This window comes from Heptranchias perlo, chromosome 28, assembly GCF_035084215.1.
Source record: "Heptranchias perlo isolate sHepPer1 chromosome 28, sHepPer1.hap1, whole genome shotgun sequence".
In the NCBI taxonomy this organism is placed as follows: Eukaryota; Metazoa; Chordata; class Chondrichthyes; order Hexanchiformes; family Hexanchidae; genus Heptranchias; species Heptranchias perlo.
The window spans coordinates 38,482,300-38,552,176 of NC_090352.1; the positions used below are offsets into that span (position 1 = coordinate 38,482,300).

Consider the following 69,877-nt stretch of genomic DNA (forward strand, 5'->3'; position numbering starts at 1 on the left):
TCTTAATAAATTGAACTTGGTTCTAAAAATAGTAACCTAGATGTTTAGACAGTGAGAGGTGGCGTGTCTCAGGCATTGTGTGTGTGTGTTTAGGGGTGGCAGGGTCAATGTAGGTGTATTTCTGTGCTGGGGGTGTGTGGGTGTTTCGGGGTAGGTGTGTGTTGGGGTGTGGGTGTGTGGGTGTGTGTGTGTGCGTGTGTGGGGGGGTGGGGGTGTGTGGGTGTGTGTGTGTGCGTGTGTGTGTGTGCGTGTGTGTGCGTGCGTGTGTGTGCGTGTGTGTGTGTGTGCGTGTGTGTGTGTGTGCGTGTGTGTGTGTGTGTGCGTGTGTGTGTGTGTGCGGGTGTGTGTGTGTGTGTGGGTGTTGACCTGTTTTGGTGTCTGTTTCACCCTCCCCCGTGCTCTGTCCTGTGTTACAGACAGTGGTGCTGATCCAGCTGTGGTCTGTTATTGTACGATCGGATTCCACGCCTCACAACTGGCACAGAAACTCCACAACTTTTTAGCCGGAGATCCCGGCCGGAATTTACACGGCTCATTGAAAGTTTACAACCTGGAGGGGGGGTTCCTGAAATGGGCCAAGGAGAGGAAGGCCATGGTTGACAGCAGGAATCAGCCAACCAGCCTCGTCCACCCCTACAGCGAGCTCTGGGCTGAGCTCGTGAAAGCTGACTTCAAAGCCCCTGTGTGAATGTCCACTCTCCCGCCATTGGTCACCCAGCATGCCCACTCTCGTGGTGCCCCGCCCCCACTCTCCCGCCATTGGTCACCCAGCACGCCCACTCTCGTGGTGCCCCGCCCCCACTCTCCCGCCATTGGTCACCCAGCATGCCCACTCTCGTGGTGCCCTGCCCCCACTCTCCCGCCATTGGTCACCCAACACGCACATTCTCGCGATGCCCCGCCCCCACTCTCCCGCCATTGGTCACCCAACACGCACATTCTCATGATGCCCCACCCCCACTCTCCCGCCATTGGTCACCCAACACGCCCATTCTCATGATGCCCCACCCCCACTCCCGCCATTGGTCACCCAACACGCCCATTCTCATGGTGCCCCGCCCCCACTCTCCCGCCATTGGTCGCCCAACGCGTCCATCTTTGCGATGCCCCCCCCCCACTCTCCCGCCATTGGTCGCCAACATGCCCATTCTCATGGTGCCCCCCCCCCCCCACTCTCCCGCCATTGGTCGCCAACATGCCCATTCTCATGGTGCCCCGCCCCCACTCTCCCGCCATTGGTCACCCAACACGCCCATTCTCATGGTGCCCCGCCCCCCACTCTCCCGCCATTGGTCGCCCAACACGTCCGTCTTTGCAATGCCCCGCCCCCACTCTCCCGCCATTGGTCGCCCAACACGTCCGTCTTTGCGATGCCCCGCCCCCACTCTCCCGCCATTGGTCGCCCAACACGTCCGTCTTTGCGATGCCCTGTCTTCCCACACCAAACGAACAGACTCTCTGTTACCCAATTGGATGATTCCTGACTGACCCTCAAACAGCTTTTTTCCCCCCCCCCCGATCTCCGATATTTTTATAACCAATGAACAGATAGGTTCAAAAAACATTTTGAAAAAACACACCATTTTGTTTAACGCCCCTGTGATTTCTCTCCCGGGTTGTTGCTCGCAGCAGTGACCTGGAGATCAATCTTCAATTCCTGGAGACTCCAGGCCAATCCGGGAGGGTTGGCAACTCCCTCTTCCCGGCAGACAGACCCAGGTTTGCTGGGAAGTTCTAATCCTTCGATAAATGGGAACGATTCGCTGGAACGGTGCATCCGCACAGGATCCGAATCTTAACCTGGATCATGAATGCATTCATCTGGACTTCAGCGCATGGAACTTTCTGGACGAATCCCGTTGACTCTTGTGCCGTGTGGAGTCTGTAGCGATGGGCTGACTCTCGGCCTGGCACGAGCAGGCTTGGCCGGCAAAATATATATCGATTTGTTCTTGGGGTGTGGGTGATGCTGACAAAGCCACATTCATTTATTGCCCATCTCTAGTTGCCCCGGAAGAGGATGAAGAGTTAGCCACGGACTGGAGTCACGTGGAGGCCGTGCCCCTCGAAAAGACATCAGTGAACCAACTTTTACCAACAACCCATCAGCTTTCTCGGTGCCAGCCAAAACCACCAGATTTATCGGGTTCGATAATCACACCTTAACGTGGCGGGATTCGAACTCATGACCCCTGGGGTGATGGTGTGCAGGACCAGAATCAAGAGCCCAACATAACTCTGATCGAAATGTTCCCGCAAGTCACTTCAAATTTTCAAAAATCAGGACTTTGAACTGTAATTGCGAGCTGGCCTTTTGTTCATTATTGGTTTATTAAATCTAATTCGCTCAGTGCGGTTGACTTGATTTCAGGGAATCTTTCCCTATAATATCGAGAAGCCCAGATTTAAGTCCGAAGGTCACGGTGCAGGAAGTACTGAGGCTGCGAGGGCTCGTGGAGAAGGAAGGAATGATTAGCTGACGTCAAACTTGAGATTTCAAAGTCTAGGTTGTCAGAAGGTCGTGGGTTCGAGCCCCCACTCCAGAGACTTGAGTTAATAATCCAGGCTCACACTCCCAGTGCAGTACTGAGGGAGTGCAGCACAGTCGGAGGGTCAGTACTGAGGGAGCGCTGCGCTGTCGGAGGGCAGGACTGAGGGAGCGCTGCGCTGTCGGAGGGTCAGTACTGAGGGAGCGCTGCACTGTCGGAGGGCAGGACTGAGGGAGCGCTGCGCTGTCGGAGGGTCAGTACTGAGGGAGCGCTGCATTGTCGGAGGGTCAGTACTGAGGGAGCGCTGCACTGTCGGAGGGTCAGTACTGAGGGAGCGCTGCACCGTCGGAGGGTCAGTACTGAGGGAGCGCTGCACCGTCGGAGGGTCAGTACTGAGGGAGCGCTGCACCGTCGGAGGGTCAGTACTGAGGGAGCGCTGCATTGTCGGAGGGTCAGTACTGAGGGAGCGCTGCACTGTCGGAGGGTCAGTACTGAGGGAACGCTGCACTGTCGGAGGGTCAGTACTGAGGGAGCGCTGCATTGTCGGAGGGTCAGTACTGAGGGAGCGCTGCACTGTCGGAAGGTCAGTACTGAGGGAGCGCTGCACTGTTGGAGGGGCTGCCCTTCGGATGAGACGTTAAACCGAGGCCCCGTCTGCCTCCTCAGGGGCATGTGAAAGATCCCACGGCCACTATTGGAAGAAGAGCAGGGGAGTTCTCCCAATGCCTTGGTCAATATTTATCCCTCAACTAACACCTGAAAACAGATTATCTGGTCCTTGTCACAGTGCTGTTTGTGGGATCTTGCTGTGCGCAAATCGACTGCCGTGTTTCCTACATCATAACAGTGACGACACATCAAAAAGTACTTCATTGGCTGTAACGTGTGTTGGGACGTCCTGCGATGAAAGGTCCTTAATATCTCCTTTTCCGTTCACACCACTATCCGTGACAGAACCACAAATCCCAGGAACGTTGAGTAATCGGCAGTGTGTCAGCATGACAGTGAGGGGGCCAGTTAGAGTATTAATGGGAAGAATAAGGCCCCTTTAGTTTAACCATTGGACACGGGCCAGAACTCTCCCCTTGGAACATATTCTGAACACAGACCGAGGGCCCGTCTCTGTGGAATATTAAGGGATGTGTTCGCACGGCAGTCAACGACATGGCTCATGGCTGCCCGAACTGACCAGGTCATTTCCACATCAATGGTGAGTCTGGAGGAGGAACGACTCGCAGGTGTGGACCAGGGGAGGGGCACTGAGTCAGCTCGATACACCCCCCCGTCATCTGTGACAGCCAGGATCCCAGAGAGTGAGGGTGCAGAGAGTGAGGGTGCAGAGAGTGAGGGTGCAGAGAGTGAGGGTGCAGAGAGTGAGGGTGCAGAGAGTGAGGGTGCAGAGAGTGAGGGTGCAGAGAGTGAGGGTGCAGAGAGTGAGGGTGCAGAGAGTGAGGGGAGATCCTGGGGTGGAGTGTGGAGCTCTGTTCTGCTCTGGTTCCATTGCTTCTTTTTACCCAATGTAGAGCCGAGGCCCAAAGTGCAGGAAACCCCGAGGTTGGAACGACCCGGGGGAGAGGATGAGGTGAATCAGGATTGAGTGAATGGGTGCCACCACATCTGGATTTTAAAAGCCTAGAGGTTGGAGGAGGAAGGGAGGCCTGAGAGAGGGGACGGTCCTTCAAAAAACCAAACCCGTACCCCAGTAAGAGTCAGTGTGTGTGGGACCCGTACCCCAGTGAGAGTCAGTGTCTGTGGGACCCGTACCCCAGTGAGAGTCAGTGTCTGTGGGACCCGTACCCCAGTGAGAGTCAGTGTCTGTGGGACCCGTACCCCAGTGAGAGTCAGTGTCTGTGGGACCCGTACCACAGTGAGAGTCAGTGTCTGTGGGACCCGTACCCCAGTGAGAGTCAGTGTCTGTGGGACCTGTACCCCAGTGAGAGTCAGTGTCTGTGGGACCCGTACCCCAGTGAGAGTCAGTGTCTGTGGGACCCGTACCCCAGTGAGAGTCAGTGTCTGTGGGACCCGTACCCCAGTGAGAGTCAGTGTCTGTGGGACCCGTACCCCAGTGAGAGTCAGTGTCTGTGGGACCCGTACCCCAGTGAGAGTCAGTGTCTGTGGGACCCGTACCCCAGTGAGAGTCAGTGTCTGTGGGACCCGTACCCCAGTGAGAGTCAGCACCTTGAGGAGGGGCGGAGAGAAGTTTAATAAAGGACATAAGACAGATACAGGTTCCACACCGCACAGACTCGTCTTTCCAGATTCATTTATTTTCTACTGAGTCCCACCAGCAAAATGGAGGGGTGAGTGCTGCAATCTCCAGCAGGATTCTCACGCTCTGAATTACAAATTCATCATCCCCTTTTGATTCCCCGATCCCTGGATTCGAACTTCCCAGCAAATCAGCTGCAGTTCAATCCGACGCATAAGAAGCAGCAGGACACGGTCTCCCCTCAGATAGGGGCCCTCAACCTGGGCTCCAGGAGCTGACCCCACACCGCGTTATAGGGGTGAACCAGGCTTGTGGGCTGGTTCGTGCCGTCCACAATGGGCTTCCTCTCGTTGGCCCACTTCACCAGACCCCCCTCCAGGTTGTAAACCTTCAGCGACCCGTCCTGTTTCTGCCCGGGATCCCGCGTTAAAAAGTTGCTGAGATTCTGCGCCATTTCTGAGCCGTGATATCCAGCCGTACAGTAACAAACGACCGTCTTATCCTTCGAACAATCTGCAACAGACAGCACCGTCAGAACAAGAAACCAGAATACTAACAAGATTAAAAGACCCCAGTCAATGTCCCAGGGTATTACAGACGGGGAGTCCAGTGAAGTGGGGTTAGAGGGCAAGGGGATAATTAGACCGGGGGCGACCGACGGAATTCAGTCCCTATTTTAAAGTCAAACATTCAGTCCTTATGTATTTAGTTCACAAATCATTGAAGGTGGCAGGGCAGGTGGAGAAAGCGGTTAAAAAAGCATACGGGATCCTGGGCTTTATAAATAGAGGCATAGAGTACAAAAGCAAGGAAGTCATGATGAACCTTTATAAAACACTGGTTCTGCCACAACTGGAATATTGTGTCCAGTTCTGGGCACCGCACTTTAGGAAAGATGTGAAGGCCTTAGAGAGGGTGCAGAAGAGATTTACTAGAATGATTCCAGGGATGAGGGACTTCAGTTACGTGGATAGACTGGAAAAGCTGGGGTTGTTCTCCTTGGAACAGAGAAGGTTGAGAGGAGGTTTGATCAAGGTATTCAAAATCATGAAGGGTCTAGACAGAGTAGATAGAGAGAAACTGTTCCCATTGGCAGAAGGGTCAAGAACCAGAGGGCATAGATTTAAGGTGATTGGCAAAAGAACCAAAGGTGACATGAGGAAAAACTTTTTTACACAGCAAGTGGTTAGGATCTGGAATGCACTGCCTGAGGGGGTGGTGGAGGCAGATTCAATCATGGCCTTCAAAAGGGAACTGGATAAGTACTTGAAAGTGAAAAATTTTCAGGGCTACGGGGATAGGGCGGGGGAATGGGACTAGTTGGATTGCTCTTCCATGGAGCCGGCGCGGACTAGATGGGCCGAATGGCCTCCTTCCGTGCTGTAATCTTTCTCTTTCTATATGTTTCCTTTATAAATTCCTATGTCCACATTTATAATGGAAAAAGCCTATGTAAAATGTCACGCTGTAATTACACCCTCAAGCCAGTGGTGGTGCTGAAGTGCTTCCACTGAGGGAGGGGGAGGGTGTAATTGCACGTGAGATGTTTACATAGGAAGATTCCATTATAAATGTGACATAGGAATTTATGATGGTAAAAGTAGACAGGAATTGTGTGAAGGCCCAAGATTTTTAATGTGTTAAATACAGATGTGGAGCCATTGAACACCTGGATTTCACTGGGACCCGTTCACTGTCTGGGTTCATAACTGGCGCTGGACAGCAGTGAGTCCCATCGCTCATGGATTCACTGCCTCAGTCCCAAACATTGAATCATAGAATCATAGAAAAGTTACAGCACAGGAGGAGGCCATTCGACCCATCGAATCCATGCCGGCTCTATGCAAGAGCAATCCAGCTAGTCCCACTCCCCCGCCCTATCCCCGTAGCCCTGCAAATTTTTTCCTTTCAAGTACTTATCCAGTTCCCTTTTGAAGGCCATGATTGAATCTGCCTCCACCATCCCCTCGGGCAGTGCATTCCAGATCCCAACCACTGGATGTCCCAATTCAGATCTGCCCAGAGTCTGGGCTGTTTGTGACCCCCTCCCCCCGCCCCCAGAAGGGGTCAAGTGATTAACGAGAGCACGAGGGGAGTAGACTGTCCCTACCTGCCAGGCCCAGCTGCTTGACCACATGGTCCATGTTGGTGTTGTCTGGGTCAATGCGAACGGCTCCTTCCAGGTGACTGACCTCATATTCGGCCGGACTCCGAGCATCCTGGAACAACAGGGAGACATCGTGGTTTATGTTTCTTTGTGCACGAGGCCAGAATTGGAGGAGCGCAGAGATCTCGGAGGGTCGTAGGGCTGGAGGAGGTTACAGGGATAGGGAGGGGGCGAGGCCATGGAGGGATTTGAAAACAAGGATGAGAATTTTAAAATCGAGGTGTTCCCGGACCGGGAGCCGATGTCGGTCAGCGAGCACAGGGGGTGATGGGTGAACGGGACTCGGTGCGAGTCAGGATACGGGCAGCAGAGTTTTGGATGAGCTCAAGTTTACGGAGGGAGGCCGGGCAGGAGAGCATCGGAATAGCTGAGTCTGGAGGTGACCGTCTAAACTCGAGGGAACACAAGCCAGGGTTCACTCGATGATTACCGCCCCCACATTCCCACTGCCCGGGGCCCTCGGAAAAGGGGCCAAGTGAAGTCAGACCCCCCCCCCCTCCTCCCCCGCTCTGTCCGAGGGACTCTGGGCAACTTCAGTTAATCAGCAGAGGCCTGAAGCAGGGGCCTTTCCTGGCTCTGTTGGCCAGAGAATGGTTCACGATGTTGGGGGTAGAGACGAGCACTGATCCGAGGCCGTTGAATAACCCATGAAGCCTGGAAAGGCCCGGCTGAGGATCCCGGGGGTCGAGGACTGAAGGCCTTTGCCCCCCATCATTACCGGAGGGTTTAACCCATTTAAGATGAAGCAGTTAACCCTGCGTTAGACCAGCGGGTGAAGGGACGGGACGGGACGGGACGGGACGGCCTTCACCCACTCAGGGTTTGCCGCTGTTATCACCAACGGCAACTTCAAGGCTTCAGTCTTTCACAATTAAATCCCAGAATTTCCCACTAGAATCAAAGTTCATTCCCCTGCCCCCTCCCCGTGTACAGATACTCGGAGGGCGGTCTCTCCGGGGCTCCCAGGGCAGCCTTTGCTTTAATGTTTCTCCTCCCGTCTAACACCGACAACACGGGCCGCCCTCACAGCTCAGCAGGAAGCTCAGACCCCCATCTCTGGGCGATTCCACCCTTGGCCGAACAGCTGCTTCCCAATGACACCTCCCCCCCCAGAATGGCAGAGTCGGTCGGGAGTCACTCACCACCAGCAGCACCCCCTCCCCCCCCCCCCCCAGAATGGCAGAGTCGGTCGGGAGTCACTCACCACCAGCAGCACCCCCTCCCCCCCCCCCCCCAGAATGGCAGAGTCGGTCGGGAGTCACTCACCACCAGCAGCACCCCCTCCCTCCCCCCCCCCCCCCAGAATGGCAGAGTCGGTCGGGAGTCACTCACCACCAGCAGCACCCCCCTCCCCCCCCCCCCCCCCAGAATGGCAGAGTCGGTCGGGAGTCACTCACCACCAGCAGCACCCCCTCCCTCCCCCCCCCCCAGAATGGCAGAGTCGGTCGGGAGTCACTCACCACCAGCAGCACCCCCTCCCCCCCCCCCCCAGAATGGCAGAGTCGGTCGGGAGTCACTCACCACCAGCAGCACCCCCTCCCCCCCCCCCCCCCCAGAATGGCAGAGTCGGTCGGGAGTCACTCACCACCAGCAGCACCCCCTCCCCCCCCCCCCCCCAGAATGGCAGAGTCGGTCGGGAGTCACTCACCACCAGCAGCACCCCCTCCCTCCCCCCCCCCCCCCCCAGAATGGCAGAGTCGGTCGGGAGTCACTCACCACCAGCAGCACCCCCTCCCCCCCCCCCCCCCCAGAATGGCAGAGTCGGTCGGGAGTCACTCACCACCAGCAGCACCCCCTCCCCCCCCCCCCCCCCAGAATGGCAGAGTCGGTCGGGAGTCACTCACCACCAGCAGCACCCCCTCCCCCCCCCCCCAGAATGGCAGAGTCGGTCGGGAGTCACTCACCACCAGCAGCACCCCCCTCCCCCCCCCCCCCAGAATGGCAGAGTCGGTCGGGAGTCACTCACCACCAGCAGCACCCCCTCCCCCCCCCCCCCCAGAATGGCAGAGTCGGTCGGGAGTCACTCACCACCAGCAGCACCCCCTCCCCCCCCCCCCCCAGAATGGCAGAGTCGGTCGGGAGTCACTCACCACCAGCAGCACCCCCTCCCCCCCCCCCCCAGAATGGCAGAGTCGGTCGGGAGTCACTCACCACCAGCAGCACCCCCTCCCGATTCTCCTTCACCAGCTGCTCCACCGCGTCTGAACAAACGTTCTCCACCGTGTGGAACCGCTGCCGGATCCACTCAGTTATCGGCTCCAACTCCCGGCCGGACACCGGCTCCGTCTCCCGGCCGGACACCGGCTCCGTCTCCCGGCCGGACACCGGCTCCGTCTCCCGGCCGGACACCGGCTCCGTCTCCCGGCCGGACACCGGCTCCGTCCCCCGGCCGGCCACCGGCTCCGTCTCCCGGCCGGCCACCGGCTCCGTCTCCCGGCCGGCCACCGGCTCCGTCTCCCGGCCGTTCACCGGCTCCATCTCCCGGCCGGACACCGGCTCCGTCTCCCGGCCGGCCACCGGCTCCGTCTCCCGGCCGTTCACCGGCTCCATCTCCCGGCCGGCCACCGGCTCCGTCTCCCGGCGGGACACCGGCTCCGTCTCCCGGCCGGCCACCGGCTCCATCTCCCGGTCACTGGTTCGGTCTCTCGTTGGCTCCACAGGGACGGAGTGTGAAATATTGGGGAATCAAGCCCCTTTCCCTGGGGGGGACTCGCTCGCTGCTCTCCTCCCCGGTCTGTCGGAGATGAATGAGCCGCTCGGCTCTGCTCAATAACAGGGCCGGGAGCTCACTGCGGGCATTTCACAATAAGAGTCTGTGCTGGGTGTGTTGGGCAGGGATCAGTGGGGCCATTTCTGGGTCACTCGGCTCGACGCAGCGCCTGACTGAGAAATGTTTGTGAGAGGGGCTCGGACCCCTGTGACAGGGACCCCCACCAAAGAGTGAGGGGGCATTGAACAGGAGAGAGGCAGGACTTGCTTAATGTCGCACCTTTCACCATCGCAGGACGTCCCAAAGAGCTTTACAGTCAATGAGGTACTTTTTGAAGTGTAGTCACTGTTGTAATGTGGGAAACATGGCAGCCAATTTGCGCACAGCAAGATCCCACAAACAGCAATGTGATAATGACCCAGATAATCTGTTTTTAGTGACATTGGTTGAGGGATAAATATTGACCCCAGGACACCGGGGAGAACTCCCCCTGCTCTTCTTTGAAATAGTGGCCGTGGGATCTTTTACATCCACCTGAGAGGGGCAGACGGGGCCTCGGCACCTCCGACAGTGCAGCACTACCTCAGTACTGCACACGAGTCTCTGGAGTGGGGGACTTGAACCCACGACCTTGTGACTCAGAGGTGAGAGAGCGACCCACTGAGCGAAGGATAACACCATCTAAAATGGGGCTCAAAGCCACACCCCCCTATTCAAAAGGTGACAGGACTACCAGCCGGCCCACAGTGGAAAGCAGAGGCCCATTATTCAACAGATTTTCATCAGCGTGACACACACCAGAACTCGGGCTGTCTCAGCTCTGCATCAACAAACTCAGTCCTGTACCTCGGGTGTGAAGTTTCCCAAACCGATTCTGGCCTCTTGCCCATCCCCGATTTCCGTCGCTCCACCATTGGCGGCCGTGCCTTCAGCTGCCTGGGCCCTAAGCTCTGGAATTCCCTCCCTAAACCTCTCTGCCTCTCGACTCCTCCTTTAAGATGCTCCTTAAAACTACCTCTTCGACCAAGCTTTTGGTCGCCTGTCTAATATCTCCTTATGCGGCCTCGGTGTCAAATTTTGTTTGATAATCGCTCCTGTGAAGCGCCTTGGGACGTTTTACTACATTAAAGGCGCTATATAAATGGGAGTTGTTGTTGTCTCACTTCACTCTGCCTGCAGCAGAATTGCAAACCCCGCATTCTCTGACACCTTTTACAACAAACAACAACTCCCATTTATACTGCGCTTTTAATGTAGTAAAATGTCCCGAGGGGGTTCACAGGAGCGATTATCAAACAAAATTTGACACCGAGCCACATCAGGAGATATGGTCAAAGAGGTAGGTTTTAAGGAGCGTCTTAAAGGAGGAGAGAGAGGCGGAGGGGTTTAGGGAGGGAATTCCAGAGCTTAGGGTCTAGGTGGCTGAAGGCACGGCCGCCAATGGTGGAGCGATTAAAATCGGGATGCGCAAGAGGCCAGAATTGGAGGAGCGCAGAGATCTCGGAGGGTTGTAGGGCTGGAGGAGGTTACAGAGATAGGGAGGGGGCGAGGCCACGGAGGGGTTTGAAAACAGGGATGAGAATTTTTAAATCGAGGCGTTCCGGACCGGGAGCCGATGTAGGTCAGCGAGCAGAGGCAATGGGTAAACTTCATTTAAACTTTTACATGTTAATGAACAGACCGTCCCATCTGCTCTAACCCAGTATTAAAATTTACTCCTATTTTGAGTCCCCGTAACCATGCACGAGGCTCCATTTTCCCTGCATGGAGGATGATGCAAAGACTGCAGTATAACTAGGTCTGCTCGCCCCCTGCCCATATTTCTAAACAGGTACCAGTCTCAAACCAATCTGTATATATGGATCTAGTGCACAACCACCATACTACAGGCGTCACACTTTGAAATATTATTACAGAGAAAAGAGAAAGCCAGTCACAGATCCGCAGCCTGAAATTTCCTAGCAGTTGCAATTGCCCTCTGATTGACTACAATTCCCTGGTATTCCTTATTTACAGCAATGGCCTTAAAGCACAGGCCAAACAGAAACATAGAAACATGGAAAATAGGAGCAAGAGTAGGCCATTCAGCCCTTCGGGCCTGCTCCGGCTTTCAAAATGATCATGGCTGATCATCTAACTCAGTACCCTGTTCCTGCTTTTTCCCCATATCCTTGATCCCTTTAGCATTAAGAAATATATCTATCTCCTTCTTGAATACATCTAATGACTTGGCTCCACTGCCTTCTGTGGTAGAGAATTCCACAGGTTCACCACCCTCTGAGTGAAGAAATTTCTCTCATCTCGGTTCTAAATGGTATACCCCGTAACTGAGACTTTGACCCCTGGTTCTGGACTCCCCAGCCATCGGGAACATCCTCCCTGTATCTAGTCTGTCTAGTCTGTTAGAATTTATATGTTTCGATGAGATCACCTCTCATTCTTCTAAACTCGAGTGAATATAGGCCTAGTCGACCCAATCTCTCCTCATACGTCAATCCTGCCATCCCAGGAATCAGTCTGGTAAACCTTCGTTGCACTCCCTCCATGGCAAGGACATCCTTCCTCAGATAAGGAGACCAAAACTGCACACAATACTCCAGATGTGGTCTCACCAAGGCCCTGCATAACTGCAGTAAGACATCCTGCTCCTGTACTCAATCCTCTTGCAAAGAAGGCCAACATACCATTCACATTCCTAACTGCTTGCTGCACCTGAATGCTCGCTTTCAGCGACTGGTGTACAAGGACACCCAGGGTCTCGTTGCACCTCCCCTTTTCCCAATCTATCACCATTCAGATAATAATCTGCTTTCTGTTTTTACAACCAAAGTGGATAACCTCACATTTATCCACGTTATACTGCATCTGCCATGTTCTTGCCCACTCACCCAACTTGTCTAAATCAAGGGTCAGAGCTAAACAGTGCAGCCTGGACTGCAGCCCGAGATACCCAGGGACAGGGAAATCAGTTAGTAGTTAGTAAAAGCACAAAGTTCCCGTAAACTAAAACGTCTCGTCCCCAAGTGAGATGGTTGTTGGTGGATTCCACTATCTGCCCCACGCTGTTTATCAGGTGCACCATTCACACTTATCACAGGTCGCCACACAGGGCCATCTCTGGGGCTTTCACACATCACAAACACAAGACTATTTTGCTCCAGACATTTTTATTGGTAGATAAGTGAGTAAATTACTCACAAACACAAATTTAAAAAAAACTACAACAGTTGTTTTACAAAACAGCCCATCTCGAACATAACTTCAACCTGAAATCCCACTCACTGTCCACTTAATTCATCAGTGTTGTCAATGGGGGATTCAGTTTATCAAAACTAACAAAACCTATCCTGCTCCAGACAATCCCCTTCAAACTGCTCCCACTGTACCCACCAGTACTGTACCCCAGTGTTATTCAGGGACAGACCTGTACCCACCAGTACTGTACCCCAGTGTTATACAAACCACCAGTACTGTACCCCAGTGTTATACAGAGACAGACCTGTACCCACCAGTACTGTACCCCAGTGTTATTCAGGGACAGACCTGTACCCACCAGTACTGTACCCCAGTGTTATTCAGGGACAGACCTGTACCCACCAGTACTGTACCCCAGTGTTATACAGTGACAGACCTGTACCCACCAGTACTGTACCCCAGTGTTATACAGTGACAGACCTGTACCCACCAGTACTGTACCCCAGTGTTATACAGGGACAGACCTGTACCCACCAGTACTGTACCCCAGTGTTATACAGTGACAGACCTGTACCCACCAGTACTGTACCCCAGTGTTATTCAGGGACAGACCTGTACCCACCAGTACTGTACCCCAGTGTTATACAGTGACAGACCTGTACCCACCAGTACTGTACCCCAGTGTTATACAGTGACAGACCTGTACCCACCAGTACTGTACCCCAGTGTTATACAGGGACAGACCTGTACCCACCAGTACTGTACCCCAGTGTTATACAGTGACAGACCTGTACCCACCAGTACTGTACCCCAGTGTTATACAGTGACAGACCTGTACCCACCAGTACTGTACCCCAGTGTTACGCAGCTCTAAATGCTCTCTGCAGACACAGTCCAGGTTTGGGAGGATAGTATGGGAGTTTTTGCTGGGTCTGGTTTTCTCACACACCGACTGTTCCACTTTGCTGAAACCCTAGTGACAACACTGAATTATGCACTGCGCTCGTCTCATATACAAATCGTTTAACCCTCCGGTATCAGAAAGCGTTCCTGAGCTGCGGACTCAATAACCAAGCACGGGTCCTGCAGGTTCAGAGGGGGGATGTGTTCCATCATATTCATTTCAATTTCCGTGAGTGAATCCAGCTGAAGTTGGTGACTCTTTGTGTCCATGAGGTGACCGCACCAGTGCCACTCAATTACCGGCCAGTCCAGGCCTGGGCAGGGGCGAGGAGGCCAGCACTGATTCCAGCCTCCCCACAATCGCTGCCGTTTGGCGCTAATGTGGTCCATGAGACATAAATGCCTGGGGGTTATCCCCACCAGACGCTCCTCTATGCAGTCGGAGATAGTGTCCATTTGTTATAGTCAGGGTACGGGTAAAGCTCCCGTATTCTGACGGCAATCCCTCTTCCCCGCCGGGCGGTCCCCTCACTTGCTGGACGCATTGTTCTGCTGTTGCTGCTCTGCCAGTGCCTGCTGCAGCCTCACCCGTTTCCTGGAATAATGTTGCCAGTGCAGCAGCTGCTGCTCGTCGATGAACTTGGCGCACTGGGCATTGACCAGCTCCTTGCGGAAATGCTCGTACTGGAGCAGCTCGAGCATGTGGAGGCACTGAGGGTACCTGCAGGAGAGAGAGAGAGAGAGTGAGTGAAAGTGTGAGCGAGAGCGAGCGGGAGAGCGAGCGGGAGAGCGAGCGGGGAGAGCGAGCGGGAGAGAGAGCGGGAGAGAGAGCGGGAGAGAGAGCGGGAGAGAGAGCGGGAGAGAGAGCGGGAGAGAGAGCGGGAGAGCGAGCGGGAGAGCGAGCGGGAGAGAGAGCGGGAGAGCGAGCGGGAGAGCGAGCGGGAGAGAGAGCGGGGAGAGCGAGCGGGAGAGAGAGCGGTGAGAGCGAGCGGGGAGAGCGAGCGGGAGAGCGAGCGGGAGGAGCGAGCGGGGAGAGAGAGCGGGAGAGAGAGCGGGAGAGAGAGATAGAGCGATGGGGGGGGGGAGGGAGAGCGATGGGGGGGGGGGGGGGGGAGGGAGAGCGATGGGGGGGGGGGGAGGGAGAGCGATGTGGGGGGGGGGGGGGAGCGATGGGGGGGGGGGGGGGAGCGATGGGGGGGGGGGGAGCGATGGGGGGGGGGGAGGGAGAGCGATGGGGGGGGGGGAGGGAGAGCGATGGGGGGGGGGAGGGAGAGCAATGGGGGGGGGGAGGGAGAGCAATGGGGGGGGGGGAGGGAGAGCAATGGGGGGGGGGGGGAGGGAGAGCGATGGGGGGGGGAGGGAGAGCGGGGGGGGGGAGCGGGGGGGGCGAGCGGGGGGCGTAGAGCGGGGGGGGGGTGAAGAGAGCGGGCGGGGGGGGGGGGGGGGAGAGCAGGGGGGGGGGGGGGAGAGCGCGGGGGGGGGGGGGGAGAGAGAGCGGGGGGGGGGGGGAGAGGAGAGAGCGGGGGGGGGGAGAGGAGAGAGAGCGGGGGGGGGGAGAGGAGAGAGCGGGGGGGGGGGGGCGGGGGAGAGCTGATGTGGAGCACTGGGGATACCTGTAGCAGAGAGGGGGAGTTCGAGCATGTGTTGGGGAGCGGAGAAAGAGCACGGGAGAGGGAGAGGGAGATCGCAGGAGAGTGAAAGCATGTGGGAGTGAATTTTTGAAGGAGAAAGGGAGTGTGAAAAGGAGGGAATGTGGCGGGAGAGAGTTGAGAGTGAGGGAATGTGGATGAGAGCGGAGGGGGAGGAAGGGAGGTAGAGCACGCCATGCCACATCACATAATTACAGGCGCTACTGAAAATAATTAACAAATGTCCACAGAGGGAAACAGCATTGTTGAGAACGGCCAAACAGCTTCTGCATAAAACTGATTCACAGCAGCAATGAACAGTCGGCATTCTAAAATATTCAGGAGGGACAATGAGTGTGACAATGACCTTCGCCTCTGGGTCTGAGGAAAGCTCAAAGTCTCTCAGTCCCCTGACCGTGAGGGCCCTGTGTGGAATGAGGCCACGGTACAAAACCAGTCACAATTTGACAATCTCCCTCATTAGGAAATGCTGCACGGGATGAACTCGAGGTCAGGGCTGAGGCACATTGTCAGAGTTTTACTCTGTATCTAACCCGTGCTGTACCTGCTCTGGGAGTGTTTGACGGGACAGTGTAGAGGGAGCTTTACTCTGTATCTAACCCGTGCTGTACCTGCCCTGGGAGTGTTTGACGGGACAGTGTAGAGGGAGCTTTACTCTGTATCTAACCCGTGCTGTACCTGCCCTGGGAGTGTTTGACGGGGCAGTGTAGAGGGAGCTTTACTCTGTATTTAACCCTGTACCTGCCCTGGGAATGTTTGATGGGACAGTGTAGAGGGAGCTTTACTCTGCATCTAACCCTGTACCTGCCCTGGGAGTGTTTGATGGGGACAGTGTAGAGGGAGCTTTACTCTGTATCTAACCCGTGCTGTACCTGCCCTGGGAGTGTTTGACGGGGCAGTGTAGAGGGAGCTTTACTCTGTATTTAACCCTGTACCTGCCCTGGGAATGTTTGATGGGACAGTGTAGAGGGAGCTTTACTCTGTATCTAACCCGTGCTGTACCTGCCCTGGGAGTGTTTCATGGGACTGAATTGCAGAATTGCTTGAGGGGCTGAATGGCCTGTTCCTGTTTGAACGTTCCTAACCTTACTGACACTCGCAGTCACATACGAAGATGAGCAGTTGAGTGGCACACTGAATGCACCGGTGACGTTTTACCCCAGCAAAAGGGTGAGCATCGTCAGGAGGAGGGGAGAATATTGGGGGGCGGGGAGGAGGTATCCAGGGCCATGGGGTAATGATCTCGATTGGCAGAGGCTGGGGTGAAACACGGCATCGATTCTCCTCCCACACGGGTCAGAGGCCAGGCACTTACTTCAGGTACTTGGCATATTCCGGCTCCTTCCAATACAGGAGGTACTTGAAATAATTGACAAATGTTCGGTCTCTGAAGTACCCACGCTGTGCCAGGACTGTGGGACAGGGAAAATAAAGAAAGCATTTGATTATACGCGGGTAGCAACAGTATCCGGGCATGATAGATTGAGGATTCTTAACCGGGGCCCACCGCCGTAACCGGGGGCCCACCGCCGTAACCGGGGGCCCACCAAGGCGGGCCTACACCTTCCCACCCCACCCAGGGTCCATGTCTAGTTGTTTTATCATGGACTCTCTCCCTGCAAGACCGCGGTTATATTCCCGCTCTGCTCAGTGAAGCACAAGGGAGATACATTCCCGCTTATGGGTAAAATGGAGATCAGCAATTCCAACATCACTGCATCAAACAGCAGATTGATGATTCTCGGGGATGATCCTGGGGGTACTTACAGTTCAAGTAGTTTGGGTTCGCCAGACACTGAACGAACTCCAGCTCCATCTGGAAACGCAGCTTTGCCTGTTCCTCTGAACCCGGGGCGAAGGGGAGGGAGGGGGGTAAGAAAAAAAGGACAAATTTATTTTCTCATTATTTAAATTCGAATGCAGCGTGATACTTGTTGCTGTCGGCACAACTCTAAATGGGGGAGGATGGAGGAAATCACAGCGCTGTAATCGCTGGCACTCAGACTGGAGCCTGGGTCAGTAACAAGTGGAGGAGAGAGAGGGTCGAGATGTGGAACAGCCTGTCCCGATTACCTCTGAACCAATTCGGAGACACATAGGAAAATTCAGCCCCTCGAGCCTGTTCTGCCATTCAATTAGATCATGGCTGATCTGTTAGAACTTATAAAGAAACAACTTGCATTTCGATCACGCCTTTCACCACCTCAGGACGTCCCAAAGCGTGTTACAGCCAACGAGATACTTTTGAAGTGTAGATGCTGGTGTGATGTAGGAATCGTAGCAGCCAATTTCCTACATTACAACAGTGACTACACCTCAAAACTACTTCATTGACAGTGATGCACTCTGGAATGTCCTGAAAGGCGCTATATAAATGCAAGTTCTTTCTTCAGGGAATATACACCGCGTTTTCCTATAAATTGGCCTCAGATTTGTCCTGTTTCCCCCCATTCCTATGAGTTAGAAGTTGAGGTGGCTGTGGTCCGTTCTCCTCTTTCTATTCTACATTCATCTACTGCATGTTGGAGCCACCAGCTCACTTTCTCTCTTTCCCCTTCGATCCCTTCTCTCCAGTGAGTGACAGTGCCGGGATTGAGGAGTTTCAGCAGGGCAGTGTACTATGGGTAAGTGATACCACCACAGGATGACAAAGCAGTCCAACCGACGCTGAGAGAGCGTCACAACTCCTTCCACGGATGCATTCTGAGAGTTCCTCTTGTTTGCCTAGCTCTGTGACTAATTTAACCCACTGTGGGATTTGATCATATGGAGAAAGACGACTCCTGCCCTTGAACAGTCCCACCTCTCTCCTGCACTCAAACACCTTACTGGGCTCGTTCTGTGCCCCGGCCGGGCGAACAGACCAGGAGGGCCCCAGTTAGAAAAGATAGAAAGAACTTGCATCTATAGATTGCAGTTGGCAAAACTGTAGGGCTAATTTCCTCCTACACTTTCCCACCCCACCCAGGGTCCATGTCTGGTTATTCCATTATGGAGTCTCCCCATCAGTCCCTCTCCTGTTGGTGTTCAGAGGGATTTAGGTGTCCTTGTACACAAAGTACAGAAAGTTAGTATGCAGGTACAGCAAGCAATTAGGAAGGCAAATAAGCATGTTGGCCTTTATTGCAAGAGGGTTGGAGTACAAGAGTAAGGAAGTCTTACTACAATTGTACAGGGCTTTGGAGAGACCTCACCTGGAGTACTATGTATAGTTTTGGTCTCCTTATCTAAGGAAGGATATACTTGCCTTAGAGGGGGTGCAATGAAGGTTCACTAGATTGATTCCTGGGATGAGAGGGTTGTCCTATGAGGAAAGATTGAGTAGAACGGGCCGATACTCTCTGGAGTTTAGAAGAATGAGAGGTGATCTCATTGAAAAATATAAGATTTTGAGGGAGCTTCACAGGGTAGATGCTGAGAGGCTGTTTCCCCCGGCTGGAGAGTCCAGAACTAGGGGGCATAGTCTCAGAATAAGGGGTCGGCCATTTAGGACTGAGATAAGGAGAATTTCTTCACTTAGAGGGTTGTGAATCTTTGGAATTCTCTACCCCAGAGGGCTGTGAATGCTGTGTCGTTGAATATATTCAAGGCTGAGATCGATAGTTTTTTGGACTCTAGGGGAATTACAGGATACGGGGGATCAGGTGGGAAAGTGGAGTTGAGGTCAAAGATCAGCCATGATCTGATTGACCATATGGCCTACTCCTGCTCCTATTTCTTATGTTCTTATCTGGCACCTTTCACAAGCTCAGGATGTCCCAAAGCACTTTACAGCCAATTTAGTATTTTTGAAGTGTAGTCACTTCACTTGTAATGCAGGAAACGCAGCAGCCAATGTGTGTACAGCAAGGTCCCACAAACAGCAACGTGATAATGAGCAGATAATCTGTTTTTAGTGGTGTTGGTTGAGGGATCAATATAGACCCAAGACACTGGGGAGAAACTCCCCCCTGCTCTTCTTCAAACTAGTGCAGTGGGATCTTTTACGTCCACCTGAGGAGGGCAGACGTCTGCTTAACGTCTCATCCGAAAGATGGCATCTCTGACAGTGCAGCGCTCCCTCGGTACTGGCACAGGGAGGGTCGGCCTGGATTACGGGGGCTCAAGACTCGGGAGTGGGGGCTCGAACCCACGGCCTTCTGACTCCGAGGCGAGAGTGCGACCCACCGCGCCACGGCTGGCACCAGTCGGCTGAGGCAGAGGCCTCATATGGGTCTTAAAGTCCCAGGTTAGAGAAGGGGAAAGCAGCCAGGGGTTCCCTCTCCTGGGAACCCTCTGGTGGTGAGTGTTTGTGTGTGGGGATGTCAGGTGAAGGCAGGATCAGGCTCAGGTGTGGTGCCTTCCACTGCCTGGGCTCACATATAAAGAACAGCCCCTGGATGGGGGAAGGTTATCAGAGGGTCGCCAGGGCCAATGGAACCTGTACCCCAGCCACTCAGCACCCCTTCCCCACATCCAGTACCAAGGCTAAAACAGCTGCAAGGTCCTCACTTCCGCCCCGCTGTTGCCCCGCGACCCCAATTTCCGCCCCGCACCAGGTCACGTGACCAGCCTAACTTCCGCCCCCTTCCCGTTACCTGTCTCGGCGCCGCCGGTTGGGGCCGCCGCCATTGCTCTTTTCAGCCCGCCGCCTCCTCTCGCCCGAAGGAAATGCGGTGGAAGCAGCCGCTCCGGTCTAACCACGGTTGACGGCAGTGCTGGTCGGTACTAGTTACAACGTGCTCTAACCAGTATAACTTAGCGGGAACTGATTTAACTAATCGGCCGCTCGCGTCGGCGGCGCTCCCCTCCGTCGAACAACAACAACAGCGGTCGGAGGAAGTGACGCCGCTCGGAACAGCGACACCGGGAGGCGGGGCGCTGCTGCCCCCTGGGCTGGAGGGGCAGCGCCGCGGTACTGCAAGCAGGGGGCAGCAATACACATGGTAAGGGCAACCAGCTTATATACAAACATACTTTACACAGATAAAGGCAATAATCTAAAGCAATAATAATAATAATCACAAACAGAGTTGGGTATATATTTATAGCTGAGAGATTAGCTCATTGGTCGCATTTGCAAGGCAAAGTGGTCACCTAATCCCCAATGTAGAAGAGATGTCACTGTGAGCAGTGTATACAGTATACTAGACTAGACTAGACTAGAGTGTTGGGTGTTTGGCTGTCAGCCCTGGCTCTATGAGTCAGCAGGTCGTGGGTTCAAGTCCCACTCTAGAGACTAAAGCACAAAATCCAGGCTGACACTCCCAGTGTAATACTGAGGGAGCGTCGGAGGGTCGGCACCGAGGGAGCGTCGGAGGGTCGGCACCGAGGGAGCGTCGGAGGGTCGGCACCGAGGGAGCGTCGGAGGGTCGGCACCGAGGGAGCGTCGGAGGGTCGGCACCGAGGGAGCGCCGCGCCATCGGAGGGTCGGCACCGAGGGAGCGCCGCGCTGTCGGAGGTGCCGTCTTTCGGATGAGACGTTAAACCGAGGCCCCGTCTGCCCTCTCTGGTGGACGTAAAAGATCCCACGGCCACTATTTCAAAGAAGAGCAGGGGCGTTCTCCCATTGTGCTGGGGCCAGTATTTATCCCTCGATCAACGTCACTAAAAACAGATGGTTTGGTCATTTAGCTTATTGCTGCTTGTGGGATCTTGCTGTGCACAAATAGGCTGCCGCAGCGCTCCCTCTGTACTGCCCCTCCGACGGTGCGGCGCTCCCTCTGTATTGCCCCCCCGACGGTGCGGCGCTCCCTCAGTACTGCCCCCCCAACGGTGCGGCGCTCCCTCAGTACTGCCCCTCCAACGGTGCGGCGCTCCCTCAGTACTGCCCCTCCGACGGTGCGGCGCTCCCTCAGTACTGCCCCTCCGACGGTGCGGCGCTCCCTCAGTACTGCCCCTCCGACAGTGCGGCGCTCCCTCTGTACTGCCCCTCCGACGGTGCGGCGCTCCCTCAGTACTGCCCCTCCGACAGTGCAGCGCTCCCTCTGTACTGCCCCTCCGACGGTGCGGCGCTCCCTCTGTACTGCCCCTCCGACGGTGCGGCGCTCCCTCAGTACTGACCCTCCGACGGTGCGGCGCTCCCTCTGTACTGCCCCTCCGACGGTGCGGCGCTCCCTCTGTACTGCCCCTCCGACGGTGCGGCGCTCCCTCAGTACTGACCCTCCGACGGTGCGGCGCTCCCTCGGTATTACACTGGGAGTGTCAGCCTGGATTTTGTGCTTTAGTCTCTAGAGTGGGACTTGAACGCACGACCTGCTGACTACACTTCAAAAAGTCTTTCATTGGCTGTGAAGTGCTTTGGGACTGAGGTTGTGAAAGGCGCTATATAAATGCAAGATTTCTCCCTTGTGTTTATCGAGCTTCCCCTTAAATGTATCTACACTATTCGCCTCAACTACTCCTTGTGGGAGCGAGTTCCACATTCTCACCACTCTCTGGGTAAAGAAGTTTTCCCTGAATTCACTATTGGATTTATTAGTGACTATCTTATATTTATGACCACTGGTTTTGGTCTCCCCACAAGTGGAAACATTTTCTCTACATCTACCCTATCGAACCCTTTCATTATCTTAAAGACCTCTATCAGGTCACCCCTCAGTCTTCTCTTTTCTCGAGCAAAAAGCTCCAGCCTGTTCAGCCTTTCCTGATAAGGATGATACCAGAACTGAGAGAATATACTTGTGAATCTTTTTTGCACCATGTCGAGTGTATCTATATCCTTTTTATAATATGGGGACCAGAACTGTGCACAGTACTCCAAGTGTGGTCTAACCAAGGTTCTATACAAGTATAACATAATTTCTCTGCTTTTCAATTCTATCCCTCTAGAAATGAACCCCAGTGCTTGTTTTGCCTTTTTTATGGCCTTATTAATCTACGTCGCTGCTTTCAGTGATTTGTGTATCTGTACCCCCAAATCCCTCTGCTCCTCTACCCCATTTTGACTCTTATTATCCGAGCAGTCTGTGGCCTCCTTATTCTTCCCACCAAAATACACCACCTCACATTCACCTATATTGAAATTCATTTGCCAATCGCATGCCCGTTCTGCAAGTTTATTAAGGTCCTCTTGTAATTTGTCGCTGTCCTCCTCAGTATTAACCACACCTCCCAATTTGGTTGACCTGATATTATGAAAGGATTTGATTGGGTTTGTTTCTGATTGCGCCCTTTGTAAAGCACCTTGGGACGTTTCTCTAAGTTAAAGGTGCTGTATAAAATGCAAGTTTCAGATCTCCAATAAATGTTGTACTTGGCTTTTTACTTGCTATTTTTAAGTGTATTCACGTTTTCGATGCAATTTGGGCACCTGGAAATCACACACCAAGGATTCAGCTGCGATCAGGCTGACCTTCCGTATTGTGGCTCCCTCTCTCAGTCGTTCATAAATTGGGTACGGCACAGAATGAATCTTACTTTCAAAACAAGAACAGTGATTGTGAAACCAGCTTTTATTTTTATAGCTCCCGCTGCACTCTACACGTAAGGCTGACTCTCTCTCTTTCAGAGTGAGGCTGAGCTGATAAGGAGAGGCAGAGATTGAGTTGGGGACTCTCCAAGGGACAATCTCTTACTTCAGCCTCCTGTGTTCCCTTATTCCTTGCTGCATAATACGGTTTGTAGTTATTTTTTCTGCCTGCCGGCCCGTCTGTCTGTCGGTTCCAGAGGAGCAGGCCTCCGTCTGTCTGTCGGTTCCAGAGGAGCAGGCCTCCGTCTGTCTGTCGGTTCCAGAGGAGCAGGCCTCCGTCTGTCTGTCGGTTCCAGAGGAGCAGGCCTCCGTCTGTCTGTCGGTTCCAGAGGAGCAGGCCTCCGTCTGTCTGTCGGTTCCAGAGGAGCAGGCCTCCGTCTGTCTGTCGGTTCCAGAGGAGCAGGCCTCCGTCTGTCTGTCGGTTCCAGAGGAGCAGGCCTCCGTCTGTCTGTCGGTTCCAGAGGAGCAGGCCTCTGCCTGCCGGCCGGCCGGTTTATCTGTCTGTTCCAGACGAGTGGGCCTCTGTCTGTCTGTCGGTTCCAGACGAGTGGGCCTCTGTGTCTTCACATGGGCCCACACCCCGGGGGAGGGGAATTTACAGTGCCCATTTGCCCCTCTCGCCTGACCCAGTTCTGAGCAGTTGAGGCAAAACTGACTCCTACACATGTTATTTTAGATCACGTCGGGTTTCCTGTGCTTTAGGGTTAATGTTACGCTGACCAGAGCTATTGATACCGGGAACTGGACGGACACGGTGACACCGCACAGGGAGCGGGACGGACACGGTGACACCGCAGCACAGGGAGCGGGACGGACACGGTGACACCGCACAGGGAGCGGGACGGACACGGTGACACCGCACAGGGAGCGGGACGGACACGGTGACACCGCACAGGGAGCGGGACGGACACGGTGACACCGCACAGGGAGCGGGACGGACACGGTGACACCGCACAGGGAGCGGGACGGACACGGTGACACCGCAGCACAGGGAGCGGGACGGACACGGTGACACCGCACGGGGAGCGGGACGGACACGGTGACACCGCACGGGGAGCGGGACGGACACGGTGACACCGCACGGGGAGCGGGACGGACACGGTGACACCGCACGGGGAGCGGGACGGACACGGTGACACCGCACGGGGAGCGGGACGGACACGGTGACACCGCACGGGGAGCGGGACGGACACGGTGACACCGCACGGGGAGCGGGACGGACACGGTGACACCGCACGGGGAGCGGGACGGACACGGTGACACCGCACGGGGAGCGGGACGGACACGGTGACACCGCACGGGGAGCGGGACGGACACGGTGACACCGCACGGGGAGCGGGACGGACACGGTGACACCGCACGGGGAGCGGGACGGACACGGTGACACCGCACGGGGAGCGGGACGGACACGGTGACACCGCACGGGGAGCGGGACGGACACGGTGACACCGCACGGGGAGCGGGACGGACACGGTGACACCGCACGGGGAGCGGGACGGACACGGTGACACCGCACGGGGAGCGGGACGGACACGGTGACACCGCACGGGGAGCGGGACGGACACGGTGACACCGCACGGGGAGCGGGACGGACACGGTGACACCGCACGGGGAGCGGGACGGACACGGGGACCACTACGGGTAAATGGAGTTAGGATCCAGATCAGCCATCATCTCATTGAATGGCAGAACAGACTCGAGGGGCTGAACGGCCTCCTCCTGTTCCTATGCTCTGTAATATTATTGTCAGGGACACAGTACGGCCCAGGGAGCCAGCAATTTAAGGGTTAAAGATCACCTGCAAATCCCTGATGGACTGGCAGGGTTTGTTTTTCTGGTTTATGTGCAGTGCAGAAATTTAAGACTGCGGATAGTGGAGCCTAGAATCCTCTGAGAGGCAGTGACTCCACGTCTCAGGCTCACACCGTAGCCCTGCCGGGAATACAGATCGACCTGCCCCAGCTCATCTATCCAGAGAGACCCTGTAGTCCCACCACACCGTCCAACTCATCCTTAAATGGTTCCAGAGTGTTTCCCCCCCAACTGCCCTTCCCAGAAAGACACTCTGTCTGAAGAACTTCCTGACACCAGCCTCAAATTCTGACCCTGGTTCTTGCTGTCACAGTTTAGTTTCGAAGCAATGTTGGGAATTTACGTTCTCCGTGGCTGATGTAAACAACCCTGAGAGGCTCCCTCTACATCACCTCCTTTAAAGTCTTTCCTCCTAACTCTGGTCAATCTGACCCCTGGCGATCGGTCTCCCCCCTGCCCCCTGCCCCCTTGCCCCCTTGCCCCCGCTCCCCGCTCCGCCTCCAGTGTTTGAAACATCTCCCTCGTGTTCCGACAACCAGAACTGGACGTGGTGTTCACGGTGGGGTCTGACCAGAGCCCGGTGTGGTCAGCAGCCCCCATCTCTTTTATATATGGCTCCAAACTGTTGATTGTTGCTCTGCGGTGAGTGGTTACGCTGCGTTTTGAGGCTGCCACGTTTCCCCCCGATCTCATTCATCCTTGGCTGTTACACCACTCGTGGAGTACGTGTGTCACCTGTTTATTCTTCCCTAGATTACATTTCCTCTACCATTGACCTGCCACTCACGTATTTTATCCCGTTGATCTGAATGGCCTCCTCCTGTTCGTTTGTGTTTTAATTCGGTTTTAAATCGCAGGGTGCAGTGACCGCAGATATACTTCTCCCTCGACTAGACTGTTCGCAACCTCCGCGTCCTATTTGATCCTGAGCCGAGCTTCCGACCCCGTATCCCCTCCATCACCAAGACCGCCTACTTCCACTTCTCACATCGTCCGTCTCCGCCCCTGCCTCAGCCCATCTGCTGCTGAAACCCTCATCCATGCCTTTGTTACCTTCAGACTCGACTATTCCAACGCTCTCCTGCCCGGCCTCCCACCTTGTGTAAACTTGAGCTCATCCAAAACTCTGCTGCCCGTATCCTAACTCGCACCAAGTCCCGTTCACCCATCACCCCCTGTGCTCGCTGACCTACATTGGCTCCCGGTCCGGGAACACCTCGATTTTAAAATTCTCATCCTCATGTTCAAATCCCTCCATGGCCCTCGCCCCCCTCCCTATCTCTGTAACCTCCTCCAGCCCAACAACCCTCCGAGATCTCTGCGCTCCTCCAATTCTGGCCTTTTGTGCATCCCCGATTTTAATCGCTCCACCATTGGCGGCCGTGCCTTCAGCTGCCTGGGCCCCGAGCTCTGGAATTCCCTCCCTAAACCTCTCTGCCTCTCTCTCCTCCTTTAAGACGCTCCTTAAAACCTACCTCTTTGACCAAGCTTTTGGTCACCTGGCCTAATATCTCCTTATGTGGCCTGTTGTCAAATTTTGTTTGATTTCACTCCTGTGAAGCACCTTGGGACGTTTTACTACTTTAAAGGCACAAAATAAATGCAAGTCAGTCTGTCCAGTATGTGTCCTGTCTGCCTCGTGTGGTTTGTGTGCGCGTGTGGTTTGTGTGTGCTTGTACGCCTGTCTCTCTATCTGCCTCCTCTGTGTTTGTCTGTCTCTCTCTCGCTGGTCCATTCCCTACAGATAACCAGCGTTCCTTATTTTCCTTTCTGCACTCCTGACTGGGATCATCTCATTTCCCCAGAGTGTGTTGACACATCTCATCTTAACTCACCAATCCCTTCAACGCTTGTTTAAAAACTGTTTCCCATCACAGGTAGCGGCCTCTGCCCGCGGGGAGGATGGAACCGGTGATCTGGTGGATTCGGCAGAGCTTTAAGTCGGTGCAAGATCTCACTTCAGACAGTATGGAGCGGCAGATTGCGGAGAATCGGGATCAGATGCTGCTGCTGGTGAGGAGCACCGAATGAATCTTATATATTGTGTGTGTGTGATAGATAATATACACAAAACCTTACATAGAATATATATTGTGTGTGTGTGTATCAAATTTTGTCTGATAATCATTCCTGTGAAGTTCCTTGGGACGTTTTACTATGTTAGAGGCATGATATAAATACAAGTTTTGTGTGTATAAATAGTGGTGAGAATGTGGAACTCACTCCCACAAGGAGTAGTTGAGGTGAATAGTGTAGAGGCATTTAAGGGGAAGCTGGATAAACACATGAGGGAGAAAGGAATAGAAGGATATGCTGATAGGGTGAGATGAAGTAGGGAGGGAGGAGGCTCGTGTGGAGCATAAACACCAGCATAGACCAGTTGGGCCGAATGGCCTGTTTCTGCTGTACATTCTGTGTATATATAAAATTTTACATGGAATATCTATATTGTGTGTGTGCCTTACAACCCGTCAAAATTTTGTAGGCTCCTATCAGGTCATCCCATAACCGTCTCAACCCCTCCACTCTCTCAATCACTGTGACCCCCCTCCTCCCTGGTAACAACCCAGTCAATCTACCCTGCACCGTACCACTGATTTCCCCAAACTGCACCCACTCCTCCAACTCGGGCCTAATTCTCGACCTGATACCATTCTGTGATTGGTGAATGAGGGAGCTGCTTTTGGTTTATTTTCCTGCCTAAATTTAACGAGCCTTGTGCAGCAAATGGAGGACGTAGCACGAGGTTCGGCTTAAAACAGCTCGGGTATATTGTGCATCTTATTGATCACACCATCTCCATCAGCCACTCTCTCTCTCGCCCGCGCCCTCTGACCCCTTCCTTTGTCAATCAACAACAACACCTTGCATTTATATAGCGCCTTTTAACGTAGTAAAACGTCCCAAGGCATTTCACAGGAGCGATTATCAAACAAAATTTGACACCGAGTCACATAGAGATATTTGGACAGATGAGGGTCAAAGAGGTAGGTTTTAAGGAGCCTCTGAAAGGAGGAGAGAGAGATACAGCAGCGGAGAGGATTAGGGAGGGAATTCCAGAGCTTAGGGCCCAGGCAGCTGAAGGCACGGCCGCCAATGGTGGAGTGAAGGAAATTGAGGCTGCGCAAGAGGCCAGAATTGGAGGAGCGCTGCGATCGTGGAGGGTTGTAGGGCTGGAGGAGGTTACAGGGATAGGGAGGGGGCGAGGCCATGGAGGGATTTGAAATCAAGGATGAGAATTTTAAAATCGAGGTGTTCCCGGACCGGGAGCCAATGTAGGTCAGCGAGCACAGGGGGTGATGGGTGAACGGGACTTGGTGCGAGTTAGGATACGGGCAGCAGAGTTTTGGATGAGCTCAAGTTTACGGAGGGTGGAAGATGGGAGGCCGGGCAGGAGAGCGTTGGAATAGTCGAGTCTGGAAGTAACAAAGGCAGGGATGAGGGTTTCAGCAGCAGATGAGCTGAGACGGGGGCAGAGACGGGCGACGTTACAGAGGTGGAAGTAGGCGGTCTCGGTGATTGAGGGGATAGGGGGTCGGAAGCTCATCTCAGGGTCAAATAGGAGGCGAAGGTCGCGAACTGTCTGGTTCAGCCTCAGACAGCGGCCAGGGAGAGGGATGGAGTCAGTGGCTGGGGAACGGAGTTTGTGGCAGGGACCGAAGACAATGGCCTTGATGAGGGTTAGCTGGCTGCCTCCATCACAAATGTGGGGCCAAATCTGCAGCAAAAACATTGGGTGGGTCCACCGCAAGACAGAGTGAGCATTTCTAACTATATGTCAGTGAGTTCAGAATAATTCAGTACCTCCCTCCTCACTGGTAATTAGAGAAATTATTACAGGCAAATCTACAGACGGGCGGGGGGGAAATTACATTTCAAGATAGAACTCAAACAAAGAAAGGCTTCATTCCACAACCTTCACAAAGCAGCAATCACCACACAGACTGCAGCTAGGAGTGGGAATTCGTCCAAAGTTCTCGCTCTTTAAATAAATTAGTTTTGATGGTGTCTCAAATACTTATCTCGGCCCCATCCTCTTCTACCAGTGATCAACACTCCCAGGGCAGGTACAGCACGGGTTAGATACAGAGTAAAGCTCCCTCTACACTGTCCCATCAAACACTCCCAGGGCAGGCACAGCACGGGTTAGATACAGAGTAAAGCTCCCTCTACACTGTCCCATCAAACACTCCCAGGGCAGGTACAGCACGGGTTAGATACAGAGTAAAGCTCCCTCTACACTGTCCCATCAAACACTCTCAGGGCAGGTACAGGGTTAGATACAGAGTAAAGCTCCCTCTACACTGTCCCATCAAACACTCTCAGGGCAGGTACAGGGTTAGATACAGAGTAAAGCTCCCTCTACACTGTCCCATCAAACACTCCCAGGGCAGGTACAGCACGGGTTAGATACAGAGTAAAGCTCCCTCTACACTGTCCCATCAAACACTCTCAGGGCAGGTACAGGGTTAGATACAGAGTAAAGCTCCCTCTACACTGTCCCATCAAACATTCTCAGGGCAGGTACAGGATGGAAGAGCAGAATCTGAAACTCCACGTTCCTGGTCTCAGAATGTCTCCCTGTTGTTCCAGGATGCTCGGAGTCCGGCTGAATATGAAGTCAGTCACCTGGAAGGAGCCGTTCGCATTGACCCAGACTCCACCAACATGGACCATGTGGTCAAGCAGCTGGGCCTGGCAGGTAGGGACAGTCTAATTCTCCCCGCCCCGTGCTCTCATTAATCACTTGACCCCTTCTGCAGTCTGTTCAGGACGACACTATCCAGGCCCCAGCCTGGGAAACGGTTCTGCAACACACACAGACCAAATGGGGGGTTACAAACAGCCCAGACTCTGGGCAGGTCTGAACAGGACCTCTTGAAATCCTAATGACCAGACTGAAAAGGCCAGCCTCTGTTTCCATTCTCCTGGACCTGTGCTCTCGGACTTGCTGCTTACTACAGGGTCAAGGTATCCGGCCGTCTCTGACTGTTCCTCCATGTTTTATACGACCCCCCCCCACCGTTAATTAACCCGACCCACAGTTGCTCCTGACCATCTCCTTTTTGTGTCTCTATCACTTTATTTTGGTTCGCAGTTAATTAACTCTCTGTTCTCAGGTTTACAGACTGGCTCTTGTGTTCACCTGAGATCAAATCATCTCTTTTTCTCCTTGCCAAATTCTCTCTCACTAGGAGACTGCCTGCACAGCATTAATCCACTCCTCGTCATTTAATGGAGGATTATTTCATTTCAGTTCTTACTGGAAGGGATCAATAAACCAAAGATCATTTTACTGGGTCATGTCCCATGGGTTATTATAAAGGTTCCTAGACGCCCCCTCCCTCTGTCCCCCCGCCTCTTCCTCTCCACACATTCCCCCTCCTCTCCTCCTATTGGGTGGGTGGAATTGAAGGTTATAGTGAGGAGGTGGGGGCGGAGGGACGGGGGGGGGGGAAGGAGGTGGGGGCGGAGGGACGGGGGGGGGGGAAGGAGGTGGGGGGGGGGGAAGGAGGTGGGGGGGGGGAAGGAGGTGGGGGCGGAGTGACGGGGGGGGGGAAGGAGGTGGGGGCGGAGTGACGGTGGGGGCGGAGGGACGGGGGGGGAAGGAGGTGGGGGCGGAGGGGGGGGGGTAAAGGAGGTGGGGGCGGAAGGAGGTGGGGGCGGAGGGACGGGGGGGGGAAGGAGGTGGGGGCGGAGGGACGGGGGGGGGGTAAAGGAGGTGGGGGCGGAAGGAGGTGGGGGCGGAGGGACGGGGGGGGGAAGGAGGTGGGGGCGGAGGGACGGGGGGGGGTAGGAGGTGGGGGCGGAGGGACGGGGGGGGGTAGGAGGTGGGGGCGGAGGGACGGTGGGGGGAAGGAGGTGGGGGCGGAGGGACGGTGGGGGGAAGGAGGTGGGGGCGGAGGGACGGGGGGGGAAGGAGGTGGGGGCGGGGGGGGGAAGGAGGTGGGGACGGGGGGGCGGAGGGACGGTGGGGGGAAGGAGGTGGGGGCGGAGGGACGGGGGGGGGGAAGGAGGTGGGGGCGGAGGGACGGGGGGGGGGAAGGAGGTGGGGGCGGAAGGAGGTGGGGGCGGAAGGAGGTGGGGGCGGAGGGACGGGGGGGGGGAAGGAGGTGGGGGCGGAGGGACGGGGGGGGTAGGAGGTGGGGGCGGAGGGACGGTGGGGGGAAGGAGGTGGGGGCGGAGGGACGGGGGGGGAAGGAGGTGGGGGCGGGGGGGGGAAGGAGGTGGGGGCGGGGGGGGGAAGGAGGTGGGGACGGGGGGGCGGAGGGACGGTGGGGGGAAGGAGGTGGGGGCGGAGGGACGGGGGGGGGAAGGAGGTGGGGGCGGAGGGACGGGGGGGGGAAGGAGGTGGGGGCGGAGGGACGGGGGGGGGAAGGAGGTGGGGGCGGAGGGACGGGGGGGGGGAAGGAGGTGGGGGCGGAGGGACGGGGGTCGAGGAGGTGGGGTTGGTCTTTTGGAAAGGGGCAGGGTTGTTTTGCCAAATGGCCTTTTCCTGTAGCTATGAATCCTTGTGTTTTGATTGGGCTCCAGGCTCGCAGTTGGATCACACTGAGCCTCTCACCATGCAGCCCCCAGGCTGGCGTGTCTCAGGGCAGCTCCTCCTCTTCATTCTACGTACGTGTTCTTTTGCCATTTTATGTTTTTTTTTGCAGATTGTAAAGAGGTCAGGGCCGTGGTGTGTTACTGCACCGTGGGATATCGCTCCTCCAAAGTGGCTCAGAAACTCAACGAGTTCCTAGCGAGCGATTCCGGCCAAGGCCTGCGCGGGTCGCTGAAGGTTTACAACCTGGAGGGGGGTCTGGTGAAGTGGGCCAACGAGAGGAAGCCCATCGTGGATGGCACGAACCAGCCCACAAGCCTGGTTCACCCCTACAACACGATGTGGGGTCAGCTCCTGGCGCCCGAGTTCAGGGCTCGTATCTAAGCGGAAGGTTCTTGGCTTCGAGTATTCCGGTCCCACGGGATTCCTGGTACATCGGGAAATTAGAATAATGCAATCTCGGCATCAGTGGGAATCATACACTGGAATTCTGCACTGTGCTCGCGTTGGAAAGGGGTTAATCAGACTGATTTGAAGATTGCTAATGTTACACAGAATCTGCTTTCTCTTTAATATTTACCTTTTGCCTCTTCAGTGAGTCTCGGTTAGAAAAAATGAAAGTTTAATCATAAAACAAACTTGCTTTATTTTACGTGCATGTATGTATAATTTAGATGCAGTGACCACTGGACTGTTGAATTAAGTGATGGTCAAGGCAATGGTCAGTTTAGACAATAACCCTAATCAAACGACATTTTAGTGACCTACCGCAGGGAACTTTAATTAGTTGATGACGAGTTCTGCAGAAGGAAACATTTGCGAATACGTCATCCTTTTCAGGAGCAGGTGACTGGTGGGGGATGGCAAGTTAACAAATCGGGGAGTTGAACCGGCCTGTGGAAAAAGAACTCGTTAAAACTGAAGTTATTGTACAGACACAGGACAGGAAAACTCCCTCTGATCTTTCAAAGTCCGGGAGTGTGAGTCAGGTTAAGGTAGTTACAGAGCTGTGTGCAGCAAGAAATGGCCAATCAACTCGGTGCTGAACAACAACTGTGTCGTGTAACGATAAAACATACAAAGTGTCACTTAGAAAGGGTGGAGAGAGAAAAAGGTATAAAAGGTGGGTGTTGGGACAGATAACTTTGGAATTCAATTAAGGTCCAATCGGCCTGTGAAACCGGAGCTCGGGACCGTGACGTGTGGATTCTCCGGTTAAACACTCGGAAGGTTTTGCCGTAAGCGCTGCTGTTAAGTGTATGTTTAATTATTGTTGATTATTATTGTATGATTAATAAATCTGTGACATCTAACATTCAATGCTGTGAACCCTATTATTTTGAGAAGTAAATTATGAGTAAGACCACCCATCCTTTAATACTTGATAACAGAATCACGCATCATTCCCCCCTCCCCTGAAGGCGCTGACTCTCCCTGGGCTACAGTCCCTGAAGGTGCTGACTCTCCCTGGGGTACAGTCCCTGAAGGTGCTGACTCTCCCTGGGGTACAGTCCCTGAAGGTGCTGACTCTCCCTGGGGTACAGTCCCTCAAGGTGCTGACTCTCCCTGGGGTACAGTCCCTGGAGGCACTGACTCTCCCTGGGGCACAGTCCTCCCCTTGGGACCTTCCTGCTTTGCATGGCTCAGTACCGATGGAGAGAATATGGATCAGCCAGTTTCTGGAATTGAATCAACTGTATACTAACCTATGAAATAAAGAAATCTGTGACTAACCATTTACATCAGGAACTATCAGTGTGTCAGTATGATGCATTGTGCGTCTGAGGATACTCAGCTCAGATTGGCTGCTATTATTTCTGGGATCTGAATCAATTCTGAAGGAGTCTGTAATCGCTTCGGATCAGTATTTAGTGAAGTGGATTCTGACAGAGCGGCTGAAATTTACCCTCGCTATTTATTAACACCAAGGGTTAGATCTCGACTCTGCAATAGTGTAAAAGGGGTAAAAATAGCAAATCAGCTGCCCGCTTTCAGTTGAAGTCAACGGAAATAATAATCGGGGAGTGTTACTGGTTTTATACTATCGCGGAGTCGAGATCTAATCCCACTCAGGGTTAATGGTTCCTCTTTCTCCATTGCTTTCCCTTTTTAAATGTCTGACTTTACACACAGTGAAACACTGGGCAAAGTGAACACAGCTAGACATTGAGCTGAATAGAACGGGCCCCCTCGGTGATATCTCTGTGAGTGTGTCAGCCTGAGATTCACTTTAAATCATTTAAATAACATATGCATGCATTGGTGAAATGATATGTTATTATTTATTTTTAGACATAACAGAGGCTTGCCCTGGTGATTATTGAGTGAAGCTCAGTTCTGTTCCCTGCAGCTGAAAATTCTCCAACATTTTATCACCAGAATATGGCAGCTTTGGCATTGAAGGGAAATTGTATGGATGCAGGCTCCCAGCATGGAGCCTCGCCCATCAGGGAGCACACAGGTAAACACAGGTACAATGCACCCTACAATATCGCAATGGTGAATGTAGAATCGGCAATCGTATCCGGTGTTTAAAATGATAAAAAGATTCAATAGGGTCGATAGAGAGAAACTATTTCCTCTGGTGGGGGGAGTCCAGAACAAGGGGGCAAAATCTTAAAATTAGAGCCAGGCCGTTCAGGAGTGAAATCAGGAAGCACTTTTTCACACAAAGGGGAGTGGAAATCTGGAACTCTCTTCCCCCCCTAAAAGGCTGTGGATGCTGGGGGTCAATTGGAGCTTTCAAAACTGAGATCGATAGATTTTTGTTGGGTATCGAGGGATACGGAGCAAAGGAGGGTAAATGGAGTTACGGTACAGATCAGCCAAAGTTACACCAGGAGATCGGGGGCAGAATGGCGGATCAGGCTGAATGGCCTCCTCCTGTTCCTATTAAGGGATGTGTAGAATCAGCAATCATAAACGGCAAAAGGAGATAAAGATTAGGTACCTGTGCCTGGCAAGGGGGTTATATAGAACAGCTGTACATGATGGGGTATATAGAACAGCTGTACATGATGTGGGGGAATATAGAACAGCTGTATCTGGCGAGGGGGGATATGGAACATCTGTATCTGGCGAGGGGGGATATGGAACAGCTGTATCTGGCGAGGGGGGAGATAGAACAGCTGTATCTGGCGAGGGGGGATATAGAACAGCTGTATCTGGCGAGGGGGGATATAGAACAGCTGTATCTGGCGAGGGGGGATATAGAACAGCTGTATCTGGCAAGGGGGGGAGATAGAACAGCTGTACATGATGGGGTATATAGAACAGCTGTACATGATGGGGTATATAGAACAGCTGTACATGATGTGGGGGAATATAGAACAGCTGTATCTGGCGAGGGGGGATATGGAACATCTGTATCTGGCGAGGGGGGATATGGAACAGCTGTATCTGGCGAGGGGGGAGATAGAACAGCTGTATCTGGTGAGGGGGGATATAGAACAGCTGTATCTGGCAAGGGGGGAGATAGAACAGCTGTACATGATGGGGTATATAGAACAGCTGTACATGATGGGGTATATAGAACAGCTGTACATGATGGGGTATATAGAACAGCTGTACATGATGTGGGAGAATATAGAACAGCTGTATCTGGCGAGGGGGGATATAGAACAGCTGTATCTGGCGAGGGGGGATATAGAACAGCTGTATCTGGCGAGGGGGGGATATAGAACAGCTGTATCTGGCGAGGGGGATATAGAACAGCTGTATCTGGCGAGGGGGGATATAGAACAGCTGTATCTGGCGAGGGGGGGATATAGAACAGATGTATCTGGCGAGGGGGGATATAGAACAGCTGTATCTGGCGAGGGGGGATATAGAACAGATGTACACACGATACAGTGAACAGGACAGGGGACCGGGTGCTACCAAAGGGCATGTTAAATATCCTTAAGGGGCTGCCCCCGATCTCCTGGTGTAACTTTGTCGGGAGATCGTTCAACTCTCAGAGAAACGGCTTAAAGAAGGCCATTTACACCATTACTCTGGGTGTGCCACCATTCTCCTTCCTGATTTACGGCAGGAGATGGGGCTAAACCCCCTCTGGAAATTCAGGGCCAGGGTCTTTTCTCACAGAGCCCAGTTCTCTGCTTATTTTCACACGCTGATTTGTCCACGATAACTCCCGAGTCCCTTTCCAGGTCAGTGATTCAAAGCCAGCCTTGAATTTACAACACCCTCTCTCATCTCCCCGAAACAACCCAAAACTCTTCACATTTGTTGAATTACTTTGAAGTGCAGCCACTGTTGTAATGCCGGCAAAACTTTAGATTGCACCGATTGGTTGCCAGGCTGGCCAATACCTTCCCTTGAAGTAAACCATTCTTCCCTCCCTGTCCCATCTCAGAATATCCCTGACAAAGACCCCAATCCCACGGTACTCAGCTCATATCACCGAGACTGTCGTGGGCCCAGACTAGGGGTCACCAACACACCAGGATTGTCCTGGAGTCTCCAGGAATTGAAGATTCAACTCCAGGACGCTGCTGCGAGCAACACCCGGGGAGAAAAATCATAGGGGAGTTAAAAAAATTGCGTTTTTATTTTCATTGAACACTTTTGTTTGTTCGTTATAAAAATATTGGAGATGGAGAAAGGGCTGTTCGATTGACAGTCAAGAATCATCCAATCGGGTAATGAAGAGTCTGCTCGCTTTCCAATTGGTGTGATTAGGCAATGACATGTCCCTGTGAGGAGGGACATGTCGGGCGGCCAATGGCAGGACCGTGGGGGGCGGGCACTGTGAGGAGGGACATGTCGGGCGGCCAATGGCAGGACCATGGGGGGCGGGCACCGTGAGGAGGGACATGTCGGATGACCAATGGCAGGACCATGGGGGGCGGGCACCGTGGGGATGAACATGTCGGACGACCAATGGCAGGACCATGGGGGGCGGGAACCGTGAGGAGGGACATGTCGGACGACCAATGGCGGGAGGGTGTGGGTCAGGGCAGTTGACGGCAGGAGGTCATGTGATGAAACCTCCAGGAATACGTCCAATCACAGCTGACAACCCCTAACCCTGACAGAAAGAACTTGCACGTATACAGCGCTCTTCCCAGGATGTCCCAAAGCACGTCACAGCCAATGAATTACTTTCGAAATGTAAACAATTTCACAACACCAAGTTATAGTCCAACAAATTTATTTTAAATTCCACAAGCTTTCGGAGGCTTCCTCCTTCCTCAGGTGAATGGTGTGGAAATGAAATTTTCGAATCCTTCGCATTTGTAAATCACAGAACAATGCCTGGTGATTACTGCCCGTTGCCAAGGCAATCACAGTGAGCAGACAGAAAGGTGTCACCTAAAAAGGCCACCGAATATACAACCCCCCAAAAACAAAAAAAGAGAGAGAGAGATAAGGAAGACAGTCAATGACCCGTTATATTAAAAACAGATAACATTTGTTTGCTGGTGGGGTTACGTGTAGTGTGACATGAACCCAAGATCCCGGTTGAGGCCGTCCTCATGGGTGCGGAACTTGGCTATCAATTTCTGCTCGACGATTTTGCGTTGTCGTGTGTCTCGAAGGCCGCCTTGGAGTATGCTTACCCGAAGGTCGGTGGCTGAATGTCCATGACTGCTGAAGTGTTCCCCGACAGGGAGAGAACCCTCCTGTTTGGCGATTGTTGCGCGGTGTCCGTTCATCCGTTGTCGCAGCGTCTGCATGGTCTCGCCAATGCACCATGCTCCGGGGCATCCTTTCCTGCAACATATGAGGTAGACAACGTTGGCCGAGTCACAGGAGTATGAACCATGCACCTGGTGGGTGGTGTCCTCTCCTGTGATGGTGGTATCTGTGTCGATGATCTGGCATGTCTTGCAGAGGTTACCGTGGCAGGGTTGTGTGGTGTCGTGGACGCTGTTCTCTTGAAAGCTGGGGAATTTGCTGCGAACGATGGTCTGTTTGAGGTTGGGTGGCTGTTTAAAGGCGAGTAGTGGAGGTGTGGGGATGGCCATAGCGAGGTGTTTGTCCTCATTGATGACATGTTGAAGGCTGCGGAGAACATGGCGTAGTTTCTCCGCTCCGGGGAAGTACTGGACGACAAAGGGTACTCTGTTGGTTGCGTCCCGTGTTAGTCTCCTGAGGAGGTCTATGCGATTTTTCGCCTCTTTGACGTGGCATCTTAGACGTTGAACAGCGTCCACGACACCACACAACCCTGCCACGGTAACCTCTGCAAGACATGCCAGATCATCGACACAGATACCACCATCACACGAGAGGACACCACCCACCAGGTGCACAGTTCATACTCCTGTGACTCGGCCAACGTTGTCTACCTCATACGTTGCAGGAAAGGATGCCCCGGAGCATGGTACATTGGCGAGACCATGCAGACGCTGCGACAACGGATGAACGGACACCGTGCAACAATCGCCAAACAGGAGGGTTCTCTCCCTGTCGGGGAACACTTCAGCAGTCAGGGACATTCAGCCACCGACCTTCGGGTAAGCGTACTCCAAGGCGGCCTTCGAGACACACGACAACGCAAAATCGTCGAGCAGGAATTGATAGCCAAGTTCCGCACCCATGAGGACGGCCTCAACCGGGATCTTGGGTTCATGTCACACCACACGTAACCCCACCAGCAAACAAATGTTATCTGTTTTTAATATAACGGGTCATTGACTGTCTTCCTTCTCTCTCTCTTTTTTTTGGGGGTTTGTATATTCGGTGGCCTTTTAGGTGACACCTTTCTGTCTGCTCACTGTGATTGCCTTGGCAACGGGCAGTAATCACCAGGCATTGTTCTGTGATTTTCAAATGCGAAGGATTCGAAAATTTCATTTCCACACCGTTCACCTGAGGAAGGAGGAAGCCCCCGAAAGCTTGTGGAATTTAAAATAAATTTGTTGGACTATAACTTGGTGTTGTGAAATTGTTTACAATTGTCAACCCCAGTCCATCACCGGCATCTCCACATCATGGCTACTTTCGAAATGTAGTCACTGTTGCCTTGTGGATGAGGATTAATCTTTGGTTGAGTTGAGTGGTGAGAGACCAGCGGAAGGTGGTTAACCTTCTGTTTTTTTAATTGAAGAATGTCATGAGTCCAAATAATTCCCCCAAGGTCTTTTAGTCGTGCTCTGTTAATTTCTGGGTGAGAAATATCCCGCCTCACTGCTGGTAAATGTTCAATGGAAAGAGATGGCAGAGTTTGTTGTTCAGAAGAGGTTTTGCATGAAAGGTGAAAGGGGGAATATTGCTGTGTTTGGGGGCAGGGGGAGACAGGAGCGAAGAATCTGTGACGTGATGAATTTTGGGTTACGGATGACATCATCCACAGGACACATGTTGACGCACAAATGAGAGGGGATTCAGCGCGAAGGAGCCAGGCAGCAATGACCTTTGGATGAGATTTGCTTGTTGATTAACAAAATTGAGAATGCCGAGGGCCCACGGAAGTTACACGGTTCATTATATCCTTAATAAAGTCGGACTCATTCCACTGAGGGAGATACAGTGCTTAGAAAGCAGGGAGGGGGAGTGGAGATGAGAGAGGGAGACTCCCAGAGGGAGGTCCTATTCTGGGCAATATGGCGGCCCCTCGAAAATGCTGATGTCACTTACCTAACAATTCGCTGCCCTTCTTTATTTTGCCATTCCCTCGATTTTGGGGGTCCCCCAGTCTAAGTGGGGTGTGAGGGGGGGGGGGCAGCACAGGGTCGAGTCATTCCCAAACTTTGGGAATGACTCGACCCTGTGATCTGGGATGGGGGTCATCGCCAGGGCACCGTGGCAACTGGAACGTCTGCCCTGCTTCCCGTGTCAGAGCAGAGCTCCAGGAATTTCAGCCCATGGGCATCTTCTCCTCTGCGCCAAACGGCACATGGGGCAACTGATCTCGTTTACATCTGGAGAACGTGCTCTGCGTTGTTTTTCAAGACCCTTTCTTTGAATGTGAACAGGGCCTTAGACTGACTCTCCATTTTCTACCAGGAAGACTGGGTGGAGATGATGGGAGGTGGGGGGGTGGGTGGTGACAATATTCAGAGCTCGATCTCCAGCTGACCGGGTCCCCTCTGAGTCTAGCCTGTGCTGTACCTGATCTGTGAGAGCTTAGTGCTGATATTGGGTGCAATAAAGAGGGCAACTGGTACATAGCCCAACACAAACATCTCTCATTCTCCCCTCCTTACTCGTTCACCATCTATATAAGCACCTCATCACATCTCAAACCCCTTCACATACAATGAATGACTTTGAACTCCAGTAACTGTTGTTATGTAGTGAAATGTGGCGGCTATTTTGAGTGCAGCAAGATCCCACAAACAGCAATGAGTTGAATGACCTTTTTTTGGTTATGGGAGGAATGTTGGCCGAGACATAAAGAACAATTTATCAAACAATTTTTTATCAAGGACCAGAAGCCCAACAATTACCAGAAGCTCCAGGGAAGGCCGGGGTCGGTGAACCCACAGATATCGATGCCTTTGTTTTTTACATTCCTTTTTTAACGCTTGATATGATGGCACACCAGCAACACAGGGATGTTAAATAGATTACTGCACAGGAAGTGGAACAAGAAACCTTAATGAGTTTCAATAAGAAACCAGACAGGTTCTACTCAACAAATGGGAATCAGGGTCATTAGAGATGCACCAAGGGAATACTGTGGATAGATGGGCCGAAGGGAATACTGCGGATAGGTGGGCGAGATGGGCCAAAGGTCCTCTCCTGCCTGAAACTGTTACTGTGTAACTACAGAATAATCCGAGGATTCTTCAATAGAGAAGGAAAAAAAACAACTTTCAAACCACAATTCATGGATAAAATCTAACTCTTTTTCAAAGCCAAGTTTATTGAATATTATTTAAATCTACGACAGCAGAAACTGAGAAAGACACATGTAGAGAGGATGTACATGTCACCCACAAGCAAACAATAGATATCTTTCAGACAGGGAGACGCATTTTATTTTTGCTGTATTTGAACAAAATGAGACTTGTTCTAATTTTACGTTAAGTTGAGCGGCTTGTAAACTGAGGGGCCAATTTTGGACTCGGTTACAATCTGAAAATAGCCACAGACGGGGTGTAACGGAACGGAACATTCAATGGAGATCAGTTCAACCAAGTCACCTCATTAAAATTCAGTCAGTATTTGAGTACTTGATGCAGAACAGTACAGCTACAACACTGGCATCTACCCGACAATGTGGAAAATTGCCCAGGTATGTCCTGTCCACAAAAAGCAGGACAAATCCAATCCGGCCAATTACCGCCCCATCAGTCTACTCTCAATCATCAGCAAAGTGATGGAAGGTGTCGTCGACAGTGCTATCAAGCGGCACTTACTCACCAATAAGCTGCTCACCGATGCTCAGTTTGGGTTCCGCCAGGACCACTCGGCTCCAGACCTCATTACAGCCTTGGTCCAAACATGGACAAAAGAGCTGAATTCCAGAGGTGAGGTGAGAGTGACTGCCCTTGACATCAAGGCAGCATTTGACCGAGTGTGGCACCAAGGAGCCCTAGTAAAATTGAAGTCAATGGGAATCGGGGAAAACTCTCCAGTGGCTGGAGTCATACCGAGCACAAAGGAAGATGGTAGTGGTTGTTGGAGGCCAATCATCTCAGCCCAGGACATTGCTGCAGGAGTTCCTCAGGGCAGTGTCCTAGGCCCAACCATCTTCAACTGCTTCATCAATGACCTTCCCTACATCATAAGGTCAGAAATGGGGAAGTTCGCTGATGATTGCACAGTGTTCAGTTCCATTCGCAACCCCTCAGATAATGAAGCAGTCCGAGCCCGCATGCAGCAAGACCTGGACAACATACAGGCTTGGGCTCATAAGTGGCAAGTAACATTCGCGCCAGACAAGTGCCAGGCAATGACCATCTCCAACAAGAGAGGGTCTAACCACCTCCCCTTGACATTCAACGGCATTACCATCGCTGAATCCCCCACCATCAACATCCTGGGGGTCACCATTGATCAGAAACTTAACTGGACCAGCCATATAAATACTGTGGCTACAAGAGCAGGTCAGAGGCTGGGTATTCTGTGGCGAGTGACTCACCTCCTGACTCCCCAAAGCCTTTCCACCATCGACAAGGCACAAGTCAGGAGTGTGATGGAATACTCTCCACTTGCCTGGATGAGTGCAGCTCCAACAACACTCAAGAAGCTCGACACCATCCAGGACAAAGCAGCCCGCTTGATTGGCACCCCATCCGCCACCCAAAACATTCACTCCCTTCACCACCGGCGCACTGTGGCTGCAGTGTGTACCATCTACAGGATGCACTGCAGCAACTCGCCAAGGCTTCTTCGACAGCACCTCCCAAACCCGCGACCTCTACCACCTAGAAGGACAAGAGCAGCAGGCACTTGGGAACAACACCACCTGCACGTTCCCCTCCAAGTCACACACCATCCCGACTTGGAAATATATCGCCGTTCCTTCATCGTTGCTGGGTCAAAATCCTGGAACTCCCTTCCTAACAGCACTGTGGGAGAACCTTCACCACACGGACTGCAGCGGTTCAAGAAGGCGGCTCACCACCACCTTCTCAAGGGCAATTAGGGATGGGCAATAAATGCTGGCCTTGCCAGCAACACCCACATCCCATGAACGACTAAAAAAATAAGAATCTCAAGGGTTAGACAAGCCCAGGAAACACAGCTCCGAGGGAGTGAGAAATAGAGTTAGATACAGAGTAAAGCTCCCTCTGCACTGTCTCATCAAACACTCCCAGGGCAGGTACAGCACGGGTTAGATACAGAGTAAAGCTCCCTCTACGTTGTCCCATCAAACGCTCCCAGGGCAGGTACAGCACGGGTTAGATACAGAGTAAAGCTCCCTCTACACTGTCCCATCAAACACTCCCAGGGCAGGTACAGAGTTAGATACAGAGTAAAGCTCCCTCTACACTGTGCAATCAAACACTCCCAGGGTCAGGTACAGGGTTAGATACAGAGTAAAGCTCCCTCTACACTATCCCATCAATGTATTTCAGCTCCAACCTGTTGCCACCATTTTTTCGAAGGCAGCCACTCAGAGTGTCAGTTTCCGTGCAATCAGTGGAGGGAAGGGATTTTTGTGTCAGACCCAAGCCCCAGGGGAGAAAGGAACAGAAGACAGAGGGTGGTTGTAGAGGGTTGTTTTTCAAACTGGAGGCCTGTGACCAGCGGTGTGCCTCAGGGATCGGTGCTGGGTCCGCTGTTGTTTGTTATTTATATTAATGATTTGGATGAGAATTTAAGAGGCATGGTTAGTAAGTTTGCAGATGACACCAAGATTGGTGGCAGTGTGGACAGTGAAGAAGGTTATCTAGGATTGCAACGGGATCTTGATAAATTGGGCCAGTGGGCCGATGAATGGCAGATGGAGTTTAATTTAGATAAATGTGAGGTGATGCATTTTGGTAGATCGAATCGGGCCAGGACCTACTCCGTTAATGGTAGGGCGTTGGGGAGAGTTATAGAACAATGAGATCTAGGAGTACAGGTTCATAGCTCCTTGAAAGTGGAGTCACAGGTGGATAGGGTGGTGAAGAAGGCATTCGGCATGCTTGGTTTCATTGGTCAGAACATGGAATACAGGAGTTGGGATGTTTTGTTGAAGTTGTACAGGACATTAGTAAAGCCACACTTGGAATACTGTGTACAGTTCTGGTCACCCTATTATAGAAAGGATATATTTAAACTAGAAAGAGTGCAGAAAAGATTTACTAGGATGCTACCGGGACTTGATGGTTTGACTTATAGGGAGAGGTTGGATAGACTGAGACTTTTTTCCCTGGAGAGTAGGAGGTTGAGGGGTGATCTTATAGAAGTCTATAAAATAATGAGGGGCATAGATAAGGTAGATAGTCAAAATCTTTTCCCAAAGGTAGGGGAGTCTATAACGAGGGGACATAGATTTAAGGTGAGAGGGGAGAGATACAAAAAGGTCCAGAGGGGCAATTTTTTCACTCAAAGGGTGGTGAGTGTCTGGAACGAGCTGCCAGAGGCAGTAGTAGAGGCGGGTACAATTTTGTCTTTTAAAACGCATTTGGATAGTTACATGGGTAAGATGGGTATAGAGGGATATGGGCCAAGTGCAGGCAACTGGGACTAGCTTAGTGGTATAAACTGGGCGACATGGACATGTTGGGCCGAAGGGCCTGTTTCCATGTTGTAAACTTCTATGACTCTATGACTCTATAACTCCCCCTCCCCCTTCATTCCCCAACGCACCTTCACAAATACCGAGCAATCTTGTCCGAATTTTCCGAATGGCCAGCTGGGACCGGGAGCATCGGAATATTTATCCCTGTATTCCTCAGGTCGGAACCAATTTTCATGGAGATATAACAAAGTATGGAAAGTGGTTTATGGCATGCTGTTGTCACAGATCTAACTACCTGTCCCAGTGTGGTGTTCCTGGGCAGCATCACCATTCTGCAATATAGGAACAGGCGGAGGCTTTTCAGCCCCTTGAGACTGTTCTGCCATTCAATCATATCACAGCTGATCTATTCCTCAACTCCATTTACCCGCCTTTGCTCCATATCCCTTGACACCCTTACCCAACAAAAATCTGTCGGTCTCAGTCTTCAAAATACCTATTAACCCCCAACCCCCAGAATCCATAGCCTTTTGGGGGAGAGAGTTCCAGATTTCCACTCCCCTTTGTGTGAAAAACTGCTTCCTGATTTCACTCCTGAACGGCCTGGCTCAGACAAGTTGCAATTCTTCATGAATGAGGCTGGACAGTGAGCACTAGTGTGCTATCTGCCCGTGGGGATCCCAACCCCAGACGATGTCCACACCAGGTCCCTTTGCAGTGGGAGTGAGTGGACAACGATCAGGAGCAGGAACCGTGCCGAAGATAGCTCCCTGCACCTCCCTGCCACAGCTCGCACATCACCCTGGGTAAAGGTAGCTGAAGGGGGCCTCACTGAGCACAGGGAAGGGCAGGGGAGATTCAGAGGAAGGTTTTCATACAAAGGGTTATTAGGATACAGAATTGGTCCCCACAAGAAGCAACTGAAGTCCAATCAATCACGACATTTAAGAAGAAATTAGATAAACACTTGAAGAAAGAAAATATAAAGGATACAGCAGAAAAAGAGGATAGCATGCCGGAAATCCCAAGAAAACTAATATTGAATCGGGGACAGGGACTCGATAAAATTAACATAAGTAAAGCAACAGTAATGAAGAAATTAATAGCACTAAAGAGTGACAAATCCCCAGGACCAGATGGTTTCCATCCCAGGGTTTTAAAGGAAGTAGGTGAGCACATTGCAGATGCCCTAACTATAATCTTTCAAAGTTCTCTAGATTCAGGAATTGTCCCTCTAGATTGGAAAATTGCACGTCACTCCGCTTTTTAAGAAAGGAGACAGAGGGAAACCGGGGAATTATAGACCAGTTAGCCTAACATCTGTTGTGGGGAAATTACTGGAGTCTATAATTAAGGATAGGGTGACTGAACACCTCGAGAATTTTCAGTTAATCAGAGAGAGCCAGCATGGATTTGTGAAAGGTAGGTCGTGCCTGACAAACCTGATTGAATTTTTTGAAGAGGTGACTAAAGTAGTGGTCAGGGGAATGTCAATGGATGTTATTTTATGGACTTCCAGAAGGCATTTGATAAGGTCCCACATAAGAGACTGTTAGCTAAGATAGAAGCCCGTGGAATCGAGGGAAAAGTACGGACTTGGTTAGGAAGTTGGCTGAGCGAAAGGCGACAGAGAGTAGGGATAATGGGTGGTACTCACATTGGCAGGATGTGACTAGTGGAGTCCCACAGGGATCTGTCTTGAGGCCTCAATTATTCACAATATTTATTAACGACTTAGATGAAGGCATTGAAAGTCTCATATCTAAGTTTGCCGATGACACAAAGATTGGTGGCATTGTAAGCAGTGTAGATGAAAACATAAAATTACAAAGCGATATTGATAGATTAGGTGAATGGGCAAAACTGTGGCAAATGGAATTCAATGTAGACAAATGTGAGGTCATCCACTTTGGATCAAAAAAGGATAGAACAGGGTACTTTCTAAATGGTAAAAAGTTAAAAACAGTGGATGTCCAAAGGGACTTAGGGGTTCAGGTACATAGATCATTGAAGTGTCATGAACAGGTGCAGAAAATAATCAAGAAGGCTAATGGAATGCTGGCCTTTATATCTGGAGGACTGGAGTACAAGGGGGCAGAAGTTATGCTGCAGCTTTACAAAACCCTGGTTAGACCGCACCTGGAGTACTATGAGCAGTTCTGGGCACCGCACCTTCGGAAGGACATATTGGCCTTGGAGGGAGTGCAGCGTAGGTTTACTAGAATGATACCCGGACTTCAAGGGTTAAGTTACGAGGAGAGATTACACAATTTGGGGTTGTATTCTCTGGAATTTCGAAGGTTAAGGGGTGATCTGATCGAAGTTTATAAGATAGAATCATAGAAGTTTACAACATGGAAACAGGCCCTTCGGCCCAACATGTCCATGTCGCCCAGTTTATACCACTAAGCTAGTCCCAATTGCCTATAGAATCATAGAAGTTTAGATATTAAGGGGAACGGATAGGGTGGATAGAGAGAAACTATTTCCACTGGTTGGGGATTCTAGGAGTAGGGGGCACAGTCTAAAAATTAGAGCCAGACCTTTCAGGAGCGAGATTAGAAAACATTTCTACACACAAAGGGTGGTAGAAGTTTGGAACTCTCTTCCGCAAACGGCAATTGATACTAGCTCAATTGCTAAATTTAAATCTGAGATGGATAGCTTTTTGGCAACCAAAGGTATTAAGGGATTTGGGCCAAAGGCAGGTATATGGAGTTAGATCACAGATCAGCCATGATCTTATCAAATGGCAGAGCAGGCACGAGGGGCTGAATGGCCGACTCCTGTTCTTATGTTCCTATGAGAGAAGAGAGGGGAGATGGGATTAGAATAGTGGGACAAGCACCAACACGATGGGCCAAATGGCCTTCTCCTGTGCCATAATTTTTAGGATTCTGTAACGTAGTGACAGGATTTAATTAACAGGGACAGGGACACGAACTCTATTTGGCTAATCATTCGACACAGATTAACACTAAATTTGCTTTTTTGATTTGAATCTAGAGCCCAATGTACAGAGATAAACAATCCAAATTAAGCCGACCCAATTACAGGATACTTCTATTGTGAATAATTTCAACTTTTAATCAGCCCTATTCATATTTCAGGGACACCAAATTGGTGGTTTCCCATTAGCCTTACTGGGTCCAATCACGTCCACTGGAATCCATCGAGCAGGAATCATTCACTGACCAGATCGCACACCAGCTCTCAGGGTCTTCCACCAGAATATTCTCCAACTCTCACGTGACGTGACGCACATGTTCCCAGTCCATCATATTCCGAATGTGATATTGGCCCAGGTAGGGAAGGTACTTAGATTGAATATTATGTGGCCCCAGGTGTTGATAGATAGTGTAACACAGGTCACTCCTATCAGGTTAAGTACAAATCCAGCCCTGGCCTGTAGAATGGCAAATATCAGTTAGGTCAATTGGATTAAAATCCGCCATCTCAAAGCCAGATGATCAGTGGGCACATTCCTGATGTGGTGAAGATAATCGGCACCAGTTCAGGCCCAGGTGCACACTGGATGATGGCATTGTCCGTACATAAGAACAGGGGGAGGCCATTCAGCCCCTCGAGCCTGTTCCACCATTCAATTAGATCATGGCTGATCTGTACCTCAACCCCATTTACCCGCCTTTGCTCCCTATCCCTCGATACCCTCACCCAACAAAAATCGATCAATCTCAGCCTTGAAAATTTCAATTGACCCCCTCCCCCCCCAGCTTCCCTGGCTTTCTGGGGGAAATAGTTCCAGATTTCTGTGAAAAAATGCTTCCTGATTTCACTCCCGAATGGCCTGTTTCTAATTTTAAGATTGCGTCCCCTTGTTCTGGATTCCCCCCACCAGAGGAAATAGTTTCTCTGTATCGACCCTATTGAATTAATTTATCATTTTAAATACCTCAGTCCCCACCCTGCCCATGTGCACCGATGGTGATTCTCTCACACTTTTTGACAAGTTGAGTAAATCAAAAACTGGCACAGGGCAGCCCTTCAGAAGGAGTTGCTCCCCATAAAACTGGGCGAATGCTTTTAAGTGACCTTTCCTCCACCCACTCCCAAAGATGCTGACCCTTGCTGGGATATGGTTCATATCTTGCAGCTCAGAAGGAGGCCATTCGGCCCGTCGTGCCTGTGACAGCTCTTTGAAAGAGCTGTTCAATTTAGTCCCACACCCCAGCTTTTTCCCCACAACCCTGCAAATTAGCCCTCTTCAAGTACATGTCCAATTTGAAAGTTCCTATGGAATCTGCTTCCACCACCCTTTCAGGGAGTGCGTTCCAGATCTTAACAACTGTCTGTGTGAAAACATTTCTCCTCCTTTCCCCTCTGGTTCTTTTGCCAATTATTTTAAATTATAATGGGCTCCACCAACCCTTCCGCTGCCATTCCACATGGGTGACCCTGGAAAGTGAGCTCTGGTGAGCTGTTCCACCACAGGATCCTGTCCCTTCCTGAGGTCCACAATCCGGTCACTTTGCAGCAGGAGTGACTGGAGAGCGATCAGGAGCAGGAACCACGGCCGAGGTTTCTGAACCAATTGGTGCGGGCTCTCTCTGTATTGTCCCGGCACGGAGATACTTTATCAACATGGACTGGCTCATTGGGCTGCCCAGTGTGATACTGAGCTATAGGACCATGGAAGTTTACAGCCCATCATCTCTGTACCAGTTCTTTACTGAAGCAATCCATAAACTAATCCTCCTGTCTTGCTTTCTCCCCAGTCATGTATTTTCCTCTGCTTCAGATATTTATCCATTTTTCCCTTAAAAGGAACACACCCTCAGGAGAGCAAGGGCCCTCCACTTGCTGTCGTACAGAATGGAGCCCAGATGTCAGTAGGCATTCCTTAATGGGGAGGAGGCCCTGGAACCATTCCCACTGGAACAGAGTAAGGCTACAAGGAGATTTAATAGAGGATTTTAGAATGATGATGGGTTTCGATAGGGTGAATAGGGAAAAACTACTTCCTCTGTTTGGGTCATCAATTTAAAATTGTCTCTCAGAGAGTGAGAAGAGACGTTGGGATGAATTTCTTTACACTGAGGGGTGTTGGGGCAGGGACTGATTTGCTACAGGGAGTGTTTGAAGCAGAAATCATTGCATCTTTTAAGGGAAAAATGGATAAATATCTGAAGCAGAGGAAAATATATGACTGGGGAGAAAGCAAGACAGTAGGATTAGTTTATGGATTGCTTCAGTAAAGAACTGGTACAGAGATGATGGGCCGAATGGCCTCCTTCTGCACTGTAAACTTCACTGGGCAGCTCAATGAGCCAGTGGGGCAGCCCATGTTGATAAAATATCTCAGTTCACGTAAATATTGAAGAGATTGGTGCAAACGGTACAATCTAAGGTAGCAGCTTTAAGGTGGCTATCTTGCAGAGCAGCGAATCTGCTACGACCTTCTCCTCTACGTACTTACCATGTCTGAGACCTTGAGGTGCCCGTAGGAGAACACAATGGTGTTGGGCGGAGTGGCTACGGGCAGCATGAAGGCAAGAGACGTGCTTAAAGTGGTTGGAACCATTACATACAGAGGGTTCATATGGATCAAGGTCGCCTGGATTGGAAAGAAAGAGAGAGAGAGTTCAGAGTTAGCAACAGGGAGTGACATCTCGTAGTCCTAAGTTGGTTGACAGCTGCATGACTGCTGCTTAACGTGATGCAATTTAATCCAAGTTCAATTGGTGTAATTATTAGTTAATAGAAACATAGAAACCTGGAAAATAGGAGCAAGAGTAGGCCATTTGGCCCTTTGGGCCTGCTCCACCATTCAAAATGATCATGGCTGATCCTGTAACTCAGTACCCTGTTCCCGCTTTTTCCCCATATCCCTTGATCCCTTTAGCATTGAGAAATATATCTATCTCCTTCTTAAATCTAATGACTTGGCCTCCACTGCCTTCTGTGGTAGAGAATTCCACAGGTTCACCACCCTCTGAGTGAAGAAATATCTCCTCATCTTGGTTCTAAATGGCATACCCACTCATGGCCCACTCATGCAACGTTCAATGAAATGGACGAGGCCCAGCCCAAAATATTCTACCCAATGGACCAACAGGAAAGTGAGCAACCAAATTTGGGAGTTAGATTCAGCATGCATTATATTCTTAACAGTGGGACGTTAAACCGAGGCCCCGTCTGCCCTCTTAGGTGGACATAAAAGATCCCACGGCAAAGAAGAACAGGGGAGTTCTCCCTGGTGTCCCTCAACCAACATCACTAAAAAAACAGGTGATCTGGTCATGATGACATTGGTGTTTGTGGGATCTTGCTGTGCGCAAATTGGCTGCCGCATTTCCTACATTACATCAGTGACAACACTTCAAACAATACTTCATTGGCTGTAAAATGCTTTGGGACGTCCTGAGGTTGTGAAAGGCACGATAGAAATGCAAGTCTTCCTTTCTTTAAGCAATTATTTGTTAACCTTGTATTTATGCAGCACCTCATCAAAAGGGCTTCAGACACAATGAGCTACTCTGAAACGCAATGACAGTTCATATTAGGCAGCAGCCATTTTATGCACAAGATCCCACAAACAGCAACGAAATGGATGCTCCAGTTCATTTGTTTTTTTGTTGCTTTTTGTTAAGGGAGGAATTTCGCCCAGGTCACTGGCTAAAACCTCCTGCTCCCTTTAAAGGGCACCATGGGATCTTTAACAGAACTGGTAGACTAGACCTCAACTTCATTCAAAGGTTAGGAATCTTACAACACCAGGTTATAGTCCAACAGTTTTATTTGAAAATCACAAGCTTTCGGAGATTATCTCCTTCGTCAGGTGAGTGAGTGAATGAGAGGTTCTCAAATCGCATATCTTATATTAGGCTGGGACACAATCACAACAATCAAAGGTGTTGTTGGTGTTCAGACAGGTTAGCTGGTAAGATTCCTTACATTTGTCCACCCCAGTCCATCACCGGCATCTCCACATCATTCAAAGGTTGGTATCTAAGATTTTGTTCATAGATTTAAATTGAGGATTCCTTTTTTTAAACAATACATTCTCGGGATGTGGGCATCGCTGGCAAGGCCGGCATTTATTGCCCATCCCTAATTGCCCTTGAGAAGGTGGTGGTGAGCCATCTTCTAGAAGCGCTGCAGTCCATCTGGTGAAGGTTCTCCCACGATGCTGTTCGGTCGGGAGTTCCAGGATTCAGTGACGATGAAGGAACCGCCGATATATTTCCAAGTCGGGATGGTATGTGATTTGGAGGGGAGCTTGGAGGTGATGGTGTTCCCATGTGCCTGCTGCTCTTGTCCTTCTAGGTGGTAGAGGTCGCAGGTTTGGGAGGTGCTGTCGAAGAAGCCTTGATGAGTTGCTGCAGTGCGTCCTGTGGATGGTACACACTGCAGCCACGGTGCACCAGTGGTGAAGGGAGTGAATGTTTAAGGTGGTGGATGGGGTGCCAATCAAGCGGGCTGCTTTGTCCTGGATGGTGTCGAGCTTCTTGAGTGTTGTTGGAGCTGCACTCATCCAGGCAAGTGGAGAGTATTCCATCACACTCCTGACTTGTGCCTTGTAGATGGTGGAAAGGCTTTGGGGAGTCAGGAGGTGAGTCACTCGCCACAGAATACCCAGCCTCTGACCTGCTCTTGTAGCCACAGTATTTATATGGAGATGGTCATTGCCCATCACTTGTCACCTATCAGCCTAAGGCTGGATGTTGTCCATGTCTTGCTGCATGCGGACACGGACTGCTTCATTATCTGAGGAATTGCGAATGGTGCTTTAACTGAAATGAAGATCTGACAGTTGAAAATGTGAGACACTTTCTGTTGCTGTGGTACTAGCACAGGGGCAAATTAAAGTGCTGATAGAATCAGTACATGAAGGAGCTTGACATCCTGACCGTCTGCTAATGACATCTACATGGTTTCCACAGTGTAGACACTTTAAGGGTGACTTCTGATCTGTGGTGGCTGTGGAAAAGATTCTTCATCTCCACACCCCACTCCCCCCACCAAATCAGCAGGTATAGTGACAGCATGTAGAAACCTTCACTCAAGAGGTTAAATATGGACAGATAAGCCCCTAGCCCAGGACATGTTGGGCCAGCAGGACCATTCCTCACACAGCCTGCAAGATCCTTGCTCGTGACTTTAGAAGGTCAGCGCAGCTCTCACTCAGTATGTTATGTAGAGACAGTAAAACCCTCGTTCACAGGTGAAATAGGGTCAGCAAGTCTCATCTAACCGGACGTGGACCTCTTCACTCATTGGGTTAGTTGGATTAGCAAAGGAGTGACTCTCACTGACAGCATCATGCCGGTACATTGGTCAGCACAGTTGGTAAAATATTCATTCAGATCATTGTGGGGTTTCTGCTGGGAGGGACTCAGAAGTACTGTCACAACAGATGAGCAAGACTCACAAGGCCATTCATTCCTTGTTAGTAGCTGTGCAATGTGTAGCAATAGGATTGGGAGCTTCACTCTCTTCACCCCACCATTGGCGGCTGGGCGTTTAGGCCCTAAGTTCTGGAACTCCCTCCCTAAATCTCTCCGCCTCTCTACCTCTCTCTCCGCCTTTAAGACAATCCTTAAAACCTACCTCTTTGACCAAGCTTTTAGTCACCCCTCCTAATATCTCCTTCTTTGGCTCGATGTCAATTTTTGTCTGCCAATCGTTTCTTTGAAGCTCCTTGGAACGTTTTACAACATTAAACGCGCTATATAAATGCACGCTGTCAATGTTGGGTCATGATGCAACTTCAACCAATGAGAATGGGTGCTTCGTTGGTCATTGTGCAGCGTCCACCAATAAGATTGGGAGCTTTGGGTTGCTGCAAAGTGTGAACCAATAAGAATGGGGGCGGGGAGGATTGCTGAGTGTAATTGCTCCATCCCTTGGCACTGTGGTTGTTGAGTCACTCATGCTGACTTAATTCTTATCTATTGACCACAGTGACAGCTACTTGAAGAAAAGGCTTCAGCTTAGGGTCGGAGGGTTAATCCTTGCTTATGTCGCATAGACGCGGCTTGTTTGTTTAATTAGTTCCAGATTCCCAGTTCTCTGGGAATTGGTTGATGGTTTACTTTAGCTTCTCTTTAATGACCTGGTTCCTCCAACTCAAGCCTAAGCTGATAAACAAGCGAGGCATCGTCACACAGCCAGTGAGTCACTGGAGGATCTGCTCTAATGCATTGGGTGATGTTCCTGCACTAGGATATTGCGATAGTCCACAGCTGCATTCTACATCACTTACTATTGTAGCAGGCTGTGAGGCACAATCACAGTTCCATCAACTCTCTGAAATGAGCTCCATTTTCACTTGGACAAGCAAGAGAGCAGCTTTCTACTGGTCAACCATTGGGACATCTTGGAAGAGACATTATGGATATAAAGGATAGCCTGATATAGAGATTGGGAATGGAGACGGGGTGGGAACGCCGTTCTGTAGAGTGGGTGGGAAGGTGGACATTGAAGCTGTGGATGTTTCTTTTGGGAAGAGCCCAGCAACATTATGATGAGGTGGGAAGGTGCCCACAGGGCTGGGCATTATCAACTGGATTACAGGTTGAGCAGCTGCTATCCTTTTAAGGTAAATGCCCGCTGCAGTTTTGCTCATCACAGTGACTATGGGGGCACAGACAGAACTCAATGGTCAATGGGTCAATGGGTCAATGGGTACTGAACCTGAGCTCAAATCAGATGGAGTAATTGAGTGAAATGTTGGACTTTGAGACTCTTTGCTGGAGCCCCTTCACAATACTGACTAGTGTTAGACTCACTGTACATCCAATCAATGGTTGACATTCAGATTAGGCATCATAGCAAAAATTCATGGTGTCCAAATTGGACAGCTGGCCAATATAATAAAGGCAAAGGCTGAGCTGCCTCTTTATGTTACTGGTACGTTTTTCATATTTACAGAGTTTTCTGAATGTGATTGAATAATCTCCACTTGCCTGGATCGAAGCAGCTGCAACAAGAAACTTGACATCATCCAACACAAAGCAGTTCACCTGATTGGCACCCCATCCACCACCATAAACATCCACTCCCTTCACCCCCCCTGCATACCATGGCTGCAGTGTGTACCATCCACAGGATGCACTGCAGCAACTCGCCAAGGCTTCTTCGACAGCACCTCCCAAACCCGCGGCCTCTACCACCTAGAAGGACAAGGGCAGCAGGTACATGGGAACAACACCACCTGCACGTTCCCCTCCAAGTCACACACCATCCCAACTTGGAAATATATCGCCGTTCCTTCATTGTCGCTGGGTCAAAATCCTGGAACACCCTGCCTAACAGCACTGTGGGAGAACCTTCACCACATGGACTGCAGCGGTTCAAGAAGGCGGCTCACCACCACCTTCTCAAGGGCAATTAGGGATGGACAATAAATGCCGGCCTCGCCAAGAGAAGACATCCCGAGAATTAAAAGAAAAATTGTATTGGAAGTTTGAATGGACCGGTGTTTGTGATGGGTCGAGATTAAAAGGGCCTTTCAGCCCATTTGATTTTACCCTTCCAGAACACCAACCCTACTGTTTCCCCTTTATAGGGTTTAACACCCACTTGAACAGGCCGACAGGGCCTTACTTTAATGTCTTTGTCCAAAGGACAGCAACTCTGACAATGCAGCACTCCCACAGCACACTAGAGTCTGCGTCATGTGCTCAAAGTCTGGTGTGGGGATTGATCACCGACTTTGTGACCCCAAGGAAAACTTTGACAGGACACTCTCTCCACCATTTCATCCTTAATATACACAGCAACATGAAGTGTCATAGTAGGTTCAGCACAGGAGGAGGCCATTCGGCCCATCGTGCCTGTGCCAGCTCCTTGAAAGAGCTATCCAATTAGTCCCACTCCCCTGATCGTTCCCTGTAGCCCTGTAAATTTTTTTCCTTTCAAGCATTTCTCCAATTCCCTTTTGAAAGTTATTATTGAATCTGCTTCCACCGCCCTTTCAGGCAGCGCATTCCAGATCAGAACAACTCGCTGAGTAAAAAAAAAATGTTTCCTCGTGTTGCCTCTGGCTCTTTTGCCGATCACCTTAAATCTGTGTCCTCTGGTTACCGACCCTCCTGCCGCTGGGAAACAGTTTCTCCTTATTTACTCTATCAAAACCCTCGATGATTTTGAACACCTCTATCAAATCTTAAACTTCGAAGGAGAACAACTCAAGAGTGAAGAAGGCAGGATGTACCATCGAAGCCAGGATGGGGAGGAAGAGGGTGGCCGTAGCTACGTTGCTGGTGCACTCTGTGAAGGTGGCGATCAGTAGGCACAGGATGATGACAATACCCCAGTGGGGGATACTCCGCAGTGGGACTAACTGGCTCCCCAGCCATTTGGAAAGACCCGACACCTGGAAAAAAAAACAATGTGAAGATTTTATTGCTGACAGTGTTTCTGTTAAATGTTATTACAAATTCTACACCTCCGTTCAGTCCGCAAGCCTGACCCTGACCTGCCGGTCACTCGCCATTTTGATTCCCCGTCCCACTCCCACTCTGACCTCTCTGTCCTCGGCCTCTTGCACCGTTCCAGTGAAGCTCGAGGAACAGACCCTCATCTTTCCACCGGGCACTTTACAACCTTCCGACCTCAACATTGAGTTTAACAACTTTAGGTCGGAATCACTGCTCCCATTTTCTCTCGGACAGCAGGGTCTGGTAATGGAGGACGGCTGCACTGGAGTCACTGGGAGTGGGGGAGGTGTGGGCTGGTGTTTGGGGGGGGGGGGGGTGGGGGTGGGGATTCCCTTTTGGTACAGAGCCCGTGGGGGGGGGGGGGGGGGTTCTGCACCCCCTGGGGTGCACCCACCTTTCTCCGCCACATTCCCAGACCACAGGAACCTTCTTTGCCAGATTTTCATGCTTCCCTCCCCCTCTGCTATTCTGCTGTTACCATTTACACCTCCTCTGGACCCACCTTTTGTTTCTATCCATGTCCCTTTTGCCTCGCACCATCATCCCTTTTGTCACTGAATCACTCCTGCCCTCCACCCTATCACAGACCTTTCCCCTTTGATCATTCCCTGTTCCCCCCTTTTCCCTGGACTTGTTTAAAAACTGTTTAAATCTCTGGCATCTTCCAGTTCTGATGAAAGGTCATTGACCTGAAACGTTTAACTCTGTTTCTCTCTCCACAGATGCCGCCGGACCTGCTGAGCATTTCCAGCATTTTCTGGTTTTTCCTACTTTTGGATGCATTTCCAGTTCAAAAATGAAGACATGGTAACAGTCGGCAGGCTCATCTCCTGAAACAGCCAGGTACATCCTTGTTGGGAACTTCCTTGGGTGCCGTAACTTCAGCGAAAAATCCCATTTGCCTCTCTATCCAGCATTTCCGCCAATCCTCCTTTCCGAAGTTATGGCAGGAGAACAACCCCCACCACCCCCCCCCCCCCCGCCAACAAAAGGAAATTCCCGGTGTCCAATTAGTTGGTGGGATCGGTGATATGGTGCTCGGTAAGTTGGTAACAGGAGGCCAAAAACTTGGAGTTAGTGCTGGAAGCATAAAGGCAGAGGGGAGAAGGACTGTCTCCATGAAAAGGGCCATTAGAATATGGGCTCCATTCCCACAATAGGTTGTTGAAGATGAGTCAGTTTAAGAGGGAATTAGATGAATACTTGGAAAAGAAAAATATTAAAAAGGATATGGGGAAAGGAGAAGGAAATGGGGTTTGAGTAGACACCTGGTGTGGAGTGACTGTACCCACAAATGTAAGGAATCTTACAACACCAGGCTATAGTCCAATAGTTTTATTTGAAAATCACAAGCTTTCGGAGGCTTTCTCCTTCGTCAGGTGAGTGTGGGATTCCATGGAAGGTTACCGCATTTATAGTCAGAGAACAATGCCTGGTGATTACAGATAATCTTTCCAACTGCCCGTTGTCAAGGCAACCAAAGGAGTCGAATAGTGTTCAGACAGAGAGACATTACATACAAGACTACTGAATATACAAACGGTCAGAACCCAAAGACAGAGAGAGAGAGAGAGAGAGAGAGAAACATCCGAAAGGAAGAGAGAGAGAGAAACATCCGAAACATCTCTCTCTCTCTCTCTCTCTGTCTTTGGGTTCTGACCGTTTGTATATTCAGTAGTCTTGTATGTAATGTCTCTCTGTCTGAACACTATTCAACTCCCTTGATTGCCTTGACAACGGGCAGTTGGAAAGATTATCTGTAATCACCAGGCATTGTTCTCTGACTATAAATGCGGTAACCTTCCATGGAATCCCACACTCACCTGACGAAGGAGAAAGCCTCCGAAAGCTTGTGATTTTCAAATAAAACTGTTGGACTATAACCTGGTGTTGTAAGATTCCTTACATTTGTCCACCCCAGTCCATCACCGGCATCTCCACATCACTGTAACCACAACTACCATGGGACAAGTAGCCTCAATCCGTGCTGAACTTTCTATGATTCTAAGATGATCTTACTGATGCATCGTATTTACAAAGAGTCGCAGAACTAGTTACATAGGTTTAGTTTCTTAGCATTCGTCATTATTGGGGACGAGAGTGACTTTGGCCTTGGGTTTGCGGTCTGTAGCTTTAGGGGTTTCACTTTGAGCAACTTGCTTTTGGGGCGTTGGTTGCGGGAGGGTTCATTTTGGTTGCGTTTGGCTTGGGTAAGATCTGAAAATTTGCACATTTGTGAGGCTAGAGCTGAGCAGTTGGATAACTATACTGAGGGTCTCCCAGGGAAAATGGAGTCAACCCCGCCAGACTGGCCCAGCAGGGACCAGAGACATACACTACCCTGCAAAGAAATGCGGATAATCTCCGACTGCCAGCTATGCCACCAGGTAAGAGGAACCCATTCCCACCCAAGGTGGGCAGCAAGCTGACCCACTTACCACTGCGAGATGAGGACACATCTTCCCTACTGGGCTGTTCGGAATTGGACGTTTACTCTTGGCTTGTATTCCCTTGAGTTTAGGAGATTGAGCGGTGATCTGATCGAGGTGTTTAAAATGATAAAGTGATTTGATAGGGTGGATACGGAGGAACTATTTCCTATGAAGGGGGGAGTCCAGAACAAGGGGGCATAACCTTAAAATTAGAGCCAGGGCATTTAAGAGCAAAATCAGGAAGCACTTCTTCACACAAAGGGTAGTGGAAATCTGGAACTCTCTCCCCCAAAAAGACTGTGGATGCTGGGGGTCAATTGGAACCACAGGTTATAAGTTCAGACGACTCCAGATAGTGACAGAACCAAAAGCATCTGAAGTTGCTCCATTTATTTTGGCAGGGCCAGATCCCAAAATGGTGAAGATTGGACCAGGTTGAAGTGTTGACGAATTGGCCCAAAGCGTGGGTCAGTATTGGCCCTCAGTATTGGCCTCTCTCAGTTTACTCCCGGGTTCTAGGTTTCTGGGTAGATGGAAGGTATCAAAATCGGGTGCTTACCTCACATCCTTTGGCCAGAGCGAAGCCCCCTCCCAGCAATAACATCACGCTCCAGGGCACCTTATGTTGCACAGTACCCCACTCCAGTAGGCGTCCAGTCATCGGCTGCTCATCTGCCCAGTGTTTTGGAAAGAAACAATCCCGTTATCATTCTTTTTATTCCTATTATTTCAGCCCTACACCCAACATGACCACACAAAGACGTGATAACAGAACACTTGGAGGGCATTAACGGGATTGGACAAAGTCAGCATGGGTTTATGAAAGGGAAATCATGTTTAACAAATCTACTGGAGTTTTTTGAGGATGTATCTAGTAGGAGAGGACCAGTGGATGTGGTGTATTTGGATTTTCAGAAGGCTTTTGATAAAGTCCCACACAAAAGGTTGGTGTGCAAAATTAAAGCACATGGGATTGGGGAGAATATACTGACATGGATTGAGAATTGGTTGACAGACAGGAAACAGAGTGGGAATAAACGGGTCTTTTTCCGGGTGGCAGGCAGTGACTAGTGGGGTACCGCAGGGATCAGTGCTTGGGCCCCAGCTATTCACAATATATATCAATGATTTGGATGAGGGAACTAAATGTAACATTTCCAAGTTTGCAGACGACACAAAGCTGGGGTGGAATGTGAGCTGTGAGGAGGATGCAAAGAGGCTCCAATGTGATTTAGACAAGTTGGGTGAGTGGGCAAGAACATGGCAGATGCAGTATAATGTGGATAAATGTGAAGTTATCCACTTTGGTTGTAAAAACAGAAAGGCAGATTATTATCTGAATGGTGATAGATTGGGAAAAGGGGAGGTGCAACGAGACCTGGGTGTCCTTGTACACCAGTCGCTGAAAGCGAGCATTCAGGTGCAGCAAGCAGTTTGGAAGGCGAATGGTATGTTGGCCTTCATTGCAAGAGGATTTGAGTACAGGAGCAGGGATGTCTTACTGCAGTTATGCAGGGCCTTGGTGAGACCACATCTGGAGTATTGTGTGCAGTTTTGGTCTCCTTATCTGAGGAAGGATGTCCTTGCCATGGAGGGAGTGCAACGAAGGTTTACCAGACTGATTCCTGGGATGGCAGGACTGACGTATGAGGGGAGATTGGGTCAACTAGGCCTATAGTCATTCGAGTTTAGAAGAATGAGAGGTGATCTCATCGAAACATATAAAATTCTAACAGGACTAGACAGACTAGATGCAGGGAGGATGTTCCCGATGGCTGGGGAGTCCAGAACCAGGGGTCACAGTCTCAGGATACGGGGTATACCATTTAGAACCGAGATGAGGAGAAATTAAGAGGGTGGTGAACCTGTGGAATTCTCTACCACAGAAGGCAGTGGAGGCCAAGTCATTAGATGTATTCAAGAAGGAGATAGATATATTTCTTAATGCTAAAGGGATCAAGGGATATGGGGAAAAAGCGGGAACAGGGTACTGAGTTAGACGATCAGCCGTGATCATTTTGAATGGCGGAGCAGGCCCGAAGGGCCGAATGGCCTACTCTTGCTCCTATTTTCCATGTTTCTATGTTACCCTGGACACATACCAGACACACTCTCCTCTGAGACGGTCCGGACCCGACTCCAGCTTCTAATTTGTGGCTTCCTCGCTGGGATTACAAACATGAGGAAAGCAATGAAGATCACTACAGTGGCATCAGTGACGTATCTGAAACGAACAAAGGATTGGTTAGTGCTGACTTAGTGTATCTCTACTAGGACAGCAGTTGGGGGATGGGCACTACAACTGGCCTCAGTACCACTGAGCCAAGAAGGGAACGGTGGGGGGGTGGTGGTGGTGGTGAGAGGGAGAAGGGCTCTAGCTCCAGATCGCTGTTGGTGCCCCCCTCCCCCACTGAACACTTGGGGGAAGGGCAGGATCGAGCTCAGCTCAGGGTGCCAAGAGTCATGGGGAGAATTTCTGTTCCCACGCTCCCCTGCCTCCGATTTTCCACCCATTAAAGTGAATAGTCAGAGCTTCAAATTACAGAAACTGAAAAGCTTGGCCCTGCAGCCTGGCTTGGAACATTGGAGGGCAGCCAGTGCGCCTGGCACCATCTCCCAGTCAGAGTCGGCCTCTATCATTGGGGTGGGGTGAGGGTGGGGGAGGTGAGTAACGGGGGGAGAAAACACTTTCTTTTTAATTCAACTTCCATGTCGGGCATTTTTTGACTTGGATTTAGTTGGTGTGACCCTGAGCTGCCCAGGCCGTCCCTCGCTCCCGGACTCTCTCACTTCCCATTGTTTCACTCCACCTTTCATTTCTCCTCTCAGTGTTTCCCTTTTCAGTTTCTCCTGGAGCTTGGCAACGGGCGTTTGTGCAACGTCCACTTCAGCTCAGGGCTCGTGCACTGCCTGTCAATTAGGCTCAGGCAACAACAGAAGGCAGGGCGGAGACACAGAGCTGGAACCAGAGCCAAACGAGCCCCTTGCGGCATCAGGACAACTAGGACACCAAGCCGGCAGGACAGAAATGCCATACTTGTCCGTTAGAGATTTCTCCTCCTTCTTGTTAACTTGGAAATGCTCTGCCCTTTTGCTCCCCCAATGGCTCCAAGGGCAAATACTTTGCCCGGTGAGTGGCTGAGCCCGGAAGAGCAGGGGGTTGATCTCAGTTGGGGCTGCGATTGGTTTCAGCAACCCTGGGTTGGTGGAGAAGAAATCTGCCGGGATCTACCTTCCTAATCATTAACCAGAGACCCTTTCTGAGTTGCGCACATGTTGGGTATGTCACATAGGGTGGGGGGGGGGGGCAGGACAGGACTTTGCTGTGATGCCTCCACAGTCAACTAGCCTCACTGTCTAGGCTCACACATGAATAATGGTCCCTTGGTTGAGGTAACAAGTGTCCAAGGACCTGGACCCCATCCCCGGAAACTAAACACCACCCCACCTTTACTGGCCAAGTCTAGACTTTACCCCTGGGGATAGTTTGGGGTACAGACCCTGCGGCAGACTGCACCCCAGGGGGATAGTTTGGGGTACAGACCCTGCGACAGACTGCACCCCGGGGGGATAGTTTGGGGTACAGACCCTGCGACAGACTGCACCCCGGGGGGATAGTTTGGGGTACAGACCCTGCGACAGACTGCACCCCGGGGGATAGTTTGGGGTACAGACCCTGCGACAGACTGCACCCCGGGGGGATAGTTTAGGGTACAGACCCTGCGACAGACTGCACCCCGGGGGGATAGTTTGGGGTACAGACCCTGCGACAGACTGCACCCCGGGGGGATAGTTTGGGGTACAGACCCTGCGACAGACTGCACCCCGGGGGGATAGTTTGGGGTACAGACCCTGCGACAGACTGCACCCTGGACCCTCGCAGCCAGCTGAGAGAGGAGATCTCAATCTGGGCTCGAGTCCCAGTCAGGTCCCAGAAGCAAAAGGAAAACAGTCACATCCAGTCATAGCAGAGCTCGTAAATACTGCGCTCCTGTTGGCCCGTGTTTCTGCTCAGTCACCCTTGTGTGATGTGCTTTCTCTCATCAGCCGATCTTTTCTCATAACCCTCTCGCCCTCTCACAGTTGGATTGTGTAACATTTGGTCAATTTGATTTGAGGCACTCTCATTAATTTTCCTTGCATTCCATCCTTTCTGAATAGCTGCCCTTGTGCTTTGTTTCTGTCCTTTATCATTTCCCACCCTCACTCCGGATAAAGTGCAGGCTTGGGACACTCTCTATCCACCACCCCAGTGCTCTGTTACACAGCACTGTTTAAAAAAAAGTGCCTGGATGGTACAGTGGGTTACACACTGCGCCCTTTCAACACAGGCACAAGGCAATCCTCTCTCGGGTAGATCTTCAACCTACCACCCAGGTGTAAAACTGGTCCTGAGGATCGGCCGCCCATTGTAGAAACCGCCCGCTTTTTATCTGGATAATCAATAGCAATGATCAGGCCATTTCCATAACTGGCGGTCAATCCCCAGCAACAGATTTACGCCCAGGGGGCAGGTTTAAAAGCTACCCCCCCCCCACCTCTCTGTCTCTCTCTCTCTCTCTCTGTCTGTCAGTCTGTCTCTCTCGCTCTCTGTCTGTCCGTATCTCTCGCTCTCTGTCTGCCTCTCCCTCTCTGTCCGTCTCTCACTCTCTATATGCCTCTCCCTCTCTCTCCCTCTCCTTCTCTCTCCCTCTCCTTCTCTCTCCCTCTCCTTCTCTCTCCCTCTCCTTCTCTCTCCCTCTCCTTCTCTCTCCCTCTCCTTCTCTCCCTCCCTCCTTCCTTCCCTCTCTCTCTCCTTCCCTCTCTCCCTCCACTATAGGCTCTCCGATCGGCTCTGGACGTTCCCAGGTTTCCTTTGGGATTCTGGTTTGTGCAGGAGCAGGATTTCCTTTGGGATTATTGCCCCTCAAAGGCTCCGTTCTGATTGGTGGGTTCTGTACCCGCTGGTCAACTTGGAGACCCCCACCATTTTGGGCTCATTCACTTGGGATGGACCCCAAGGCTAACTGGATCAGTAACCGACCCCCCTCCCTCCTCCCTCAGCCGCCATGAATTCCGATCGCCATCCAGTTCCTTTTCCAATCTGACTATTCTCCATCTTGTTCTCCCGATTTCCATCGCTCCACCATTGGCGGCCGTGCCTTCAGCTGCTTAAGCCCGAAGCTTTGGAATTCCCTCCCTGAACCTCTCCGCCTCTCTCTCCTCCTTTAAGACGCTCCTTAAAACCTACCTCTTTGACCAAGCTTTCAGTCACTTATCCTAATATCTCCTTAGCGGGTCGATGTCAAATTGCATTTGATAATCTATCATGTGAAACGCCTCGGGACATTTTACTATGTTAAAGGCGCTATATAAATGCAAGTTGTTATTATTGACATTCCTACCCCAATGCAAATCTCCCTAAGCCCTATCAAGTCCATTTTCTTCAAGGACACTTCAACTGAGCGAGTGTTCACTGGACCCTTATTTAACCCTCAATGGGTCGCACTCTCTCCCCGGAGTCAGAAGGTCGTGGGTTCGAGCCCCACTCCAGAGACTTGAGCCCACAATCCAGACTGACCCTCCCAGTGCCAGTACTGAGGGAGTGCTGCACTGTTGGAGGTGCCGTCTTTCGGATGAGACATTAAACCGAGGCCCCGTCTGCCCCTCAGGTGGTCGTCAAAGACCCCACGGCCACTATTCGAAGAAGAGCAGGGAGTTCTCCCCGGTGTCCGGGCCAATATTTATCTCTCAACAGACATCACTAAAACAGATTAAATGGTCATTATCACATTGCTGTTTGTGGGATCTTGCTGTGCGCAAATTGGCTGCTGCATTTCCTACATTACAACAGTGACACTTCAAAAAGTACTTCATTGGCTGTAAAGCGCTTTGGGACGCCCTGAGGTTGTGAAAGGCGCGATAGAAATGCAAGTCTTTCTTTCCCTAACAAGTCCTGTGAAGGGGAGTAGCTGCGGTCTCTCCAGTTTAAGATCCAGCCCCTGGTTCTCCTACCCTGGCTTCATGCCGATCGATAGATGCAGATGCAACAAGACTTACTCCTTGTTGTTCCTGTCGAAAAGGACCATCGACCAGCCTGGTGCAAACCCGGGGTCCCGCGAGAACCACAGGACCACCAACAGGATAAAGAGGACGAGGACAGTTGTCTCGGCAAAGGACATGATGCCGAGCTTCCTGTACTCCTTTTGGATGACACCGTAGGCCCTCTTCTCCTTCAGTGAATTTTCTATTCCAATTCCCCACGTCTTCTTAAAACTGTGGACAAAAAACAAGGCCGCTTTAGGAGCAATTTATTGGCTCTGTTCACATGGTATTATTGGTTCCTGAAGGTCTACCAGGAGGGAATGAGAGTTCTTCAGGCAGCTCTGCCCTGGGCAGCAATGGACATCGCCCTCTCAGATAAAACGCTAAACGTACCACGTGGGCAGTTGTCACCCACGCCACGTGGGGCATAATCTGCCGATCTCCTGTCTCTTAATTAAGTTGCGCGACCTCTTCATGGCGGGGCACTTGGAACCCCGACATCCACCGCCGTAAAAATGGCAGCGGGCGCTTGCGCGGCAGGTTGGGAACACGTTCCGCGTATTTCACTTTTTAATGCCCCCCCCGGCCCCGCCACATACCATCTCCTACCTGTCATGGGGAGGTTAATATTGAGGCCACTGTCTGCTATCGATCCCCTGTCTGTTAGTCCCATCAAACACTCCCAGGGCAGGTGCAGCACGGGTTAGATACAGAGTAAAGCTCCCTAAACACTGTCCCATCAAACAATCCCAGGGCAGGTACAGCAGGGGTTGGATACAGAGTAAAGCTCCCCCTACACTGTCCCATCAAACACTCCCAGGGCAGGTACAGCACGGGTTAGATACAGAGTAAAGCTCCCCCTACACTGTCCCATCAAACACTCCCAGGGCAGGTACAGCACGGGTTAGATACAGAGTAAAGCTCCCTCTACACTGTCCCATCAAACACTCCCAGGGCAGGTACAGCACGGGTTAGATACAGAGTAAAGCTCTCTCTTCACTGTCCCATCAAACACTCCCAGGGCAGGTACAGCACGGGTTAGATACAGAGTAAAGCTCCCTCTACACTGTCCCATCAAACACTCCCAGGGCAGGTACAGCACGGGTTAGATACAGAGTAAAGCTCCCTAAACACTGTCCCATCAAACAATCCCAGGGCAGGTACAGCAGGGGTTGGATACAGAGTAAAGCTCCCCCTACACTGTCCCATCAAACACTCCCAGGGCAGGTACAGCACGGGTTAGATACAGAGTAAAGCTCCCCCTACACTGTCCCATCAAACACTCCCAGGGCAGGTACAGCACGGGTTAGATACAGAGTAAAGCTCACTCTACGCTGTCCCATCAAACACTCCCAGGGCAGGTATGGCACGGTTTAGATACAGACATTACTCGTGGATTGTGGTCAGATTGGTGCCATGTGCCCACACTAGGATCTGGACTGAGATCTCCTGAACCCATTGTATGTGGGCACCACTATCTTCCGCCACAGTTCTCATGACCTCCCACTGGAAGACTGGTGGAAACCCTAGAGAAACAGTGCAAACTGCTCCTTAACACTGTTTCTCCAGGAGTTGTGCAAATGGTGCAGCATAAGATTGGGAGAGCCTCACGGAAGTTCTATCCGAGGATCTTGGCGGCAGAAAGGAGAAACCTCCATCAGGCTGTGTTGGATGAACCTGTTGCTCTGAAAATGGCAGGAACAAATGTTGATCATTTTTCAAGGAACATGACCTCCCTGTTATTCACAACTGAGGAGACACTAACGGTTGGAGCCACTGGCATTGGATACTTTCACGCGATTGTGCTCCCTATCTCTGTAACCTCCTCCAGTCCTACAACCCTCCAAGATCTCTGCGTTCCTCCAATTCTGGCCTCTTGCGCATCCCCGATTTCTATCGCTTCACCATTGGCGGCCGTGCCTTCAGCTGCCCGGGCCCTAAGCTCTGGAATTCCCTCCCTAAACCTCTCCGCCTCCCTCTCCTCCTTTAAGATGCTCCTTAAAACCTACCTCTTTGACCAAGCTTTCGGTCACGTATTCTACTATCTCCTTATGTGGCTCGGTGTCAAATTTTGTTTGAGAAGCGGCTCGGGACGTTTTGCTATGTTAAATGAGCTGTATAAATGGGAGTTGTTGCTGTTGCTGTAACAGAGGCCTAGTTTCATTTACCCATTCAGCATTCAGCTTCATAACTTTGATTTTAAACAACTGACTACTTCATGCTGACTGCCCCTCAGTGCCAGATATCGCGACATACGGGGGTTAAACTCGGCGCTTTCCTTAAAAAACAATCACTTACTTCAATCCCAGGAATAAAGCCTGTAACCAAATCCAGCAGAGAAACAGCATGAGCAGCATGTTGGGGAAGGAGAATCCAAACCACGAGGCAAAGTTTATCACTTCTCCATTCTCGGGAAATATCCTTCAAACCACAAACATCACATCAAAAAGGATATCTTTAAAATACAATCACATCCTTTTATAACACATCACCTCACTGACTGACACCGAGAATGAGCGACAGTGGTAGAAAGATAGGAACAGGAGGCCATTCAGCCCTTCGAGCCTGTTCCGCCATTCTGTTATTTCATGGCTGATCTGTATCTTAACTCCATTTACCCGCCTTGGTTCTGTAACCTTTAATCCCCTCACCCAACAAAAATCTATCACTCTCCGTTTTGAAATTTTCAATTGACCCCCAGCCTCAACAACTTTTTGGGGGAGAGAGTTCCAGATTTCCACTCCCCTTTGTGTGAAGAAGTGCTTCCTGACATCACCCCTGAACGGCCTGGCTCTAATTTTAAGGTTCTGCCCCCTTGTTCTGGACTCCCCCCACCGGAGGAAATAGTTTCTCTCTATCTACCCTATCAAATCCTTTAATCATTTGAAACACCTCAATTCGATCACCCCTTAATCTTTTATACTCAAGGGAATACAAGCCTCGTCTGTGCAACCTGTCCTCTTAATTTAACCCTTTTAGCCCCTGTATCATTCTGGTAAATCTGAGCTGCATCCCCTCCAAGGTCAATATCCTGAGGTGCGGTGCCCAGAACTGAACCCAGTCTCCAGGTGGGGTCTGACCACAGCTTTATATAAACTGTCACATAACTCCCTCTCCATTGTATTCCAGCCCCCCTTGAGATAAAGGCCAACATTCCATTAGCCTTTTCAATTATTTTTTGTACCTGTCCACTAGATTTTAGTGATTTCTGTACTTGGACCCCATAATCTCTCTGCTCCGCCACAGATCCGAGCTTCTCACCATTTAGAAAACACCCTAATCTATCTTTCTTAGGTCCTTATACTTCCCCACATTAAACTCCATCTCCTATGGTTTTGCCCACTCACTGAATCTGATCTCCTCTGAGTCTTCTCTTTTCCAGAGAAAAGAGCCCCAGCCTTTCCTGATAGCTGCATCCTCTCAATTCTGGTAACATCCTTGTAAATCTTTATTGGACTTTCTCATGTTCTTCGGTATCCTTTTTGTAGTATGGAGAGCGGGCCTGCACGCAGTGCTCCAACTGTGGTCTAACCAAGGTTCTATACACATTACGCAGTGTCTATTGACACCACTGTGTCAGCCAATGAGTTGGAGGCGGGGTGGGACTTACGGCAGGACTCACAGAAGCAGTCTATTTACTCGGCAAACAGCAAAGCAAACAAAGTCTATTTACAGAGTCTATTTAAAAAGAGTCTGCAGAAAACAGAACTCAGGACCGAAACTGCAGCACCTTCTCCCGATAAAAGCAGGATTATTGCTTCAGCGAAATGCAGTGAGTGGAGGATAGTTACATAATACAAATTCTGTGCGTAAAATCAATCCCAGTCACTTACAGCAGTGTGGAGTCCAGGTGTGATTGACAAGGGAATTACCCAATCATCTCCATTCTGGCCGGGGATAATGGTGCCACTAAATGCAGCCATAAATTTAACATTACCTCCCTTTGTATTCTATTCCTCTAGAAATGAAACCCAGTAATTTGTTTGCATTCTTTATGGTCTTAACAACTTGTGTTGCTACTTTTAGTGATTTATGTATCTGTATTCCCAGATCTCGTTACTCCTCTGTCCCATTCAATTTCTTACCTTCCAAGGAATGAGACCTCCTTATTCCTTCTACAATGAACCACCTCACACTTGGCCCTATATCCACCCACTCAGCAAGCCTGTTTATTTGTTCCTGTATTTTGGTGCAGTCCTCCATATTATTAACTGTACCCACCCCGCCCCCCACCCTCCTCAATTTGGTATCATCTGCAAATTTCGACACCGTATCTCGAATTATTTATGTATCTGGTGAACAACAGTGGTCGCAGCCCAGATCCCTGTGGGACACCACTTCCTGTTTCCTGCCAGTCCGAGAAACTTCCCTTATCTTCTACCCTCTGTTATCTGTTTTGTCACCGTCTTTCAATCCACTCTGCTCCCTGACTCCACGCACCCTGACCTCCGTCACGAGTCTCATACTTTATTCTTAACGACCTCTGAAGGACTCTAGCAAGCCTCTCAGTTATATAAAAAACAAAATCACTTCAGAGCAAGTTCGACCATCTTTTAAGGAGAACTAGGGACGGGCACAGAGTGAGAGAAAAACAAATCACTGACTAGGCTGAAACACTCGGCTGAGGTTCTGGGGGCGGCCGGTGACGAGGGCCGGCGTCTCGAGGGGACGAGGGCCGGCGTCTCGAGGGGACGAGGGCCGGCGTCTCGAGGGGACGAGGGCCGGCGTCTCGAGGGGACGAGGGCCGGCGTCTCGAGGGGACGAGGGCCGGCGTCTCGAGGGGACGAGGGCCGGCGTCTCGAGGGGACGAGGGCCGGCGTCTCGAGGGGACGAGGGCCGGCGTCTCGAGGGGACGAGGGCCGGCGTCTCGAGGGGACGAGGGCCGGCGTCTCGAGGGGACGAGGGCCGGCGTCTCGAGGGGACGAGGGCCGGCGTCTCGAGGGGACGAGGGCCGGCGTCTCGAGGGGACGAGGGCCGGCGTCTCGAGGGGACGAGGGCCGGCGTCTCGAGGGGACGAGGGCCGGCGTCTCGAGGGGACGAGGGCCGGCGTCTCGAGGGGACGAGGGCCGGCGTCTCGAGGGGACGAGGGCCGGCGTCTCGAGGGGACGAGGGCCGGCGTCTCGAGGGGACGGGATGAGAAATTTGGAATTAAGAAAGAACAATTTCCTCTACTCGATCCTAAACCCCAAACACATTAACATCCCCTGAATGTTACACAAAGAAAGAATGAATGAGAGAGGGATGGAGAAAAAGAGGACAGAGAAAAAGAAAGAGAAACAGACAGAGAAAGAAAGAGAGGGGTAGAGAGAAAGAGAAAAAGAAATAAAGAGAAAGAAAAAGAGAGGGAGAGAGAAAGACAGACAAACAAACAGAGAGGCTAAGTGACATCATAAATTGATTTTATTTACGACTAGTCAGAGAACGGACAGTCTGCTGGTGACTAGCCTCTCCCCTATTCTCCTGGGATATGGTTTAAATGGTGTGAGATTTTAAGGGAGATCGCGCAATCTCATACACCCAGCAGGGGCCAAGCCCACAGGGAGTGCAGGGCAAAGAAGCAGGACGTCCGTGCTGTGCTCCCATTTGCGAACCATGCTGCTTGTGAACACAATCCCCTCTGGGGCCGTTGGCGCATAATTATTTATCCTTTAACAGCAATGGCCATTGACAATAGTATTGTTTGCTTTTATACAGTGCCTTCCCAAATCAAAACATCTCAAAGTGCTCCACAAATGATGAACTCCTGTAGAGTACAATGAGTGTTGTCCAGGCAAATACACCACAACCTGTACTGAGGCTGAGGTACTAAATGAGAACTTTGCATCTGTCTTCACCAAGGAAGATGATGCTGCCAGAGTCTCAGTAAAGGAAGATGTTGTTGAGATACTGGATAGGGTGAAAATTGAGAAACCATGGAACCATGGAACCATAGAAAAGATACAGCACAGGAGGGGGCCATTCGGCCCATCGTGTCCACACCGGCTCGAAGAACAACCAGGTGCCCATTCTAATCCCACCTTCCAACACCCGGTCCATAGCCCTGCAGCTTACAGCACTTTAGGTGCAGGTCCAGGTACTTTTTAAAAGAGTTGAGGGTCCCTGCCTCTACCACCAATTCGGGCAGCGAATTCCAAACACCCACCACCCTCTGGGTAAAAAAAGGTTTTCCTCATGACCCCTCTAATCCTTCCGCCAATCAGCTTAAATCTATGTCCTCGAGTTCTTGAACTCTCCGCTAGGGGAAACAGGTACTTCCTGTCTACTCTATCTGGGCCCCTCGTAATTTTGTGCACCTCAATCGAGTCTCCCCTCAGCCTCCTCTGCTCCAAGGAAAACAACCCCAGCCTATCCAATCTCTCCTGGCGGCTGCAATTTTCAAGCCCTGGCAACATTCTTGTAAATCTTCTCTGCACTCTCTCCAGGGCAATTACGTCCTTCCTGTAACGTGGTGACCAGAATTGCGCACAATACTCCAGCTGTGGCCTTACCAGCGTTTTATACAATTCCATCATTACATCCCGGCTTTTGTATTCTATACCTCAGCTAATAAAGAGGAGGTACTAGAAAGGCTAGCTGTACTTAAAGTAGATACGTCTCTTGATCCGGATGGAATGCAAATGGAGCAGTCTCAGCATGGATACAGAATTGGCTAAGTGACAGGAAACAGAGAGTAGTGGTGAACGGTTGTTTTTCAGACTGGAGGGAGGTGTACAGTGGTGTTCCCCATGGGTCGGTGCTGGGACCACTGCTTTTCTTGATATATATTAATGACTTGGACTTGGGTGTCCAGGGCACAATTTCCAAATTTGCAGATG

The 69,877-nt window shown here is 51.2% G+C and overlaps 4 protein-coding genes across 8 annotated transcripts in view; 1 reads left to right on the plus strand and 3 right to left on the minus strand.

The window, feature by feature from the left end:
• Nucleotides 1-4,735: 4,735 nt before the first annotated feature.
• On the minus strand, nt 4,736-9,665 carry LOC137345087 (uncharacterized). Its single transcript, XM_068008534.1, has 3 exons — nt 9,017-9,665; nt 6,809-6,917; nt 4,736-5,211 (listed from the first exon to the last, which is right to left on the minus strand). The coding sequence occupies exons 1-3, from the start codon at nt 9,485-9,487 to the stop codon at nt 4,940-4,942; spliced, it is 852 nt and encodes a 283-aa protein (XP_067864635.1). The 5' UTR covers nt 9,488-9,665; the 3' UTR covers nt 4,736-4,939.
• A 3,374-nt stretch (nt 9,666-13,039) lies between these two features.
• med31 (mediator complex subunit 31) lies at nt 13,040-20,231 on the minus strand. The gene is made up of 4 exons (XM_068008541.1): nt 19,900-20,231; nt 17,090-17,164; nt 16,638-16,734; nt 13,040-14,394 (listed from the first exon to the last, which is right to left on the minus strand). Exons 1-4 carry the CDS (start codon nt 19,931-19,933, stop codon nt 14,202-14,204), a joined length of 399 nt encoding a protein of 132 aa, XP_067864642.1. The 5' UTR covers nt 19,934-20,231; the 3' UTR covers nt 13,040-14,201.
• On the plus strand, nt 19,875-32,448 carry LOC137345088 (sulfurtransferase Alvin_2599-like). Of its 5 annotated transcripts, none has more exons than XM_068008535.1 (4): nt 19,875-20,247; nt 26,462-26,597; nt 29,178-29,286; nt 31,241-32,448. In XM_068008535.1, exons 2-4 carry the CDS (start codon nt 26,487-26,489, stop codon nt 31,510-31,512), a joined length of 492 nt encoding a protein of 163 aa, XP_067864636.1. In that variant the 5' UTR covers nt 19,875-20,247; nt 26,462-26,486; the 3' UTR covers nt 31,513-32,448. The 5 variants fall into 5 exon arrangements, with proteins under 5 accessions (XP_067864636.1, XP_067864641.1, XP_067864639.1 ...); XM_068008540.1 differs by lacking the exon at nt 19,875-20,247 and adding an exon at nt 20,688-20,762; XM_068008538.1 differs by lacking the exon at nt 19,875-20,247 and adding an exon at nt 22,604-22,697.
• Nucleotides 32,449-45,910: 13,462 nt separating this feature from the next.
• Nucleotides 45,911-69,877, minus strand: part of LOC137345086 (Na(+)/citrate cotransporter-like) — a 28,287-nt gene continuing 4,320 nt past the window's right edge. Inside the window, exons 5-11 of the mRNA XM_068008533.1 lie at nt 65,361-65,483; nt 63,078-63,293; nt 59,141-59,262; nt 57,598-57,710; nt 54,381-54,542; nt 48,639-48,776; nt 45,911-46,607 (exon numbers count right to left, since the gene is read on the minus strand). Of these exons, the coding sequence (XP_067864634.1) occupies nt 46,479-46,607; nt 48,639-48,776; nt 54,381-54,542; nt 57,598-57,710; nt 59,141-59,262; nt 63,078-63,293; nt 65,361-65,483 (1,003 nt within the window). The 3' untranslated portion in view covers nt 45,911-46,478. The remainder of the gene's footprint in view (nt 46,608-48,638; nt 48,777-54,380; nt 54,543-57,597; nt 57,711-59,140; nt 59,263-63,077; nt 63,294-65,360; nt 65,484-69,877) is intronic.

Excerpts from the sequence above, each read along its gene's own strand:
- med31 (XM_068008541.1), bottom strand. The coding sequence starts at position 19,933 with ATGGCGGCGGCCCCAACCGGCGGCGCCGAGACAG. Across the intron at positions 17,165-19,899 it reads AACCGGCGGCGCCGAGACAG|AGGAACAGGCAAAGCTGCGT; the intron begins GTAACGGGAAGG and ends CCCCGGGTTCAG. Across the intron at positions 16,735-17,089 it reads GAACCCAAACTACTTGAACT|TCCTGGCACAGCGTGGGTAC; the intron begins GTAAGTACCCCC and ends CCTGTCCCACAG.
- LOC137345087 (XM_068008534.1), bottom strand. The coding sequence starts at position 9,487 with ATGGAGCCGGTGGCCGGCCGGGAGACGGAGCCGGTGTCCCGCCGGGAG. Across the intron at positions 6,918-9,016 it reads GGGAGGGGGTGCTGCTGGTG|GATGCTCGGAGTCCGGCCGA; the intron begins GTGAGTGACTCC and ends CTGTTGTTCCAG. Across the intron at positions 5,212-6,808 it reads CAAGCAGCTGGGCCTGGCAG|ATTGTTCGAAGGATAAGACG; the intron begins GTAGGGACAGTC and ends TGTCTGTTGCAG.
- LOC137345088 (XM_068008535.1), top strand. The coding sequence starts at position 26,487 with ATGGAACCGGTGATCTGGTGGATTCGGCAGAGCTTTAAGTCGGTGCAA. Across the intron at positions 26,598-29,177 it reads GGGATCAGATGCTGCTGCTG|GATGCTCGGAGTCCGGCTGA; the intron begins GTGAGGAGCACC and ends CTGTTGTTCCAG. Across the intron at positions 29,287-31,240 it reads CAAGCAGCTGGGCCTGGCAG|ATTGTAAAGAGGTCAGGGCC; the intron begins GTAGGGACAGTC and ends TTTTTTTTGCAG.